Consider the following 72089-nt stretch of genomic DNA (forward strand, 5'->3'; position numbering starts at 1 on the left):
TTTTTAATTAAAAAATACTAATAAATACTTGTTATATAAAAAAATTGTTTTAGTTCTTATAAGTTTTTTATTTTGGATTCAATAAAATATAAAAATGATTTAGTTAGTTTATTTTGTTGAATATTATTGTGATAATAAGTTATATTTTATATCATAAAAAATATATTATAAAATAATATAAATAAATTATTATATGCATTTAAAACATATTCATAAATGAAATATGTACAATATTAATCTTTTTAATGAATTTTTACTTAATATGCTATATATTACTAATATATACTTTTTGTTTACTAATATATGATGACATTGACTGTTTATCTATTTCAGAGATTAAAAAATAAATAACAAATAAAATTAAATCAAATTTTAAAAATAAAATAATAAATACAATAAAATAAAAATCATTGGGATCTATATTTCTTCATCCAACCATTAATTTGTTGAATTTAATTTTTATAGACAGTTAGTGTAGAAAAGCTTTACACGTGCATCCAATCACACCACATTATAAAAAATAATTACTATTTTCATTAATCACATGAATGGTTATCTAAAAACACGCGTGTGATTGCACGACTTACACTCAGTGCATTAAAATTAAACTCTAATTTGTTTGTGCAGCAACTTTGGTAAGAAACAAATGAGGCACTAAAAAAGAGTTAATACTCAATTTGATCCTTGAACTTGCACGCGAGCCTTAATTTAATTCTTGAAGTTTTAATTACTTATTTTTAATTCCTAAACTTTGTAAATATGACTCATGTTAGTTCTTGGGATAATTTTCGACGTACAAACGTTAAGTCGTTAATAGAGCACTAGCATAAACGATCGGATGCCATATTGGACTTTGTAAAATGACGTCATTTTTGTTTTGATACTCAAATAGTCCAAAAAAACATCTTAAGTGGTGTTTATTAAAACTTTTCCTTTCAAAACAAGTGACCTGGCATTATTTTTGGGTTATTTGAGTACTAAAACTAAAACTGCATCGTTTTACAAGTTCTAGCGTTATATTTGGTTATTCATGTTAGTGCTTAATTAACGTTTTTGTACCAAAAATTGTCTCAGAATTAATGTGAGTCACGTTTATAAAATTTATAAATTAAATAGAAGTAATTAAAATTTTAAAAACTAAATCAACAAGTATAAATTGAGAAACCAAATTAAATCTATAGACATGAATTTCAAGGACTAAATTAAAAATTTGTCAAGCCTTTTAATAGGCTTCAAGCCAATAAGGCTTATTGGTCTACGTAGACATGAATTTCATCCTAAACAAATAATCGCTTCTTTCACTCAACAACTACAATTTTGGTTTCGATCTAGACATCGGATCTAATCTCCCCAAATCTCTCAATGATTAAAAAATACCCCTATTCCTCTAACCCTTCTTACTCCACCACAACCCCTTCCTCTTCCCAACCGAGGAGGACTCAACAAGTCCTCATGGTCTCACAAGTCCATTTTCGTTCCTGCCACTCAGATTGGGTTGCCCGGTGGTCTCCCTCCCATGGTAAGTGACATCTTCGGCATGTCATGGGCCACTGTCTTAACTTTGTCTTCTCTTCCCAATGCCAAAAACTACAGCACAACAACTAGAAACTACACCCAGAACTAGAATGCGAACACGATTGGAACCGGAAGGCGAGCACCACAACTGGAACTGGAACTCGAGCATGACTGGATCTGGAAGGCGATTGGAACCGGAAGGCGAGCACCACAACTGGAACTGGAACTCGAGCATGACTGGATCTGGAAGGCGAGCACAGCCGGATCGATAAGGTGAGTGTGACAGGATGGAAGTTGGCTCCTCCATCAGCGTCGGAAAGCATGCTCGGACAGGGACAATGGCGTGTTGATAAGTAAGGTGGGGAGAAGGATATTGCTCCAGCATGGTCGGCACAACGGCACAAGAGGTGATCCCAGCAGAGTTCGCAGGGACGGCAGTTCTGTCACAATAGAAAAGTGGAGGACAGTGGCTGTGTTGATTAAGCAAGACTAATCAGTGTTTTATCAGGATTATTGTATAACTGGTTTTTTTTTTAAAAAGAAAAGTAATTTTGCAGAAAACCACTGATGAAATCCTTCAACTCTGATTTGAATTCCTATTGCCCCCTTTTTTTTGGGGGGGGGGGGGGGGGGGGTTAACAATTACTTGCATTTTATGTGATTATGCAAGACAAAACATTTATTCAATTGCCAGAGCCCACAAGTACAATCATTTTATTCAGCCTTTCAATCTAAGAGTAACTGCAGGTAAACAAGTTTAGGTAACTACATAGTGAGAATAAAACAGATACAAATTAGTGAAATAAAATAAAGAAATAAGAAAACCAACAAGGCAACAATAACCTTCACTCTTTCTACAAATCCAGAGAACATGCCAATCACACGTTCCCCATCCTTCAGCTGGATCCGACTGACTTCCAGAGCTTGACCCACTCTTCCATGGCTTCGGCGGCACGAGAGAACATAGGATCAACCTTCCCCAGTTTCTCCTTCACTGTCTTGGCCATCTCGAGCACACAAGCCTCGGCTGTAGTTGCTGATTGTGAGAACCTTACTGACTGAAAGAAAGGAACTACTTCCTCCATCAGTTTCACTCCTTCCCACTCTTTCTTTAAGCTCTCTATGGCATTGCCTCTTTCTGTTCTCCAGACATAGGGCAATCCGCTTTTCACACCAAGGGCTAGGTGATCGCATATTACTTTCACACACATTCCGCTCCATATATCTTCCACAGTTTCCCACCTAAACTTTCCTTCACCGGCCAATTTCAAAGCCGGGACTAATGCTGGGCCAATTGCTTCACGGTTGAAGGCAATGTTGATACCACTCACCGGCAACATGGATCTCACCGGGACAGTCAGAACAGCATCCACATATCGCGTGTTCCTCTCTTTTGGCTTAAGAGCTTGTGTTGGTGCATCAAGGTCTGCTAGATTCAGCCATAGTCCACACGACAAAGCACAATCAACCCCAGTTCGTAGGCTAAATGGGTACCCACGAACGAAATCTGCACCCTTACGGAATGGATCATACAGTGTATTAAAGAAAAACGGAGTTGCGGGTGTCTTGAGGTTCACAATATGCTGAGCCACAGGATCTACCATATTTCCTGCAGTGTCTTTTGCTGGGACACAATCATCATCAACACAGACAACATACTTCTTCCGTGAAACCAGAAAACCAAAGTATCTACATGAATATCCGGAGAAGAGAACAGCGGAAGAACCCACCACACGCTCAATATCAGATTTTGTATAGACATCCGCACTGAAGCCCCCAGGAATTTGGAGTTCCTCCTTGAGGTCAGGATCTTTTACAATTATCAGGTGGAAACGGGAGAATATTGGCTTCCACTCATTCAAGAAAGATTTAAGATCAGAGTGCAATGCGCCAATCACAATATCCACTTCATTTTCGTTGATAGTTACTTGAGCCATCTTCTGAGGTGCAGAATACAAATTCTTTCACAAACTCAAGTATTGTTGGCTGCCACACCCGATGAATCGAATTTGAAGTGCAGACAATGGTTTAATCCTTTCTCAAAATTTCTCAGAGCACCCTGTAAGAAAGTATTTAAGAGGGTCAGAAAAGAAACACTTGCCACCCCAGGATTAGTCACAAAATGTGTAAGATAAATTCTTAGAATAACTCACTGGTAGGAAGCACAGGGGTCAGAATATGTTGTATATTCAGTGCCTGAACAAGTGAGAGGACTTCATCCTTACCGGTTGCTATAAACAGTCTCAGAACTTTCTCTGTCAGTTTACCAGCTCTCAAAATTCTCTGCCCACAAAAGTCATGTAATGCAATCAAAATGCTAACAAAATGAAACTTCAGCAAACAATAAAAGATTTATATTCTATAAAGAGAACGAAATAATCGGAACCAAATTTACAATAGCCTGACTCTAAATTACGAATCATGATTGGCAGACACCATTGATGGAAAAATCACAAAGACAACTTACTTCTTTGTTGCAATAAATATCCAAGGTCAAGGCAACAACCAACAAGGAAATCTGAGTTCAGAATGTAACGGGTCGAAAAAGAATAAATCAGAATGTAAAGCAAATCTGACCCTGGGACTACTAACTGCTACACCTTATTCCACTTGTTGGGTTCGGTTACGTGGATGAATTAATTGCACCCTATCATAAATCATAGGTTAATCACATTGACTTCCCTTGAGATTAAGTGATATACACAAGATGCCCTCCCTTTGTAAGGGTATACATAAACTCTGTTGAAACTCATTCAAATTATTATATAATATTCACTGAATATGGTAAAATGTGACACACTGACACTAACCTCCCCACTAAAGAAGTAGTCACTGTAAAGTGTGAGGTATGTAATATCACCTAACCTCAGAGATGTGTAATTTACCCTAATTCATGTGCATATACAAGATATTAACCCTCTCCAATGACCCAAATAATTAAAAATCAACTCAATTCAGTGTTTTAGGTACCAACAATGATAAACAAACTTTGCCAAACATTTGACTTAAACTTGCAGCTGCATATAAACCAAATTAACTCGCATCATAAGAAACTCACGAAAAAGAAAACCCTAACAAGAAGGACCTTGCAGCGGCAGCAAAAATCATGACCAAGTTCAGATTTTAGGGCAGATCAAAACACAACAAACTAAAAACGCGATCAAAATCAGAATGGGGTGTTGTTGTTGTTACCTATGAATGAATGAATGAATTGAATAGCTAGGGTACGAAGTTTGAAATTGGAGAAGAAAGAGAGTAGAAATAGTGGAGGAAAACTCACGAGGAAGAGATCGAGGAGGATGTGATCAGGGATGACAGAGAGATCGGAGAAGTCGGAGAGATTAATGACCGCTGAGTCAATTGTGAGAGAGAGCAGTGTTGGCGGTGTTCTCATTCATTCAACTCTCTCCTTTTCTTTCTTCCTTTCTTTCTCTCTTTCTCTTCAAACGAATAAATGAAAATTTTAATTAATTAATGAATTAGTTAATTTTGAAAATAATAATTAAATTAAACAATAATAGTAAATACTAAGAATAAAAATGGTTGTGCTGGAGAGGAAGAGAAACCAGATCCTAGAATCTCTGAAGTTTCCGCCCTTGGATTGGCCTTTTGCCTTTGCTCTCTTTTGCCTCAAACATTATAACATTCACAACAGTCAACCCCTCGTTCTGCCCGCTTTTCTTAATAACTCTAAACAAAGTAATTGATATTTTAATTATTGAAGAGGAAGAGAAATTCTTGAGCCAATAATGTTTAATATTTTTTATTATTATTTAGTCAGTATAAATATTAAATTATCATTTTTATTAAGTTATATGGGTAAATTTTAAAAAGTATAGATACAAATTATATTAATTTATTAGTATAAATTGTATTAATTTATGTGTAAAAAAATTTAATAAATATAAGTGTAAATTATATACTTATGTGCAAACGTCTATAAATATGGGTGCAAATTATTACTAGCTAAGTGTCTATTACTAGCTAAGTGTCGACAAAAAAATGATATTATTTGCTAATCATATAACATTGTTTTAAGAGAAATGTTAGAGGACGATGTCATTAATGTTTAAAAATATGAGATAAAATATGTGATTGAATTATGTAATACCAAAACTTTCCGTACATCATGGTCGTACCAAAAGTAGGGCATTACTAACTCATTTTCCTTATTAACTATTTAATATTGAGTCATTAGTTCGATGTTGCGTTCAGTGACAGAACTTGAAACAAAATTTTGGGGGTAATTGTCAAGATGTTTTTAATATGGACCCCATTTAAGATAAGTTCATCTAACATCATCTCTCTGATTTGGGTGATATTGCCAAATTTGAAGCCGTTTTTCAAGATCTCGTTCCAAAGAATTAAGGTCAAACTCATCAGATACAACTCTTTAAGCTTTTGAAGGTTGTATCTCATTTTCTTCGTGATTCATTAAGTAGAAGAATTATCTATCGGTGTTAATATTGTAAAAGCTATGATGCACGGACACTGACACGAACACGGAACACAACACGACACGGGACACGCCGACACGCGAATTTTAAAATTTTATAAGACACTGGGACACGCATACATATAAAATATAAAGTATTTTTTAAATAAATCATAATGATATTTTAATATTTTATTGATATTAGAATATAAATTAATTTTTTTATTATTTTTAATGTATTATTTTAATTATATCAAGTATTTAAAATATTTTTTATTTTAATAAATAATAATATATATTATATCTAAATTTATTTCAATAATATATATTAAAAATAAGACTGGACACGCTGACATGTAATGATATTCAGATGTGTCCAAGCGTGTCCGAAATTTTTTTTTTGTTTTTTATTAAGACACAGTTGGACACAGCAGACACGCGTGTCCAACGAGTGTCGGTGAGTGTCGTGTCCGAAATGTGTCCGACACGCGGACACGACAACTCAGTAAAGTATCTGTGCTTTATAGTGTAAAAGTTATATGTTCTCCTTTTTTAATATTAACCTTTCTCTTAAAAAAATGCATCAATTCTTTGATTTTTTTTATAATTATTTTATATAAAAATTTGAATATATATCTTGTAAAATATGTAAAAAAGAAGTTAGAAAGATAAATATTAAAATTTATAATATTTATTGAATTTTTTTAATTTATATAAATACAATAATATCAATACTTATTGAATATTCTAATAAAAATTAAATTAAATAATAAACAGTAAAATATAAAATAATATTAAATTATATAAATAAAAAATACTTAATTTTTTATATTTGAACTCAAAGGTAAAATGAGTGTTATTTATTGAATAGAGAGTTGCGAAATGCGAATACACTCAGTTCAGTCCAAATCCAACATGTTTTGAATGTTTAAAATTAAAAACTATTGTGTAATAAAAGCAAGAGATGAAGATTAAATTTTGGTATTTTAAGTCATGGTAAAATATTTGAGTCAACTGAATTATTTTTTATTTTTAAAAAATATTACTAATTTTTTTAATAAAAGTTTGGGGGGTCATAGCTCCCCTCGTCTAAACTAAGTTCCGCCCCTGGTTGTGTTTCAATTTTATAGAAAGTAGTTAAAAATTTTGTTTTTATTAACTAAAATCATATATAAAAAATTACGGAGTAATAGTAATCACATAATCATTACTAAAAATAAATTCCATACAAATAAATTCAATATAAAACTTGAATACATTACCTATCCCTTTGGATAAAAATAAGATCCTAATCAATAAAGGCGAGGGAACTATATAAATACAAAAGGAATTACAAGTAAATCTACTAATCATCCGCAACTTCTTACTGAATCTTCGAACCTAATATCACTGAAAGGGTGGAAGATTTTGAGGTGAGAACAAAGAGAATGGAAATGTCGTAAAAGTAATGATTAAGATGCAAATAATTAACTTTACTTAATAAAACTATTTTTATCAAACTTTTGAAAATACTTTTTAATTTTACTTTAGATAGTTAATTACTTTTCTTTAAATTTCTAAACTCAACATATTTCAGTCACAAAACTTGTCATACCAACTATCTTTTCGCCCCCTAATTAATTCTTAGTCACAACAATAGTTATCAATCACCTCAATACATCACAAATTAATAGCACAAGTAAGGAATTCAATTCAACACACAAATAAGTCGCAATAAGACATACAACACAATCACAAAGAAGTAATACCACCAAACGCAACCAAATGTATATGCACAAACATTATGATGCATGCCTGTTCCTAACGCAGGCCATGAGCTCATGCGTCGGTTGTCTACCCGCAACCCAACTTTACTCGGGGCGAATCCCGAATATGGTTTTTTTACTATGTCAGTTAGACACCTTGGCATCACGGTTACCGGTGTCAATTAAGTCTCATCATAATAATATCTTAATGTGTATCACAGTAAGAAACAGTGCTATTAGTTAGGCGAACATTCCCGCATTAGCAATCTCAGGCTATCAATTAGGCGGCTCCTTTCGCATTAGCAATTTGGCGTAAGGCCATTCACATTTCATTCTCTTTCTTTTCCTTATACCTCCACATCACCAATTACATACTCATATATACCTCCGCATCACCGTATTATTAAATGTACCTTCGCATCACCGCTTAACTATACATACCTCCACATCACCTTATCATTATTAACACCTCCGCATCACCATACATTCATTCACCTATAATAACCTCAAAACGTTTAATAAAAGTTCATTTTCTTAATAAACCAAACTCAACTCATCACTTAAAACAATAATATTTTTTCAATAGGATAAACTTAGAACATAATATTTTCCTTGAAAAACTGAAAACAAAATAGAATAAATCTTAAATCAAGTTTTCCTTTGAATAATGCTTTAAGTAAAACCTCGAAGTGTTATAAAAATTTCTGCAGCATTTCTTCCAAAATTCGGGTTTTGCCACTTTTCAAGGGTCCTTTCTAAACCATTTTCAACTCTCAAAAAAACTATTGATAAATCCAACAAACCATATCCAATATTAAAATATTTACAATTCTAAAAGCTAACTAGATTCAGTATCAAATTATTTTCAACTCTCCATTTATTACCAATAAGTCAAACCAACGCTTTCTCCAACTCTTTCCAACAGTTTTAAACCAAAGTCATTCCCTACTTTCAAAAATATAAATCAAACCTTTTAATATTAAACCATTCTTTTGATTTGTGTAAATATGTAAATCTATTCTTTTCTCAACTTAAAAATATTTTTCAAAATAAGCTTATAAGTCAGTTTTTCAAATCAAAATCACCTTTTTGTTTCTTTTCTTTGATGTTTTTAAAAGTAAAGTTGATGCAAATCTTTTGTATCTTATATCAATTTCCAAAAACGAAAATTTTTATAAGTGGGGTGGGATGTAAGTCCCCAGATTTTAGAAATAAATAATAAATTATTTATATTTATATATAATTAGAAAGTTGCATTTATTAAAAAAGTAAATAAACTAAGGTTATGAGAATTCGAGTTTTAAATTAATTCAGTTTTATTAAATATAATTAGATTTGCATTAACTTCACTTTTAAAAACATCAAAGAAAAGAAACAAAAAGGTTTGGCACTTTTTTTTTCAAATGTGAAAGAAATCATATCTCATGAATGACAAAATAATGAGATATGGTCGAGAGTTATTCAAAACATATCTCAAGAAAGAAATTCGAAACAAAGAATTTTACTGCAAGCAGTCAAGGAAGAGATGACTTCAAACTATATTAGCACGAATAAAGATTATACGTTCCCCTAAAACTTCTAACGTTTCCAAACCCTGAGATTAGCATTACCTTACTTCTATTTCGTTCATGACAACTCTTTAGTGTCCCCATATACATAAATCATTAGTATTAACTTGGCCAGACTTAATAACATGAGGAATGTTATGGTAAACTAACAGCGTTAATCAATAGATAGTGAAATGCATAAAGTTCTAATTCTCATTATTCGGACAAGACCTAAAACATAACAGACACTCAGAGTATGCAGTGAAGCATAATCAGTCCATTTCCAAGACTCTAACAGGAACGAACTACTCTGATATCATAATGTAACACTCAAACTTCCAGTACGTCATGATCGTACCAAAAGTAAGGCTTTACTAACTCGTTTTCCTTATTAACTATTTAATATTGAGTATTTAGTTCGATGTCGCGTTTCAATTTTATAGAAAGTAGCTGGAAATTTTGTTTTTATTAACTAAAATCATATATAAAAAATCATCGAGTAATAGTAATCACATAATCATTACTAATAATAAATTTCATACAAATAAATTCAATATAAAACTCGAATACATTACCTATCCTTTTGGATAAAAATAAAACTATATATAAATATAAATAATTCATTATTTATTTTCTAAAATCTGAGGTCTTACATTAGAAAACTAGGGTCTTACAAAATATTATATTAAAAAAATTAGATTAAAAAAATTGAATTCATGACTAAATGATGGCAAAAGATAATAAATTTTGGTAATTTTATAATATTTTTTAGAGTAAATTTCACTCCTTTTCCGTAAGAGATGCTAAAATGACACTTTCCTCCCCTCTATTTGTAAAATATACATTTCCCTCCCTTATAACTTTTAAAAAAGGGTTAAGTACGATTTTGGTTCTTAAGGTAGGATCTACAAAATTTTTTCATCCCCAACCTTGTTTTGCTTATAAAATCATCCCTAAAATTTAACTTAATTTAAAAATAGTCATTTTTACCAATTTTTTAATTTTTATTCTAAAAATAATCCTAACTAAAAGAAGAAAAAAAGAAAAAAATGGGTTAAGGGGAAAGGGAGAAGTATCAGAGAGAGGGGGGGTGTTTGGTTTGGGGAAGAAAAGGGGGAAGGGAAGGGGAAGGAAAAGGGGGAAGGGCCACCGCTGCTATTCTTTGCCGCTGCTGCTCCTCGTCGCCACCGCTCCTATTCCTCGTCGTTCGTCGTTTCTACTCTTCCTCCTTGCCCTCGTCCTCGTCCTCGTCTCGCCGCACCTCAACCTCGCAGCGCCGCGACTTGTGCCCTAGCCTCGCTGCAACTCGCCGTAGCCTTGCCGCAACTCTCACTCCCCTCGCCGCGACGCGTCTGGCCCGCGTCCTCGTATTTGTCGTCGTCAAAGAGGTGGTGGTGGTAGTCGTGTGCAAAATCTGCAACAAGAGTTTCTAGAAGGATTTTTGGTAATTATATTTATAGATTTTTTATTTTTGTAATTGAAGATGAATTAAGGAATTTTTTATTATTGTAATTGCATATGAGTTTTGTTAATGAAAGAGGAAGAATTTTAGTTTTGACTTTTGTTAATGGTTTTGAGTTTTGAAGACGATGATGATTTTCTTGTTTCTTTTAGTTCTGAGTTTTGAGTTCTGCATCTGGGTTCTTATTTTTCTGGGTTCTTGACGATGATAATGATTTTCTGATGTTTCTTCTTATGATTCCGTTATCCATTGTTATTGTTGTTCTTCTGCTTCTAGTTGCTTTTGTTGTTGTTGTTCTTCTTCTGATTTCATTATCCATTGTTGTTGTTATTGTGCTTTTGGTCATTGTTGTTTTATTGGTGTTGCTTCTACTTCTGCTTCAACTTCTAGTTCAACTTCAGCTTCTAGTTCTGCTTCTGTTGATTTTGGGAAAGAATGGAAGGGTATTTTCGTCCGAATGATGATTTTAAAATTAAGTTAAGCTTTAGGGACGATTTTGTAAACAAAAAAGGTTGGGGACGAAAAAAATTTTCAACCTCTACATTAGGGATCAAAAGCGTACTTAACTCTTTAAAAAACCTCTTTTTAATTCATTTTAAATTTTTTGTGTTTACTAATGTTAACTTTATCTACTTTTCACGAAAAATAAATTATTTTTTACAAAAATACCCTTTAGCAAAAATATTATTTTTTTCGTTATTAAATTTTTCTTACTAAAATACTCTTTAATAAATTATTTTTTTATTAATTAAATTAATTATTTTAAAATATCCTTTAATAATTTTTTAATTATTAAATTGTGAATTTATCAAAATTTTTGTTAACAATTATTTTTATATTTTACTATTAATTTTTCGATATTAATATATATTATTTTAATATTAAATAAAAAAATCTTATTACTGTTAATATATATAATAATTAATATAATGGATATCGAAAAATATTCTTACCAAATTTTTTTAATATATATAATTGTAAATTAGGTGAACAAAGATAATACATAAATTGACATTAATTAATATTATTCTATTATTTATTATACTATAAAATAATTATAAAAAAATTTAATTTACCTAATTTTTTAAAAAAAAATAATTTTTATGCACTATTAATATAAAATAATTTTATACATATATTTAATTAAATAATAAAAATAATTATTATTTATATTAATATATAAATAATTTAAATTTTAAAATAAATAATCATCTAAAAAATTAAATATAATTAAACTATTATAAAAAATGTCTTTACATCCAAATTAAACTCAAAAAAAAAAAGAAAGAATAAAAAATTTGTCTTACAAATAGCCCATTCATATATTGTACTTGTCACTCTCATGGCCACAATTTCAGAATCATCTCCACTTTCTCTGAGTCCGAAGTCGATAGAAAAATTTGTCTTACAAATAGTCAACTCATATATTGAACTTGTCACTTTCACAGCCATACAGAATCCTCTTCATTTTCTCTGAGTCTGAAGCCGATAAAAAGTTAAAGTCGAAGAGATAAATTTCGATAGAGCTATGTTGCGTTTATTTCTACAATTTTTTCTTATAGCTTCATCATAAGTTGTAATTTATAAATCAAACCCTAAACAATACTATTTCAAAATCAACTCATATTACAATATGCTATATCAATCCATTTTCTAAAGTCATGCACTCACTAAAAACCCTTTTACATAAAACAAATTCATGATGCAAACCAAATTTACTATTGTAGGCTAAGACATATACTAAGTCAACAAATGCAATTCTTTCACCTTTTTTTTTTCAACGACTACATCATGCAACAAAAAAGAAATTTAAACTTTTTTTTAGGAAAAACCGAGTGAGCGAGTATGATTTTTTTTTATTTTTGGTTAGAGTTTTGTGTGATTGTATTAATGTGTTATAGGTTTTATAAAAAATATAGAAAATTAAAGGGACAAGTTTAGGAGGGAATTTAGACTCAAACAACGTCATTTGAGGATTGAGAACTTTTTTGTTCCGTTATTTTTCTATACCATATATATGTAGAACACCATAACGACCACATCTAAAAAATAGTATCTACATCAGACTTTTTCATTACGTTTTGCAATAGACGGAAAAATTCAAATGTTTACCTTTTAAAAAAATAAGAAATTTAAACATATTTTTTTATTTTTAAAAATTTAAATATCGGTGGGACAAAATATCAAGAACCTATTTATTTTTTGTTTTCTAAAATTATTGTTTGGTCATTGTTTTGGACAGTAATAACTAATTAAGGAACCATTTTATTGGGGCAACAAAAACTAGGACCCAACCAAATCAAAATTCATAGACTTCTAAAACTATTAATTTTTTGGGCTAAATTAGAGGGTTCGAAAACTATTGTTAATAACACCAAATATGCCTATTGACCCATAAGAGGGGCCCAAATTAGAAAAAAATTTCTAAGATGGAGGTTACTCGAATAAGTTCTCGCAGTCGCAAGTCGCAACATAGAGAGGGAAGATGGTTTGGACGCCGGGTCGGGTCTCATCTTGGAGCTCCTGTTTTGTTCGCTCTGGCCTCTGGGCTTTGTTGTTTGCCCGGGTTCTCACAAAAAAAAAAAAAAAGAAAATGGAGGTTACTCACTTCCCAGTTCCCAGCTAGCCAAGTTAGTTAAACACTGAACTTCTGTGTTTTTCCGCCGTCGATGGCAACTGCGGCGGCTCTTTTTAACAACATCCGCCGTTCGCGGCAACTCACCTCCCTCTCCCTCCTCTCTGTGCCACGTGTCCTCACCTCTCAGCGTCACGTTCCCTCACATCCACCACCGCCGCCACTCTCTACACATCCCTCGCTGTCACGCGCACCTCCCTTCGCGTTCCTCGGTACGCGCGCCTTCTCCACTCACTTCCCCGGCGACAGCCAACGGGACGCTGACTCGCTCCGAGTCGAATCGGAGGTTGACTCAGAGCTACTTAGAGCGATCGGGGATGCCGCCTCCACCGGCGGCGGCGGCGAAGATGACCGCATTTTCCCCGTTCGCACTTTGATTTCGATGCTTGATGCGTACCATGATGTTTCTGGATTTCCATGGTAAGCTTCAAGCTCCATCGATTGGTTCTCGCTGCTATATGGAATCTTTTGGTTTAATTTGGCGACTGAATTGAATTTGAAAAACTCACAGGTGGATAATTATAGTTTCATCTACTTTGGCTCTGAGGATTGTTCTGCTTTTTCCTTTGGTTCTAACACTTCACAAGGTTAAAAGAATTGCCGAGTTTTTCCCAAAATGTGAGTATCTTGCGTTTTATTCTAATTTGAAGACATTTCCCTCCATAAGTTTTGAACTCAAATTATTACTGATTACTTTTAAAGATGGTCACTTTGTTAGCAGTTTGTGATTGAACTGATTGCTATCTTGAATGTATTGTTTAATTCTGATTTCTAAGTAATAGTTATTGTTTAATGTTAGTGATGATCTTTCTCAATTACCTTGACAATAGAGTAATGAGTTATATTGATTGTGTTAGTATATGGTATATACACAAAGAACAAGCCTCCTTAATTTGGCATAATTTGATATTTATGTTCTATATCTACTTTAATTGTTATTAATTATTGGTTCCTTCACTTCTCAAAGTGCCTCCTCCAATTCCACCACCTTTCTCAGGAAAGAGTTATCGTCGTCAGTTTCAGTTTTTCCAGAAGAAGAGAAAAGAAGTTGGGTGCCCCTCATACGTGTGGCCACTGTTACCTATTATTACCCAGGTGATATATCTAGCTTGAGAGTTGAAACTCTCCTTTTTCCTTACTCTCCTTATTAAGCAGCCCTTTTTATTGGATACTATTAATTGTTATGCATTGATAATCAAAGAATTTTATAGTACCATTTGATCAGATTATTGTAGTTTGGCTTCACTCAGTAGCTAAAGAAAACAATTTTTATTTGAAAATAAAGTTAATAAATGAGTGTCAATTACGGGGAAAAAGAAAAAGAGAAGTACCAACCTTTCCATGAGCTCTTAGCCAACACATTTCAATCCTTATCAGTTGAATCAACCTTCGATGCGAACTGCTATTTGTTAAGACTGCATGGACAACATGTAGACCACCTGCTTTACCTTGTGGAGAAACTTAACAGTGCATGTGTTCTGCTGAAGACAGATTCAAATAATTGCATAAGCTAGACACAGCGATAGACTTTTGTGCCACTTCCTGTCGACAGAACAGTTGTATTTTGGAACATGGATTTATAGTTGAAGTTGTACAATTTCATTAGATCATTTTAACCTTCTGGAGAAATCGAAATATGTAAGAATAATGTGACATGTTGATAGGGCGGCTCAACAAAAGTTTTATCATGATATTGACATTCTATCTTTCAATTTATTTTCAGCTTCCATGTTTTTTCTTGTGGATGATTAGCATAAGGAAGATGTCACTGGATGGTCACCCTGGTTTCAGTTGTGTAAGGCACTGACTTACTAAAATACTGTTTAATCATTGCATCTGCTTTGTGTAACTTCATATCTTTCAAATTTAATCTTCTAACGGTTCTAGCTCCATGAATGCCTGGATCTTATCATTAAAGTATATCTAACATGATGAGACAGATTTGAATGATAACTGCAAAATATAATGATGTAATCTAAGTTATGGGCTTATAGTTGAAAAATTTACACTGAACATAATATGTATCTTATATTTGGGTTTGGAGGATACATGCACCTTTGACAGAGTCACTCTGTTACTAAATGATTTAAGCTTGTCATATGTTGTGCAGGGTGGTGCTTTGTGGTTCCAGAATTTAACAGAACTCTCTCATGATTATTCAGGCTTCATATTTCCTATTCTGATTGCTAGTCTGCACTACATTAATGTTCAGGTATGGATTCTTGATTCATATTCAATAGGTATTTAACCATAGAATAATATTATGATTGCCTTCTGTTGCTTCACCACTGTCTCCTTGCCTATTGAACTAAAGTTATTCACAAAACATGAAGCAGAACTTTTTCTACTTTCTTGTTTTAAATAAATAATAGATCACTGGATCCAAAAGCAACAGGTCAAGTCAACAACATGTGATTAATTGAGTTGCACAGTGAAAACAGTAATGTTGTGATTAGGCAAGCTAGCATCTTGAAAACCAAGATATTAAAACCTAAATTATTTTTCCACATGCTTATATAATTAATTTTCATGCATAAAAAGATAAGTTGTAAATTTAACAACTTTTTGGGGCTAACTTTTGCTTGAACGCTCAAATAATACAAACACAAATGAGCCTTATGAACATGTTTGAGTAGTATGTTTACTATGTGACATAAGTTTGAATTGATTTTTCTTTGGCTCCATAAAGGAATGAATAATGCTAGGCCCTTAGTTGTGCATGGGTATAATGTGCACAGATATTAGATGTTTTTGACCTGCTGGAAGTTATACTAGTAAAAGGATTTGGGTGTATTGTAATTTACCTTAAGGCACTTGTTTTGTGAAGGGCGTGAATAAGTTGGTGGTACAGTGTTTACTAATTTGTGTTTTATTTATTTATCAGATATCCTTCCGAAAACCTGTGGTTGAAGAAGCGAGGGACATCTTTGACTTATTAGCTAAAGTGAGTCGAAGTTGTCTTCTAGTTCTATTGTCTATCAATAATTTTGCAGATTCTGACCAAAAAATCAAGTTGATCCTTGATTTTTTAATTTTGCAATTTTATCCTTATTTCATTTGACTAGTGTTTTATGAAATATTGCTTGTTATAGTATATAGGATTTACGATTCATTGAATTCTAAAGTAGTAATATGTCTCCTAAATGAGTTATACATTTGCTACTGCAGTACTACAAGTGGTATTTGGACTTTCTAACACTGCCTATAGCTTTTATTGGCTTCTGTATTCCTCAGGTAATTCTAATCCTTACTTGTTATGTTGTCAACTCTAACTTCTAAGATAACATATTTTCACTTAAATACGGTTTAGCTTTTTTTTTTTTTACTGGTTGGAAAATTCTATCAACATGCATTATTACCAAACTAATAGATGCTATCCGTGTTATGTTCGGACAATTTATGCTAATAAGGCTATTGATAAAACTTAGGAAAATGTAGGAAAGATCATAATGTGTGTGAAGTTTTAACTGTCAAAATAAAATATCCATAATTTAAAATTATGATAAAAGGTTGAAGGCCCATTAATGGCCTACTACATTCAATTTAAGACTCATAAGATAATTTATATATTTTATTAATTCAAGCTCTAACAATTTAAATTTTAAAATTAGAATTCACAACAAAACCTAGAACATAATGATTTTGAAACTGATGAATCTACACCAAAAAAAACATTTGAAACAAAAACCACCCCATGTCACTTGTAACATCTGTGACAAAATCCTACACAAAAGAATCAAAACCAAAAGATGCACTGACCATTAATATTAATTTCATGGCCAAGCTATGGGAGGGGAGTGAATAAAATTTGATTTCTGTGATAAAATCCTACACAAAAGAATCAAAACCAAAAGATGCACTGACCATTAATATTAATTTCATGGTATACTTATTCCGTCTTTCTGTGCAGGGAAGCCAACTCTATTGGGCCACCAACAGTTCATTAACCCTCATTCAGGTCAGTAATATGTCATCCACATCTTTCAGTTCTTTTGTTTTGGACTACTGTTTTATAATAATAATAAATTTTGGCTCTACAAATAAATTTTGCAGCACTATGCCCTTAGACATCCTGTTGTCCTTGCAAAATTGGGGTTACAAGACAACAAAAGTCAAAAAGCAGCTATTGAGGAAGGTGGTGATTCTAAAGCTACCAAGGAATTTTTGTCTCCTGGAAACAACCCTATAGATTCACCTGAAAAGTGGCATAAGTTCCCCATAGAGGAAATGTCCCCTGAAGCATTGGTTGCTGTGAGTGATCTAGAACATGTACATTATGCCCTTCAAACTAGATTTGCTATCAAGAATTTGTCACTAATCCATGCTTGATTTGCTTACAGCTTGCAATCCCGTTTATGAACAGTAATGACAAAGAAAGTGCTATCCCTTTACTAAAGTAAGCCATCCTTCTATTTTCTTCAGTAAGGGAAGAAAATTTGATTTTGGAACCACTGCTGCTGATCTTATTTCTAAGGCTTTGTATCTGATTGATGGTGCATTGGATTAGTAACTTCCATTTGCAGACATGCACTTGATAAGGACCCTCAATATGTAAGAGCTTTGGTTTTGATGGGTCGGATTCTGTTGCTGAAACAGAGTAATGATGAAGCTAATGAATACTTTGAGCGTGCAATATCAAAGGTATGTTGTCACGTTTGCACGCATTTTAACAAAAAACAACAACAAAGCCTTATCCCACTAAGTGGGGTCGGCTACATGAATCAAACGACGTCATTGTGCTCTGTCATGTATCATGTCTACAGAGAGACCGTTTACATGTAGATCTCGTTTGACCACCTCATGGATGGTCTTCTTAGGTCTTCCTCTGCCTTTCGCCCTTTGTCCATCTTCCATCTCATCCACCCTCCTGACTGGATGTTCTATCGGTCTTCTTCTCACATGTCCAAACCACCTGAGACGCGATTCAACCATCTTTTCCACAATGGGTGCTACTCCAACTCTCTCCCTTATATCTTCATTCCTTATTTTATCCAATCGCGTGTGACCACTCATCCATCTCAACATCTTCATCTCTGCCACACTCAGCTTATGTTCGTGCTCTCCTTTAGCCGCCCAACACTCCGTACCATACAGCATAGCCGGTCTTATAGCGGTGCGATAGAATTTACCTTTAAGTTTTAAAGGCACTTTTTTGTCGCATATAAAACCAGATGCACTCCGCCATTTTGACCAACCTGCTTGGATCCTATGATTTACATCATGTTCAATCTCTCCATTATCCTGTATGATGCACCCAAGATACTTAAAACTTTTAACTTTTCGTAAGGTGTTCTCTCCAATTTTCACCTCTATATTGGAGTTTTCCCTTCTCAGACTGAACTTACATTCTATATATTCCGTCTTGCTACGGCTTATGCACAGACCATACACTTCTAGAGCTTCTCTCCATAACTCCAACTTCTTATTTAGGTCTTCCCTTGACTCTCCCATAAGGACGATATCATCGGCAAAAAGCATGCACCATGGCACAGGCTCTTGGATGTGCTCTGTGAGTACTTCCAAGACTAATGTGAAAAGGTATGGACTTAAGGATGATCCCTGGTGTAATCCTATACCAATAGGGAATTCCTCTGTCACACCACCTTGAGTCTTCACACTAGTTGTGGCCCCATCATACATGTCTTTAATTGCCCGAATATATGCGATCCTTACTCTCCTCTTTTCTAAAATCTTCCATAAGACCTCCCTTGGTACCCTATCATACGCTTTTTCCAAATCAATAAACACCATGTGTAGATCCCTTTTATTACTACGATACATCTCCATCATCCTTCTTAATAGGTATATCGCTTCAGTGGTAGATCTGCCTGGCATAAATCCAAATTGGTTCTCTGTTACTTGTGTCTCTTTTCTTAACCTCCGTTCTATCACCCTTTCCCATAACTTCATAGTATGACTCATAAGCTTAATCCCTCTATAATTTCCGCAACTTTGTATATCCCCCTTATTCTTATAGATAGGTACCAAGGTGCTCTTTCTCCACTCATCAGGCATCTTCTTTGACCTTAAAATCTCATTAAAAAGCTTGGTTAACCAGTTGATGCCTTTTCCTCCAAGACCCTTCCAAACCTCAATCGGGATATTATCAGGTCCTACTGCTCTGCCATTTTTCATCTGCTTTAGAGCCTCTTTTACCTCGAAGTCTCGAATCCTTCGATAGTAGTCAAAGTTTTGATCTTCTTCCCTTGTGCATAATCGACCAAGGCTCGGAAGAGTCTTCTGTCCCTCATTAAATAACTCGTAGAAGTAGCTCTTCCACCTTTCATTAATCTTCTCCTCTTGAGCCAACACCTCTCCATCCTTATCCTTTATGCACTTAACCTGATCCAAATCTCTCGTTCTTCTTTCCCGGCTCTTTGCAATTCTATATATACCTTTTTCTCCTTCTTTCGTGTCCAAAGACTGGTAGAGACCCTCATATACTCTTGTTCTTGCTTCACTTACAGCCACTTTTGTCTCTTTCTTAGCCGCCTTATATTTTTCCCAGTTATCTGCATTGCGGCATAAAGACCACTCTTTAAAGCATTCTCTTTTTATCTTTATCTTTTCTTGTATACTCGCATTCCACCACCAGGACTCCTTGTCTCTTAGTCCTATTCCTTTAGATTCACCAAAACTTTCTTTTGCTGTTCTTCTAATAACTTCTGCCATCTCCCTCCACATCTCTTCCGCGCTTCCATTCCCATCCCACCTTGCCTCTTCTCCTACCCGTCTTAGGAAGCTTCTTTGTTCCTCACCTTTCATCCGCCACCACCTCGTCCTTGGGTTCTTCGTATGATGTCTTTTCCTCAACTTTTGCTCAACGCGAAAATCCATGACGAGCACCCTATGTTGTGTTGTCAAACTCTCTCCCGGGATAATTTTACAGTTAATGCAAAATTTCCGGTCGACTCTCCTCAACAAGAAGAAGTCGATTTGAGAGCTTGTCATGCCATTCTTATAGGTTATAAGATGTTCGTCTCTCTTTTTAAAACATGTATTTGCGATGAGAAGATCAAAAGTTGAGGAAAAGTCCAAAATAGTTTTACCCTCGGCATTGATCACCCCGAAACCATGGCCTCCGTGAATACTCCCATATCCAGTCACTTCTCTCCCAACATGGCCATTTAAATCTCCTCCTAAGAAAATCTTATCTCCCAAAGATATGCCTTGAACTAAACTCTCTAGATCCTCCCAAAACCTTATCTTGTGTTGTTCGTCCGAACCCACTTGCGGTGCATAGGCGCTAATCACATGAAAAGCACCTCCCTCCACCACAAGTTTGATAGAGATGATCCGATCTCCCACCCTCTTGACATCAACTACGTCCTTCTTCCACTGCTTATCCACAATTATTCCAACTCCATTCCTATTCTTCACCTTTCCTGTATACCAAAGTTTGAAACCAGAAGAATCCAACTCCCTAGCCTTTGCACCAACCCATTTCGTTTCTTGTAGGCACATAATGTTAATCTTCCTCCTTGTCATGGTATCCACCACCTCCATGGACTTTCCTGTTAGAGTGCCTATGTTCCATGTCCCAAATCTCAGCCTTTTGTCGCTTTGACCTTTACCTTTTCCTTTGTGAACTAGCTTATTTACCCTCGTCCGTTCACGAAAACGCGAGAACCCTTGCTCATTTAACACTACATCCGGGCACCGATGCAGCGGCTCTTGCTTTGACACCGTACTCGAGCCATACGGCGCGTTACTTCCGGGTAACGACCTAACTTTAGCGCAATAATGTCTTTGATTCATGTCATGGGGGGTTCGGCTATATTTTTACGTTGGTTGCCGAAGACCTAACACAACCCTCTTTCTTTATCCGGGCTTGGGACCGGCTATGTACCGCAAGTGTAACATAGGCGGAGTTTGCACGCATTTTAATTTAAATTTATATGACTTATGATGGTGCTAGGTGCCGGGTCTAGTATTTGGGTCATCTAAGAACTGTGATGTATACTGTCTCTTTCGCTGCACTGGTCTGATTTCACTTAATGTGTGTAACCCCCAATTAACTTTCTTTTTTTTATCAGCTTTATCATGCTGGCCTCCCAACTGATGCAGAAGATCTTGATCTTTTAATTCTATCGTCCCAGTGGGCCGGAACTGCATGTGAACGACAGGTGAAAAACTCGTTACAATTTGTCAAACCGAGTAAACTTATGTTGCACCAGTCCTTTGGAGAGATATACGGCCAAAAAATGGATTAGATATGCATTTAATAGGGAGCATTGTGACAGATGTGCATGGAAGGGGTCTTGTTTGCCCTAATTGTCTTGCTCGAAAATTGCACCTCTATTCCTCCTCAAAATCTCCAAATTTTCTAGAAGAGATCTAGTATATGATTTCTGTGTCTATTAAAACAAGATTTTCTGTATGGCAGGGAAAGAAGGCCGAAGGACGCGTACACTTTGAAAGAATTGCAAATATGGAGGAGCCGAGAGATCCTACCAGCAAACGCTACTATTTTGATGGGTTATTACTGCTTGCTAGGTACAAATTAGAGTCCAGTTTGAAACTTTTTTTTTTCAACACTGTTCTTGTCATGTTCTTTATATTGGATTGTGACTTTGGCAATACGCAGCTCTCTATATGATGAGGGTAATAAGGAAGAAGCTGCCAAGTACCTGCGTCTTGTTGTTGCTTACAACCCTTCTTACCAAAAATTCTTGGACCAGTGCGAGAGAAATGATGATGATGATGATGGTGACGATGATGATATTGTCACCGATCTTGCCAATAGTAGGAGAGAACTTTGAATTCAATTGTTTTGGTTTCTATTTATGTTTGTTGTATATTCAAAACATAAAAGTTTTTCTTTGCACTATAGGCTTAGGCATGTTTAGTTTAGAGTTTTGAATTAATATTTTAGCTGTGTATTTCAAATTCAAAATTTTTGTGTATCCCCCTTTAATAGTGAAGGGTGTTCGAGACTCCATACATAAGATATAAATGAGTAGAAATAACAGAACTCATATTCGATTACTTAGAAAAAGGTTTATTTAATCAATTCAATACTTGTTTTATGTATACGTTAAATGTGTCGTCCACATTTTTTTTAATGTTGCACGTTTCAAATTCACTTCTATATAATAGATGGAAATTAACTGATATAAGATGAAAATAATTGAGTTTCATTTCTAGTTAAGAATAGCCTCTAGTAAAACGAAGATACTTATATTGAGGTATTCTAGGTTAAATTTGTATGGTTATATCGAATGAGTCATGGTATAATTTGAAGGGGAGAAATACGATTCATAACGTTAGTGCAAAATTTGAGTAAGTAAAGAACGTGGGGGCAAAGAACTTAGGTCGAATTTTGTTAATTAACACATGAGAAAATTATTCGACTCGTGGTAAATAAAGAACGTGGGGGCAAAGGCTTGGTGACCAAAGTAAAAGAGAAGGCGTGAGACTTTCAGTTTGGAGAACAAGGTCTTTTTATGGTCAATGAAAGATGGAAAAGCTACTTTGTGAAAAAGAGAAAAATAATTGACAATCTTGCATCATTGTTTATAAATAGAAGTTTAAAAGAGTTAATGACTTCAATCTGAACACTTTATAATTATACTAAAATTATGCAATTTCCAAGTCACACTAACGTCAAAGAGTGCAAGTATATATAAGTATCTGAAATTAACTTTCAACTTGTTTTATTGTTAGTTCTTTGTTTCAAGTACTTTATTTTTATTTTCTTTTTCTCAAGAATTTTGCTTTCTTTCAATTTTTATTTCGTTTTCATGTTTATTTAAAGTTCATTTATCTTTTGTGTGTCCATGCATTATAATTATTTACATTCTTTATTATAATTTAATGTCGCTAATATTTCATACATTTCATATACACACTTATAAATTTCGGATCGAATTTTCTCTTTTAAGAAACTAAATCTTTAAAGTAGCCTTTCAAATTCGGCTCATGCACCAATTTTCCGTGTGAATCAGCAGCTGGACTGCTGATATAACACGTGACATCATCACTAACTCCCACATCATTATCATCCTCATACATCCCTTCTCTCATCCTTTCTCTCTCCCTCGCCCCAACACTACCACTCCCCCAACCCATCTCACGGCAAGCTAAAGTGCGACCTCGACACCCTCAACCGCAGCCTCCACGACTCCACCATCCTCTCCCACACCCATATCGACAGTGTCGCCGCCCTCTCCACCAACCCTCCGTAACTCTCCACCAGTCCTGGAAGTGAAATTAGCTCCACAAAATGGTTGCAAATGAAGAGTTGCATAAGCTAATAGGGACAACAACCTTCAATTTTTTTTTCAAAATAAAAAACAAAGAGGAACAGAGTTGGTGTACTCAAATCTGCCATTGATGATCAACAAGAACATTATTCATTTTTTTTAAATAAAAAACAAAAGAATAAAATTGGTACAACCATTAGATTTACTATTGAAAAAGAACAAATAGAGCGTGCTTTCAGATAAAAGTGAAGAACTGTGGCAATGAAAGTAGAAGAAGCAGAGGCGAATCGAGATGGATGCTGAAGCTGTAACAAAAGCGAGCAGAGGTTGCGGATACGGAAAGTGTGGTGGTGGATTAGGAATGATGATTGTGGTGATGGTCCAGGGAATTAGAGATGAGAATTGAAAAAGGATGTATGAGGAGGAGGATGATGATGATGATGTGGGAGTTAGTGATGATGCCACGTAGTATTGGTTGTGCCATATTAGTAGTTCGGTTGTTGACTCATGTCAGAAATAAGTTAGGAGACTAGTATGTCGCTCCGGAAGTTAATCTGGGAGATTTAATTAGTACAGTTAGAATTTTAAAAATCAAATTGGTATACAAATTGAATCTAGGAAATTACTTTAAAAATTTAATCATTTTTCTACTTCTCAAATTAAGATCTTAATACAAATTTGATTTAATACAAATTTGATTTGATATTTAGATTCTATTTAATTTAAAAAACACAGACAAGAGATATGAATACCGTAGAGCATATTCTATGTTTGTTTGTTAAAACACAAATTTTTTATAAACACGTTAGTACATAAGTATATACAAAATACATGTATTTAATATACTTCTAAAATAATGAGACACAAAAACACAATTAATTAGACACAATTTTTTACTCATTTACTCCTTATTAATTTTTTAATTCTAATTCTTTTTTCTCTTTCTTCTTCTTCATCCACTGTGACCATTCTCCTTCCTCACTCCTCCCTCCTTCCACCGTCGCATCCCGTCCAGATTTGCCGTGAGCGTTGCATCTCTTCGTCCAGATCCACCACCGTCGTCCCGTCACCCCCTTCGCCCAGATCTGCGTGGCACCGCCGCTGCGTCTCCCACTTTGTCCAGATCCGAGCGCTGCCCTGTGTCTCTTCCTCCGTCCAGATCTGCACGTCGCCACTCGTCTCCTCCTTCGTTTAGATCCGTGGTCGCTGCTACGTCTCCTCCTTCATCTAGATTTGCTGCTGTTGCCTTTCCTCCCTCTTCGCGATGCCCACGGCCGCCTCTCCCTCTTCCTCTTCGAGTTTGTCATTGCCGCCTCTTTCTTTTGGTTCTTCTCTTTTCACAATTTGCTATTCAGTTACCTTCTCCTTTTTTTTTATTTTTCTGTTAAAAAATAAAAAATTTTGTTGATTCTTATAAAATTTTTGCTAATTAATTTGTGATGAATTGTGTGTGATGATGAATATGTGGCAGTAAAGATGGTGAATAATAATAATAATAATAATAATAATGGCTGATAATTTTTTTTTATAAAGATAATATAAACTCTTTTTTAATTTTATTGTATCTTGTTCAATATTTACTAAATACAGTACATAAATACTAATAATTTGTGTCTATATTTTTAATATCTATATCTTTTGTGTTTCTGTCTCAAAACATACATAAACCAAAAGCTGCCTTAGACATTAATAAAAATCAATAATGTATTTGGTAATTGGTACGGTCTAAAATCGCCATATTGCGGCTTCCTAGAACATCTAATTAGAAAGGAAAGCAGCAAGTCGTGGGCATAATCAGCCATTTGTTGTGTCCTTGTGTAAATTATATTTGGAATCGGTACAACCACCATAGCAAAGTCTAATTTCACCAAATAAAATTTATTATATTGATTAAATGATGATATTATATTTTATCATTTCATGTTTATAGTAAAATTATTTATGTGCAGACATCTTTTTTGTTTTGTGTATAATTTTTTTAGGTCTTCTTTTATTTTTGTTATTTTTTGTGTTCATTTTCGAATTGGATAATTTATTGATTTTTTATTTGCACATTCAAATTACATGAGATGAGATTTTATTATTTTTTAATAATAAATATTTTTTTATATCTTTATTTCTTAGTCTGTTAATATGATTGGCCATTTATTCATCTAATCTAAATATTTATATTTCTATCACACTAAATTTATATATATGTAGAAGCGATAAAATTTGGTTGTGCAAATATCATAAAAATTATTCAAATGCTAAATTACGTCTTCATTGTAAGAGGAAAAGGAAATTAAAAAAAAAAGACCTGAAAGAGACAAATTGATTAATTCAGCATGTTCCGTGGGCAAGACGTGTGTTCCGAAAACAGAGTAAATGAATTTGGTGCCAAATTAAGAGCAAATCACATTATTGGCTTTTGCTAAATGCTATAACGTAATTATAAATGGGTTTTGCCGTTTTGGTATGTGTCTTAAAAAGTTAAAAGTTAAAAGTACATTTTAAGAATATCATAAATAAAAATAATCTATTAAAAATTATTAAAAAATAAATATTTTTATATTTTTAAAATATTAAATATATTAAAAGTTAAAAAAATTTCTATTATTATTTTCTTAAAATGTGTTCTTAAGGCATAAAATAACTAAATCCAATTATAATTTATCAAAGTATTGACACCATTGTTGATACAGTATAAACATTGAACACAGATTATACTTTAAAATTAATAATTTTAATAACTTTAGAGCATAGCCAATATTTTAATACTTATAATCATAAATAGAAACTAATTAGTTTAATATGTATTAAAATTTTATCAAATACTCTAAATATTAAATATAATTTAAAAGTTATTTTATAATATTTTATCAATTTTTTTTTCAAATAGAAACAATTACTTTGAAAAAAAATTCAGTTGATTAAATATAAATTTATTTCAACATAATTAATTATGTAAAAATTATTATATAAACAATTCAAATCTTACTGTCTTTCCGAATACATCCTAAACCACCATTAAAAAATAAAAGCAAAAGAAACACTAACTATTGCTTAACACTTAAGAAGCTAAAAGTAAAAATATTTTATTCAAAAAAATAATTTTATTCTTGATACCCAACTATTTTAAAAACTTTAATATATTGAAATATAAAAATAAAATTCTTTATGACACTATATAGGTAGCTAAACAAGAACAAGAACAAGAACAAAAGTAAATAAAAGAAAAAGAAATAACACAACAAAACCCAACTAAAAAGCAACAAATAAACTCAAGAGACTTCAATTCCTTTCTTCCCCATTCCATTCACTTCTTCTCCCTTTCTCTCACCACCACACACTGTTTTCATTTCAGCAAACACAAAAACACAGACACATTTATTGGCTTCGGTTATGTTCTGTTTACCAATTATTCAGTTGCAGCAACCAAACTATAAAGACACAATCTTTTCATCATCATCATGAACCCCTTTTCCGCTTTTGCTCTTAAAACACAATATTCTACTTAAAATTCAACTTTTTTATGGTGCTTCCCAATTTGGGTACCCACAAATAAATATAAAAAGCTCATCTTTACAAAAGGGTAGCTGGATAGTTAGACAGATCTCAAATCTCAAAATTCTTCAACCTCCTTCAATGGCGTCATGCCCAGCAAATTCAATTACCTACAATGGCAGCTTGTGTGCATGCATCCCTGGCTATGTTCTGAACAACACTGCAAAAAGTTGCACCCTTTTTTCTTCAGGCTCCGACATAACAACAAATTCTGGTGTTGACTACTATGCTCTCAGCTTCCCTGAGACACTCTTTGCCTTTGACAGAATCAAGAAGTTCACACAGTCACAAGCTGTGTTCTTAGTGAAGTCTTCATTTTGACTCAATCCTCTATCAGGTTGCTATACCAGATCATATCAAAGAGATCAATTGAGGTGCATAATATAAGAGCAACAAATGGACCAGAATTAGCTTCATTTATCAGTCACTTGGATTTCAATATAACAGCAATATCTAGTATGAGCTGTGCAAATCTACGTGGCCTCGGTACTTTAGTTACGGGGAATCCTGGCTTTGTTGACGAGAGAGTTCTTTCACTGTCAACATTAGTGAACTACACTTGTTACAACTCAAGCAAGGGGCCAACTATAGCATTAAAGTGTGAAAAGTGCAGAGCTATCCCTGATAACATGTATATTTCATGGCAGTTTGTTGATCTTCCAAGTTCTCCTGCCACTGCTGTTGGTTTTGAGTTCAAGCTATCTGCATCTGATTATACTAAAAAACATGTTAGTTTTGTTAATGGAACACTAAAGAATGGAAGCAATTTTGACAATAGCCCTGTTACATTCAGAGGGAGAGAATCAAATATTCTGAAGTTTAACTTGTTCCCTAGAATATACCGTAATTTACACGATCTAAAGCTCATACAGCCTTTATTTCACGAGTTCCTCCCAGGTTCGGTTTCTCGTGACAGAAATCAACTTCGAGCATCACTTGAAAATTCTGTTGATGGCCTAGTTAACACTACATTGTACATCAATTTTCTCTCTGCTTATGTTGTGGAAATCGACAAGGAGAATATTTTGGGTCCTGGTAAGCTATCTGTCTACAATTTTTCATAAGAACTTACTTTTGAAACTAATTAAACTTGACTTACTCTCTCTAATTCCTTATTTGAAGTACTCAAATTATCATTGGTATCTCTTCTTACTAGATGCTATCAACTTCTTTGCCTTCAAGTTCAACCACTTAAGATTCCTTTTCATTCGATATCTTAATTTTTAAACAAAGAATAATTTGTATCTATAATCTGAAAAGAGAAATTGCCCTCATGTCAAACTACTAGCTATGTGTATTATGTATTGGTTTGGCCTAATCGACAGCAAATACATCACTTTGCCATGCATGAATAAAGTTAACCTAATGGAGACATGGTTCTTTGACTTTTTTCTCGAATGACACTACTGCACTGCTGTGAAAAGTTTTGTTATCTAAACGAACTATTTTGGAGGCAAGATCAAATTCTCATTACCCCTATGTCTGAATGTCCAATGTAGCTTCAGAATATATTAATAATTTCATTATTTTTCGTTTCCATTTGCAGTGAGCTTCCTTGCGGATCTTGGTGGCCTATATTGCATTAGCATTGGGATCTTTTTCTACCTGCTGATACAGGTTTAATTTTCAATCCTTTATCCTCTTGAATTCTAGTTTTATTTCTTTATTTCTTAGCAGTCAATTCATAACTTTTTCATGCTTTATATTCCAATGCAGTCCTAACTTTTTGTTTAAATCCAGTGTGAGTATAGGATAAAGAAACTCAGAAATGAAGACAACGTTATGCGGACTATTAGAAATCGGCGCAAAGCACAAGAACACTGGGACAAAGTAAATTCTTTGCTGAATAGTGAAAGTTCTTTGATGTTGTACTGTTTCTCTTTTGCTAAATTTTAGCCTTATAATTGGTATCAGTTGAGGAAATATGTGATGTTCACTTATGGCTACCCTACAATTGAAGATGACTACAAGAACTCCAAAACAGATCCTTGTTGTAGCGGGACTATGCTGCATTCAGTTCGTGGTAGTGCATCGTCGCGTAAACGAAGGATGCAAAGCAAAACAAGTTCTATAAGTTTCTACAAGAAAGCTGACCAACCTGCTACCATGGTAAAGCTTTTACCATGCACATTGCACAATCTTCGGTTTTGTTTGATTTTGCAGCTGCATCTTCTTTCACATTGGATCTTAAATCTTAAATGAATAATCGAGATCCTAATGCATCGAGGTGTTTTTACTAATATCCAATTTTTACTGATTGAGATCTTATTCTCTCAATGCATATGGTATAGGCTATGCAGTTATCTTTCCCTCTATTTATAAACAAAATATAATAAAAAGAAGAGGAAACTGGCCCTGCATTGATTCAAGGATTTGTTGATTTCATCTTTCAGTCACAGAGCTTCAGACCAGTTGGATCTGCAAATGGTTCAAACCTGCAACCTGAAAATATGGAAAAACAGCATAATGTTGATATACACAACAATGATCCTCATCGGCCTCGATCTTCTCAATCGCACGAGTCTTCAATTGTTGATGATAACTTCATTCCTCCTCCACCTTCACTAGGTAAAATTTCATTTCATACCAGGCATACTTATTAGGCGAACTGACACCCTTGTTTAGGAGAAGTGGTATTGTGAGAATATGGTGTGCACATATTAAACTATAATAGTAATATATTAATATACTCTTATGACCTGTTGCAATGTCATATAAATATTGTGATCAAGGACTTTATATTATAATAGCTTGATACTATCCATAATTTATTATACCACAGTGTAGTTGATTCATATAGCTAACCCCACCTAATAGAAACAAAGGCTTCTTTATAGCTGTTCTATAATATATCTAATTTTCATAGGATAAGTTATTTGGTTGAGCTGGTTAACAGATCATGGATGTAAAAAAACTAATATAACCAAATCATTTGTTATAACTGTTATAGCTAACTTGATGTAATAATGCTATTTATTTGAGTTTTTTGGTTGTAGCATTTAGTCAAAGCAAGTCCCATGCCTAAAACTTAATATACCAATATTTTGCACTATTTCCAATTTCAATACTAAAATTAGAAATTTCATACATTACGCAATTAAGTTGTTTAGTTTAGTCTCTATATAGCTATTATTAGAATTTTCATTATCATCCATTATTTGTGAAGCTTGTTTCTAACTTGTTGGAATATAATTATTTACCATTACCTCTTTCAACCTCCAAGCATATATAACCTGCGTGCAAATGCAATGCAGAATGCAAGGACGGCTCGAGAATGAACATGTCCGACGTTCAGAAGAATCTCCAAAGCTTGTACGAGTACAATGTCATGCTGAGGGACAAGTTAGTAGCAGCACAGTCTCTGCTGCATTCTTCCTCATCTTCACAATCTTCTAAAGTTCGAAGTAACGGAACCTAACCATACCCCATCTTTGTAAATGTGAGTCCTTATCCGTGTATTGTCAAATTGTTCCATCCACAAGCATGGATGTTGTCCTACAATGGAGTTCCGATCAAGGAAAACTAATGGTCGGAGAATCTGCGGCATGGACAGAAATACTCGCAAAACTTCTGGCCGGATATTCTTTCCCACGTTCAAAGCTGCTTGAGTTTAGACAAACTATGTGAATCCATGTCTTAAAGAGATTTTGGTTTTACAAGTGATTCATTCATACTCTTGTACAAGTGATTTTCCATGTCATGATAACTTTGTATAGCCAATGCTTTTATTTTGTGCAGTGGAGAGTGATATTGAACTTCAATTGTGAGGCTTGAGTTCTTGAGGATGTGACACAGTTTTCACTTGTTATATTATTACTGGACCTAGATCCGTGCAATGTGCGGGATTAAAATGTATAATTTTTTTAATGTTATTTAATTATCAAGCTCTGTTGATTAACATAGCCCTTAACAACATGCAATGAACATGAGTAATGAAAGATTTGTCAATGGCAAAATTGAGATAATAGTATATAGTTATGTAGCAGTTGCACAGTATATCACTACATTTTGTACATTCAGTTACAAGGCTTATGAGCTTCTATCCACCACATGATCTAAGTTGTTCTGCTAAATTGTTGACATATGCTTTAGCTGATGCTTAATTATACAATGCTTCAAGCTCTGTTTTCTGAGAAGAAAGGATAGAAACAATAACTGAAAGTGTAATGATAACAATTGCAATGCTTTATGCAGGCTTAGAAAGTTTAAAATCAAGATTTGTATTTCAAGAAGACATTCAAACATGTTGGAGAACCGATGAGCCACTTGGAATCAATTGCTTCCTCTGAGGTACTTTTCTTGGTATCACTAAATACTTCTGGATTACTTTTACTAAATTTTCACACCACCATTCTGCAATTTGCTTCCTCAAAGGATGCAAGAGAGGAAAATATCTCTTTATTAAGCGAGAAAAACATCTCATCCAACTTAAGTTAATGTGAAAACATTAACAGTACATGATCAACACTACTCAGCTGCAGGAAATCTCATTCCGGTTAAATTATTGTGAAAACATTGATCAACTTCAAAGTGCACGATCAGCACTACTCGGCTGCAAGATCTACAGCTTTGAGGCTGCGTCCCTGTCTAAGAACCATTTCAACTCCCCTTCAGGTGAAACCATTGCAACAGGAAGCTTAGGAGAATTTTGAGTTCCGCGCAGTGCAGAGTGAACTGCAACTGATTCTGCAGCACCAGTCACCACAAGTGCAGCGTAAGCTGTGGAATTGATCACTGGAAAAGTGAAAGTAATCCGCTCCGGGGGCGGTTTTGGGGAGTCCTTGATGAAAGTAACCCATCTTTTATTCTCCTTCACAAGAGGATGCCCTGGGAACAAAGATGCTACATGGCCATCTGGACCCATACCAAGCAGCATGAGATCAAATTTGGGAAATCCAGTGACCGATGATGAAGCTATTATACCGTTCTTGACCAACTGTCTGAGACGTGTCTCGTAATCATCAGCCGCTCCCTCAGCTGACAGGGTATCGTTGATTGCATAAACATTGCAGGAAGGAACAGGCACCTGTCAAGAAGAGCCACGATCGAAGCACCAACGAGTCAGATTGATAGAGCTTTTTAAAGAAGACTGTACATAAAAACACTACCTCCGATCCTTTTACCTGTTACTATCACTTTTTGGTATTTCCTTGGATCAACATATCTATGATCGAAAGATATGTCAAAAAATAACAACGGATAAGAAGGACTGAGAAAGTACCATATAAACCAAAATCAAAACTGACGCGATTCGTCTCTCTATTGCAACATTTTACATGACTTTAAGAAATGTACCCATTACCCAATAAAGGGAACATCCTATGCAACAAAGGGATCCATTCATACGAACACATGGACTGTATTGAACATTGGTTTCAGGTTTTCAGCTTGAACAGACACATACTTTGAACTAACCTTCTTTTTATTTCTCACAGCAAAACACACCAATGAACCAGAAACAAACATGTGAAAAATATTGAAGAACCAAAAAAGGATATACCTTGGATAGCAACCCATCATAAGCAAGCTTGTAGTTACTATCTTCATGAGTCTTGGGCACTACTCTCTCATCCAGCCAAAACACATGCCACTTAGACCATTCAATAGAATCAACATAAGGTGGTTCCAGCAATTTCCTAAAACCCCAAACATAAACCTCCAAAGTTACCGAATTTTTAATCTAAAAAAATTACAACAGAATCATCAAATTAAATGAAATTGCTTCCATTTTGTATGTTGGGTACGCATCAAAATGGGAACTTGAGCTAACCTGAGATTACTGATGAGAGAGCCACCGGACAAGCAAACGGTGACAGCGCCTCTTTCAGAGGTGAACTTGTTGGAGATATCAGCGACGTATTTGGCCAGAGACACCGCAAAGCTCCTCTTCTTCGAAGACCTCCACAACCACATTGCTCTTCTGGGTCTCCGCCATCGACGATTTCAGAGGTGAAAAAAGCCAACTTTTGTGTTTTGGAGTAACCCAACAGAGAGAAAGCTCAGTGAAGAATGGGGTCGAAGAGAATCTAAATGAAAAAGAAGTTGGTGGAAGTGGAACATGAAGTGGGGTTGGGTTGGTGAGAAGAGCGAAAAGGGGTTTGAATCATTTTGGGGAAAAAACCAAAAAATACAGAGTAATTATGAAAATTTACATACTAATAAATATGAATAAAACAGTTTAAGTTAAAAAAAAAATTTCTGATTATAAAGATTAATTTAAAAGTAATGTGTCTATATCTATTATTTTAAAATATTTTATTAATATTTTTTTAGTATTAATTTATATAAAATATAAATTCTCATATATTTATTTATTATTTTACTCAAAATTTAATATAAATTGTGTGGATCTATAATTATTTTAATAAAAATTAACTTATATACTAATTGTGTTATTTTAAAATAATTGTATCTTAATTAGATACTTAAAGAAAATTTTTATACATGACTAAAGTTCTTACAAAATTCATAAAATTAAAGTATAGAGTATACTAAATTTTATATTAAACAAGCATGATTGTATTAACAATAATCACTTGTAAAAAAATATTTATATTTGGTAAATTATAAATTTGAATATTTGTGAAAAATAATACGTTTTTCTAAAAGTTTTTATATTGAGTTTCTCTATTATTAGCGAATGTAAAATTTTGAAATACTAGATAGCTTTGTCTATTTTTATATAAGTTTTTAGTTTTTTTTGTAAAAAAATGAATCATTATAATTGTTGAATTTTGTTCTAAGAGTTATCTGAAACATTGATTTGGGCTTGAATGTGAGGTTCAGATTCCTTGTAAAGCAGTTTCGACTTGTTCACAAGTGGTGCCGCCGTCCGAGTTCTTCGTGAGAAGGTGGGGGATGATACCTGCAAAAGACTCTAATGCTTAAGTTAGTATGAGTTTTAAGCAGATTTTTTTAACGAAAATTATACTTGAAGGGTGTCAGTGTATTATAGTAGAGTCATTAACCACTTTTGAAGTAGTTCTATCTTTTTTGGGTGGATAGCCATTCTCTTGGGATTTTGTTAAGATCATCCTTTTAGATGGAGTAAAAAAATTCGCAAAAACAATCACTTATTTGGAAAAATAAAACTAGGCTCTTTCTATAACATCTGATTTCTTTAAAGAGGTCGAATAAATGATATAGGCCAACTTTCTTTAATTACACCTTTTATCTTTAGTTATGCCTTTTGGGTCTGTCATTGACGATTTCAGAGGTCAAAAAAGCCAATTTTTGTGTTTTGGAGTAATCGAAGAGAGAAAAAAATTCAGAGTTGGACTGGATTGGGTTGGGTTGGGTAGGTGAGTAGGGTTGATAATGGGAGGGTAGATAAGATTTGGATGTCACATGAGGACAATTAAACATTTATTTAAGTGCAGCTGAGGTCTAACTCAACTAGTTAAACCATATGCCTCTTAATATGCTGTATTCGGGTTTAAATTTTAGTGAATGCACCAAGTGTTGAATATAAATCCTTAAATGTTGTGTGAGTAAGTGTATAATATGAGTGTGTTGTGATACTTAAGATTAAAGGTTGTCCAATCCAGTTGACAAAAAAAATATTTATTTAAATATGTACACAAAAAAATGATTACGTAATTACAATTAGTTATAAAGGAAACTCTAACCAAAGTATATAGGTTGTGGATGAAATTCGAAGCTGCTATAATTGTGGGTATATATCAATATGTTACGTTTGGTTATGAAATTCAAGTCAAAGAGTTTACTATTATCTGTCTACTATTCTATCTATTCGGTGAATAAGTTATTGTTTATGAGAACCTAGAATGTATAGAAAATATTGTTTACTGTCAAAGAGTTCACTGTCATAGAATGTTGCTTATAAGAAAATTATTTTTTATTTGGATGAATGCTAACAAGAAATATGTATAGAGAATCACATTGATATGTTATGAGTTTTTTACAAAGTTTGTTTGGCAAAAAGATAAAAAGATATGAACACCAAATTTTTTTTATTAGTAGATTGACTTATTTTTATAGAAAGTGAAAAAGATTATTTTTTGTCTTTTACTAAATATTTTTATAAGAGTTGCATTAATTTTGAAGACACAAAGACAGTAAATGGTGTAATTTATGATATTTTTAAGAATAGAAGAAGTATATGGAGTCAATAGAATATTTGTACAATGTGTACAATAGGGGTATAGGGATGGTCAATTCAGTATCAGATGTTTATTATCCCTAATACTCGGATGGTTATTTTGGATAGTATGGGTGTATTGTGTTTGAGAAATTAGTAGTATTTTACCCTGAATGTTCATTTTTTAACTCATATTGGACTAAATAAATAGCTCATTGTACACATTGTACAAATACTTCATTGGCTCCCTAACAGGATTCGAATAGAATATCTACTTTTTTTTTTGTTTATTGCAAGATAATAAGAAATTCATAGATGTCTTAAATAAAGCAGGTAATTGGACATCTACATCATATGTGAGGAGACTATTTGTAATTTTATTTGTAACTTTCAGATGATATTCTGCATAGACATCGAAGACATTTGAATATAAATGGTATAACTTTATTATCTTAGTTGTGTATTTCATAACTTTAAAGAAAATTTTATGGCTATATATAGTTATATGATCTAACTTTTTTTTAAATGTGATAGATTTAATTTTGTATGATAAGAATATAAAAAAAATTTGCATTGTCAGACATAAAAGATATCATGCATTCTTATGGAAGAAGTTTGTAAGAATATTCTCCAATGTCAATTTTTTCTGGTAATAATTACTCATTATTACAGGATGAATGACTAATAATAAAAGAACTTAAGTATGACAGACATCAATTAGGGACCTTAACATCATCAATATTGTATATGGTGACTGGAACAGAAAGAAGCTTATGACAGAGTTATGAAGGCTGTGAATGGGTCTGAGAAAGGATTTTTTTTTTTCTTTTATAGTCATAGTGGTTGCGGTAAAACATTCTTTCACTTGGTTGAATGCGAAATACTAATTACAGAAACCAAAATAAAAGAAATTACATTAATTTCAAGAATGAATATGGTTCCAAATAATGAGAGCATTTCAATCAAGTTTCGGACAAAAGAATTTTCATTGATAGTGTCTTTTGGTATAACAATCAATAAGACTTAAGGACAAATGTTAAAAACCGTCGGTTTGTATATCAAGACTGATTTTTACGTATGGACAATTATATATGCACTATCAAAAATTAAGAGTAAGTAAAGGATAAAGATTTTAATTCAGATTCATGAGGGAGACTCAGAAAATTATATAATTAATATTGTGTATACAGAAGTATTCGATAAATTGAGATGATCAGACACTGTTTAATTAATTAGTATCTTTTAATTGTTAATTGTGTTTTTTTATATTTTCTTTTATAGTTTAATAAAAATTTTAATATAAATAATATTTATATTTTATTTAATACAAGAACAGAGATACACCTTATGGATGCAGAGTGGTCAATGCTAAAGATATAGAATAAAATTTTGGTTGTTTAAAAAAAAATGAACACACACATTTTCTCATATAAATTAAGACATTAATTTACTATATACTATATTTTTTTAATTAATGTAATTGTTTTGTGAATTTTTTTGTGATGTACTTTTATTTAGTATTTACATAAATAAAAAAATAAATTAGACTTAATTTAAAGTTAAATATGTAAAAGAATATTTTTTATTAAAAATATCTCATATAAATTAAAAATTAGACATTTATCGCACAGATTCATATATTAATTGTCGTGTGAGTTTTGGCTAATCTTTTAGAATGGAAAAAAATAGTGTAATCCAATATTATGGTTAATTGGTGTATTTTTTATATAAATTTAAAATTTTTTATTTTATTTTAAATAATAAATTAAATCTTTGGATTTAAAAAATCGGAGAGCCGAATTTTTATAATGCATAAATTGGAGGGTCTAATTTATGATGAGATGATTTTTTTTTTGTTTTTAAACAATTTGGATATGTTTAAATTTTAGTTTTTTTCATCAATTTAAAATACAAATCTGACAAAAAAAATTCAAAAGCTATATACCTGACTCTTAAATTTATAATATCCAAAAAAGACACACTTATTTTTTACATTATTAAAAAATACTACCAAAATCTCAATAATAAAAATAAAAAGTGGTGAGTTTTCGCAACAGAAGCTTATTATTATTCTACTGTACAAACACATTTGATATTTATTAAAATTAAAATATCAACACTCGTGTTTTATATTTTGAGTATTTGACATGGCCAACACTAGTTGTGTGAATGCGTAAATTATTAAAGATATTGTGATAAAATTAAATGAGGTGGATGACCATCATTTAAAATAAGTGGCTTACATTTTCAAAAGAGAATGTATTTAATAAGATTGAAAAAGTTATTCTTATGTATGCATATAAATAGGAGGCCAAGTCTTACGCAAAAACACACTACAATCAATAAAATTCTTTCTTTCTTATTATGCTAACACACTCTTCTCTCTTTTTATATTTCTTTATTTTATTTTTGTTATCTCTTTTTTATTTATTTATTTAGTTATTTCATAACACGTTATCAGCACGAGATTCTGGTCAAATTTTTAAAAAGACTCAGATAATAAATTTTCATTATGTCAAAACTCTCTCATCTTGAATTTAATGCTCTTGATATATTTGGAAATAACTATTTATCGTGGATACTAGATGCTGAAATCTATCTTGATTCAACGAAACTTGGAGATACCATTAAGGCTGAAAATAATGCATCCCAGAAGGATAAAGCCAAAGTCATGATTTTCCTTCGTCGTCATCTTGACGAAGGATTGAAAAATGAATATCTCACATTAAAAGATCTTGCAGATATTTGGAAAGACCTTGAAAAAATGTATAATCATAAAAAGACGGTGATACTTCCTCAAGCCCGATATGAATGGACGCACTTGCGTCTTCAGAATTTTAAATCCATAAATGAATATAATTCGGCAATGTTTCGAATCACCTCACGAATGAAATTATGTGGGGAAAAGATATTTGATAATGATATGTTAGAGAAAACTTTCTCGACCTTCCATGCCTCGAATGTGCTCCTGCAACAGTAGTATCGAAAAAAAAGATTTAAAAAAAATATTATGAGTTAATTTCTTACCTTCTTGTTGTTGAACGTAACAATGAGTTGCTTTTAAAGAATCACAAAGCGCGTCCAATTGGCACCGCTCTATTTCCTGAAATAAATGCGACAAATCATTACCCCAGAAGAGGTAAATGACAAGGTTTTGGTAACAAGAAAAATTATGGAAGAAAAAAGAATTATATTCAAAAGAGAGGATCTCACCAGAAGTGGGATAAAGAAAGAAATATTGGGTAAAATAAATCAACAGAGGATAAGTGTTTCCGTTGTGGTAGAAAGGGTCATTAGTCGCGTACCTGTCGTACACCAAGGCACCTAGTCGATCTTTATCAAGCATCTTTGAAAAAAAGACCACCAAGGAAAGGAGACGAATTTTGTTTTAAATGATGTTGCTGAAAATTTCACCACTCATTATGATGTATCTGATTTCTTTGAGGATCCTAAAGGAAATATTAGTCATTTGATCAATGATGGAATAGTTTAATATGTGAGATTGTTAAATAACCATGTAAATAAATAACGAAAAGAACTTATTGTTAAGTTTTATTTTCTATGTATTTAAGTTTCAAATATGATTTATATAAATAATGAAATATTAATATGTCAATTTAACTGTGCATGTACTACTACTCATCTTATTATTATTATTATTATTTGTCTTTGAAGAAAATGGTAAGGATATATAATGAAGATGTATGCCTTACGGATAGTGCAAGTTCGCACACCATTCTCAAATGTGATATATATTTTACCCATCTTGTGCTAAAAGAAGAATATGTTAATACTATTATTGGCTCAGACAATGTGATTGAAGGCTCGAGAAGAGCTATAATTTTGTTTCCTGGAGAAACAAAATTTATAATAAATAATGCACTATTATCTACCAAGTCTTTTAGGAACTTGTTGAGTTTTAAAGATATTCGCCGAAATGGATATCATATTAAGACTATGAATGAGGAAAACCATGAGTATTTATGTACCACAACTCATAATTTAAATAAAAAGGTTATATTAGAAAATTTACCCTCACTTTCATCTGGGTTATATTATACCAAGATTAGTGCGATTGAATCACATGCAATTGTAAACCAGAAGTTTACTAGCCCAAATAAATTCATAACTTGGCACGACCGATTGGGTCATCCGGGAACAACCATGATGCGGAGAATTATTGAAAACTCCCATAGACATTCACTAAAGAACCAGAAGATTCTTAAATCTAGTGAATTTTGTTGTGCTGCATGTTCTCAACGGAAGTTAATTTTAAGGCCATCTGGCATTTGCGAGATTACTTGCTCAAATTATTTGATTAAAATCACAATTTCCAAAAAATCCAATTAAAGCAATTCGTCTTGATAATGCTAGTAAATTTACTTTCCAATCTTTTGATTCTTATTGTATGGCTAATGGAATAAGTGTTGAACATCCAATAGCTCATGTTCACACATAAAATGGGTTAGCAGAATCACTTATTAAGCGTCTCCAATTAATTGCTAGACACTTACTTATGAGAACAAATCTCCCAACCTCGGTTTAAGGGCATGCTATTTTACATACTGCAGCACTTATTCGTTTGAGGCCAACGAGTTACCATCAATTCTCTCCTATACAATTAGCCTTTAGCCAGCAGTCAAATATTTTCCATTTAAGAATATTTGGATGTGCAATATATGTTCACATTGCACCATCTTCTCGCACCAAAATGGGACTCCAAATAAAATTAGAGATATATGTTGGATATAATTCTCCCTCTATAATGAGGTATTGAGATACAAACTAGAGATGTATTTAAAACCCGATTTGCGGATTGTCATTTTGATGAATCAAAATTTCCAACATTAGGGGGAGAGAATAAGCTTCCTGAAAAAGAACTTAATTGGAATGCATCATCTTTGATGCATTTGGATCCTCGATCAGGGCAATATGAACTAGAAGTTCAAAAGATTATATATTTGCAAAGAATAGCAAATGAATTGCCTGATGCATTTTTCGATACAAAGAGGATAACCAAATCTTATATACCAGTGAAAAATGCCCCAATTCGAATTGATGTCCCAGTTGAACAAATTACCTCCAAAGCAAATACATGCCAGAAGCGTGGCAGGCCTGTCGGTTCCAAAGACAAAAATCCTCAAAAGCGAAAAGAGGTAAATACTATTACTGTTGAAAAATATATAGTAAAGATACCTGCAGTTGCCCAAAATTCTGATATAATTTTAATGCCAGAAGACGTTCAGGTACCTGAAAATTGTGAAAATGACGAGATCTCGATAAATTATGTCTTTACAGAAGAGAAATGGAACCGAAATAAGACAATTGTCAATTAAATATTTGCATATAATGTGGCATTAAATATCATGCATGAAAGTAAGGATCTTGAGCCAAAATCAATCAAAGAATGTCGACAAAGGAATGATTGGTCAAAATTAGACTCACTTGAAAAATGTGAAGTCTTTAGACCTGTAGTCTGTACACCAGAAGATATAAAATCTGTTGGATATCGATGGGTATTTGTGAGAAAACGAAATGAGAAAAATGAAATTTTACACTACAAAGCTCGGCTTGTGGCACAAGGTTTTTCACAAAGGCTCGATATAGATTATGAAGAAACGCATTCCCCTGTAGTGGATGCGATAACATTGCGTTATTTTGTCAGTTTATTTGTATATCATAAACTACATATGTATTTAATGGATGTGGTAACAATCTATTTATACGGCTCATTAGATCGGGATATCTATATGAAAGTCTCTGAAGGACTAAAGATATCTAAACCATCCAATGAATATTTGCAGGGATTATACTCAGTCAAATTGCAAAGATCTTTATATGGTCTGAAGCAATCTAGACGAATGTGGTATAATCGTCTTACTGAGTAACAGATTCAAGAATGATGATATCTGTCCATGTGTGTTCATAAAGAAATCTGCATTTGGATTCATTATAATTGCGTGTACATTGATGATTTAAATATCATTGGAACTCTTGAAGAGATTCCAGCAATTATAAAAACTCTAAAAGAAGAGTTTGAGATGAAAGATCTTGGAAAGACTAAATTTTGTCTCGACCTGCAGATCGAGCATACAAAAAGTGGGATCTTTATTCATCAAACAACATATACAGAAAAGATATTGAAAATATTTTATATGGATAAGTCGCATCCATTAAGTACCCCAATGATTGTAGGATCTTTAGATGTGGAAAAGGATCAATTCCATCCTAAAGAAGAGAATGAAGATATCATTGGTCTTGAAGTACCATATCTTAGTGCCATTGGAACGCTGATGTATCTTGCTAATAATACACGACCCAATATATTATTTGTTGTGAACTTACTAGGTATATTTTCTCTCCAACCAGAAGACGTTGGAGTGGAATCAAGCAAGTAAATCTTTCGATATCTTCATGGAACGGTTGATGTGAGATTATTTTATTCCTATAGATCCAAATCACAACTAGTTGGCTATGCAGATGCGGGATATTTTTCTGATCCATATAAAGTTGTATTTTTTATTATATAGACAAGATAATTAAAAAAAGTAAAACTCTAATTAAAATTAAAATATATATATTTATTGAATTTTTTTTATTTTATTTAGTATTGAGTAGGTACTCTCTGAATTAAAACAAACTATATATAAGAAATACTAAATTTTTCTAAAATAATATAATAAAATATTAATTTATTTCATATTGATATCGTATAAAAATTCATTGTTAATTAATTTAATAAATAAAATAAATAACTAAAATCGTACATTTAATAAATATAATTTTGTGATTTTAAACTATTAAAAATATATTTTAAAAATAAATCAATCAAATATATTTTTATTATTTTTGATAATTAAAAATAATTTTTTTTATAAATCAATTGCATTTTTAAAAATACAAAAAATTAAAAATAAAAAATATTTTCATACACCAATAAAATAGATCGATGTCTCCAAGGATTACTCCTTAACTATTTCCTTCTTCTTCGCCATCTTTAATTACCTACATAAAACATGATACAGTATAATTGGATGCCATAGTGATTAAATATTTTTGAGAAGTAGTAATTAAATATTTTTGAGAAGTAGTTTCTCAGATATGTTCAAATCTTCTCTCATACACTTTTTCTACTGCAACCATATCCTAAGAAATGAATATGATATGACTAACTTTGATTTTGCCCTTAAATAAGTTTGTTTGTGGACTTCTTTCAACATCAACAACATCGACATTAATTCCTAGAAAAGGGTAGTAGAGTAGCATAAATAATGAAAAAGTATTCTCACTTGTACTCTCACATAACAAAGATGAAAAATAATAAAATTTATAGCTGTAAAAATTGGATTGGATGGGTCGATTTTTTAGTGTTTCTAAAAAATACTACTAAACTGATGTGTTCATTTACTAATCTGTATGCTAATTATTATATATATTATATACATATACAACTAAATTATTTTATATTTATTTAATTTAATTTTAGTTTTATACTCAATTTTTTTAACTCTTTAGAATTTATAGAATTATTAAAATAAGTATTAAATATTTTTATATATACATTTACATATTAAAATGTTAGTAAAGATATTTATTTAAATTTTTTAAAATATTGAATTAGTAGGTTTTCGAAGATTTCGACTTAGAACTAATTAGTAGAGATATATAAGTATCACCACTAAATTTTACATGATAAATTAATGGAGGAACATAATGTGTTCATCGTTTACAATCTTAGAAGACCAAATTGGTACTTTATTTTTTTTCAAGGGCTAATTAATCTGAAGTCGAAAATTTTAAGGATCTAATTGTCACTTTACTAAATTTTTTACTCTTTTATATTTTTTATTTACGTACGACCGGTTCTATTGATTCAACCAGTAATTTATCAGTTGAATCAGTAAATCAATAAACCAATAATTTGAACGGTTTAATCACCGATTCGATTCTGACAACTATGATAAAATCATTCTTCATTTTCCTTAACAATATTGACCCACAACATCATATTATAATTAGGGCTGGCAATATACCCAACTCGCGGGTACCCAACACGGACCAACCCGTTCGGGTAGGATTGTCTGCGGGTAGGGTAGGACACGGGTTTAGGGTATGCCCTACCCTGTCCTACCCTATCCGCACCCCTAATATATATATATATATATATATATATATATATATATATATATATATATATATATATATATATATATATATAAGTTATGTATGTAGTGAAGAAAGTAAGTGTTGAATTCACAATTTTTCTCTTATAAAAACTTGAAATAACCAATAAATTATTTTATGATCATATTATTTGTAATTTTATATTAGATTTCTTTAATATTTTATTGTTTTTAATTTTAATTTGAACTTAGTTTTTTATTTTCTATTTTATTAATATGTATAAAATTTGGAATTGTTAAATTTTATATTTGCTTGAAAATTTTTTACTTTTTTGGTTAAGAGATTCTCAACCCGTGAGTAGAATATGGTAGAGTTTTAAAAAAGTTTTCAACCCGCAGAATTATGGTAGAGTCCAAATCCTACCCTACCTTACTCATTGCGAGCCCTAATTATAATGCCTTTTTTAAAAAATATCTACTTAATATATTAAAACTGGGTTTTTCCCCGGCTACTAAAGGTGGCGTGTCGATCTCTCATGCCTCTGTTTTCCCTCCAAAATGAATAAATTTTTTTTATTCTAAATTATTTTATTGTAATTATATTATAATTAATACTAAATTAGCAACATATCTTCATTATAATTATATCAAATCAATATTTAATGCACTATTAAACTACTTATCAATTATCAATTAAAAATATTTTTAATAATTTTAATGATAAAAATAATATCAATAATAGTAATAATAATAATAAAAAATCGATTCACATATATCAAATAATTTTTCTAAATTATTTTATAAAAAATATCTTTAATATAATTATATTATAATTAATATTTAATAAATAATATATAATTATACTAATTTAGAAACATATCTTCATTATAATTGTATCAAATCAAAATTTAATGTATTATTAAAAAATTACCTTAATAATAGGTAATTTACATATTTATTTTATTTTACTAAAGTCTATATATAGTGTTTTCTTGTGGTATATGAATCTAAATTTGAGAGTCAATTCATAATTTTATATTTAGTGTTTTTTTTTACTACTTCATAGAATAAGAATGTATTCTTCGTTTTTTTATTGAAGTTGATCCTTTTAAGGTACAATTTATAATTTTTTATAATATTTTTTATATACTCATTCTATTATATTATTCTTTTGATAATTTTTTATTTGTTGTTACTCTAAGTTATTTTTATCGTCTAATATTCCAGTTCGATTGACTTTTGCCACAATCATTTACAATGCATCACATCCATGAAATACCTCATCGAGTTGTCTTCACTGATTCGGGTTCCAACTACATGGATGTAAGCGTTCAAAGAAGAGGCAATAGTCTCTACTTTACCGAAGGATGTAAGCGTTCAGTTTTGCTAAATTCATGACAAATTCAGATATGCAATTTCACCGATTGGTAATATATTTAAATTTTCTTAGTTTAAGTTGTTCATTATTAGAATAATTTTTTAACATATTTTGATTTTTTTCAGAAATTACCAGCTTTCTTTTGCATGCATGCAATGCCATTGAGGGGAATAAGAGTTAGTTTGATTTCTCGGTGTGACAATTCTATACCTTGCCGCATTGCATAGATAGCGGATGATGAAGCTTATCTAACAAGAGGATGGTCTGATTTTGCACGAATTCTAAATATTGAAACTTACGATGTTATTTCAGTTGGTTGTCGTTACAAGAATGATTCTATACTATACGTGACTAAGGACTAGAATAGATTCAATATTGTTTAGGTAATTTGGTTTTACTATTAGTATTTGATTAAATTATAATTATAGAATTTTAAATTATTGCCTCAATTTATATATTAGATTATTTTTTGTGAATGTGCTATTTTTAAATAATTTAATAAAATGAAGTAGTGTCAGATATTATTAAGTTTATTTTTATCCTTTATTTCTTTATTTGTATTTTCATTATATTTGACAAAAAATGAACCTACACATATATTAAATCGTTGATCTAAAGACAATTTATTTACCAATAAAAACAGATTTTATTTATAATTGGAATAAAATTTATTTGCCAATAATCGGTGGATAAAATTAAAATTATACCCGTGTAATATAATTATAATTGATTAATTGGTATAAAATGAAATTATACTCGTGCCATGAGTAATAATTTAAATAATTATATCTTAACAAAATATAATTTGAAATAATTTATAAACAATTATCTTAACAAAAATAATTATTTAATAATTGATTTAAAAATCAATGCAAAAAATAATTATTAATAATAGTATTATTAACTGGGTAAATAATATAATTTCAAATTATTACTTGGAATATAAATAATATATGGAAATCTATTGAGTACATCAATGATTTTGTACCTTAATAATTTGACAATTATTACTCAATTAACCAGTTAACTGAATTAGTAATAACAATTTTCAATTTCAAATTTTGTATATTAAGTAGTTATTAAAAACTGGGTAATAACGATTTACACGAAAAAATCATTGATAAATTTAATTAACCATATAGAAGATAATATACTAACAGTTTAATATATTATTTATGGCAAGCGAAATTATTTCCTCAGATTTTCTATTAAAATTGAAATTAGTAATAATTTAAAAAAAGGTTTATTAATAAAATTACTAATAGTCACATTTTTATACACAAGATATATGTTTTCTATATATTATTTAAAAATATAAAAAAACATGAATAATGAATGAGTATGTTATTTCTTCGACTAGCTAATTAATGCAAAATCGAGTACCATTTTTTATTCGATTGAGGTCATATTCTGTTTGGTGAAAGTTTCAATCACCTTAATTAAATCCTGTTTTTGTGCCTTAACTTATACAGATAGTAATATGTTACATATTATTTGGTATATCTAAGTAGTTATTTTTTATAGCGGATATGTAAAAAATTATATTAAGGTTTATTGTCAAATAATTAGTGGATGAATAATAGTAGATTATATTATTTTGGGAAAGTATTTTCATTATAATTATGTCAAATCAATATTTAATTATGATAAAATATGTTAATATAATTATATCATAGAATTATAATAATTACGATATTTATGTTATATATTTTAATCATTTATGTACGTAAATAATTAGAAATCAATCAAATCAAATTATCATGGTAAATAATATGTTGTATATTATTACGGAAAATAATCCGTAGATAAAATTGAAATTACACCTGTGTCATATAATTATAATTGATTAATTGGTATAAAATGAAATTATACCCGTGTCATGAGTAATAATCTAAATAATTATATCTTAACAAAATATAATTTGAAATAATTTATAAACAAGTATATTAACAAAAATAATTATTTAATAATTGATTTAAAAATCAATGCAAAAAATAATTTTTAATAATAGTATTATTAACTGGGTAAATAATATAATTTCAAATTACCTTAATAATTTGACAATTATTACTCAATTAACCAGTTAATTGAATTAGTAATAACAATTTTCAATTTCAAATTTTGTATATTAAGTAATTATTAAAAACTGGGTAATAACGATTTACACGGAAAAATCATTGATAAATTCAATTAACCATAAAGAAGATAATATACTAACAGTTTTAGTATATTATTTATCGCAAGGGAAATTATTTCTTCAAATTAAATTTTATATAATTATAGTAAGTCTATATAATTAAAACAATATAAAATTGCTTTATATATAGCAATAATATTATACATATTTATATATCTCTTCTTTTATCTCTTTTTTAAAAATATTGGCATATAATTAATGTAGAAAATATATAATATTAAACTGTTTTGTTATGCATGTATATAAATTTATATAATAACCCGTATAATTTATACGTATGGCATAATATATATGTCAAAAAAAGATTCCATAATTTTTGAAAACTACTGTTTTGTTATATGAAATTGAAATTCAAATTAAATAATTTCTATTTATATAAATTTTTTCTATTAGTATCAAGTATTTTCATTAAAAATTCATATCGTTTGTAATTAGTGTGTGTATATATATATAAGTCGTAATAATCAATTGTTTCAATTATTTTGATGTTAATGCTCTTGCGAATGAACTAAGTGGGTATTTAGAAAGGCTAACTAATGAGCAGAAATTTGCATATGATCAAATAATTGGTGCTGTTAGCGGTAATATAGGTGGGCTTTTCTTCTTATACGGTCAAGGTAGTTATGAAAAAATATTCTTATGGTCAACTATATCATGCTCAATTAGGTCTAAAGGAGGTATAGTTTTAAATGTTGCTTCGAGTGGGATTGCTGCACTTTTGTTGCCTAATGGAAGAACTGCACATTCAAGGTTTAAAATTTCTTTGGCCATAAATGAGGATTCTTTGTGTAGCATTAAACAGGGAAGTTCTCTTGCAAGGTTAATATCCAAGGCCAAATTAATCATATGGGATGAAACTCCAATGATAAGTAAGTATTGTTACGAAACTTTAGACAAATGCCTCAAAGACATCTTAAGGTGCTCAGATTCGTATAATGCTCATTTGCCATTTGGAGGTAAAGTTGTTGTTCTCGAAAGAGATTTTAGACAAATTTTACCTGTGATTTTCAGAGGCTCAAGGCAAGATATAATTCAGTCTTCTATTAATTCTTCATATTTGTGGCATAACTGTAAGGTTTTGAAGCTTACAAAAAATGAGATTGTCACTAGGTGAAAACAACAACATACAAGAACTCAGAAATTTTACAGAATGGCTACTCAAAATTGGTGATGGTTTGGCTGGTGATACAACAGATGGTGAATCGATCGTTCATATACCATCTGACATTTTGATTAAGAACTCTGAGACAGCTTTGGATGACCTCATTGATTTCGTGTATCCAGATATGTTATCCAATTTATTCGTTGAAAATTATTTCAAGGATAGAGCAATTCTTGCACCAACTTTGGATTGTGTCACTGATGTCAACAACAAGATGACTGTAGGGTTACCTGGACAAGAAAGAGTCTACTTAAGTTGAGACTCTGTGTGTGCTGAAGAGGGAAATATGGAATTTGAGTTAGATGCTTTCTCGCCGGAGATTCTAAATGGAATAAATTGTTCAAGTCTACCACCACACAAGTTGGTTCTGAAGGTTGGCGCTCCTGTTATGTTGCTGCGAAATATAGACCAAACTAATGGTTTGTGCAATGGAACGAGGATGCAAGTTAGAAGAATGGGAAATCATGTGATAGAATGCAAGACTTTAACTGATAACAAAGCTGGAAGTATTGTTCTTACCCCAAGACTGAATCTAATTCCAAATAATGAAACATTTCCGGTCGGGTTTTAAAGAAGACAATTCCCAATTATCATGTCATTTGCAATGACAATAAATAAGTCCTAGGGACAAACTCTATCGAAAGTTGGAATTTACCTTCCAAGGCCAGTTTTCACCCATGGTCAATTGTATGTTGCGTTATCAAGGGTAACGAGTAAAGATAGTCTGCGAGTGCTGTTGCAAGATCATGGACACTTGGAAGATAACTGCATGATGAATGTGGTATATAGAGAAGTTTTTGAGAGCCTATAATAAAAAAGTAATAACAAAATGTCTTACTAAATCTATTTATTTATTAAAATTTATTACTATCACTTAAAAAATTTAGAAATTATAGGAACTAATAGATGAATTCTTATTGTACATTAATAGTTTGAGAATATTAAAATTATCATTAAAATTCGTATAATTTTATTCTCTTGACAAACAATTTTATAATTACGTTAATCATATAATTTTATATACAAATATTGATACAGTATTGTTTCATGTATATATTTTGCAGGTATAAAAGGATAGCATTGAATTGTTATTCAATAAGTTTAAATTATTTATTGTTTATTACAAAACTTTCTACATTAGGATTCTCTATTAATTTGTTCTTCATTTTGAGCTGATTTTGATATTTTCTTATTTTATAGTAAACCAACATATAAAACTTTGTTGGTAGATTTAAGTATTACTAGATTATTTATGGTCATATTGAGTATATATGCCTGATTTATTGAAAAAAGTAGATTAAATAACTATTTAGTTAATATCATTAACACTATATTAAGAAAAGAAAAACAACGCATACAAGTTATTTTTTTATTAATTAAATTATTATAATTAAAATAAAATTTAACATAACAACTTAAAATTATAATTTTAATCTTATCACGTGTATGGCACGAGTGATTAAACTTGTAGAAAGATAAAATGGGATGGTGTGAAAAGAAAAAGTTATAACTATCCATTTGGTACTTACTAAACCAAGACTCTTGGGTAGACCATGAGTCTCAGCCAGCTCCTTAAACCCCAAAATCACTCAACCTTATAACCTACAAACAAATATTAAGTATTAATAAGATATTAAGTATTAGCAAGATGCAAAAAAAAAAAAAAATTGAAGAAATGAGTATAATGCATGACATATCCTCTAATATCCTCAAAGGATCTTTTAAAAAATGAAAAACTAAAAAAAATATTTTTATGTTTTATGTATTTCGCATGTATTCTTACTATATTAATTACAACCACGTATTAAACTAATGACAAAATTAATTAAACTATAAAAATGTATTTAAAATTTTCAAATTATTCTTTTTAATATAACCTATTTTATCTTCAATTTTCAATTCTGAATTATTTACCTAAAATAATATTTTTTTATTCCACATATTGAATAATACACTTATTTTTTTTTTGTCACTCTTCTCATGACATAAGCATAATAAAAGACTGTTAATTTTGATGCAATTTTAGAATTCTTTAGACATTTATTTTCATATATTACATCACATGCACATGTTCTCAAATGCAAACATTAGGAAAGAATCAAAATTGTTATCTAAGTAGATTTTCGTATATTCGTTAGTCTAAAATCTAAAAATAAAAATAATATTATTCAAATTTAGAATAAATTGTTAAAAATATTTTCAAATTATTAAATGACTGACAAAATTATTTTTAAGTTTGTTAATGATAAAAATATTTTTAAAATGTGATAAAAAAATAAAAAATATCAATTTCTTTTATAAATGACAACTGGATTTTACATTTAATAAATTATTTATATATTTATCCAATTTTTTTGTAAAAGTCTTAAATAATTATTTAGAATTTGCATGAAAAAACCAAAATTTAATTTTTATATTTTTTTATTTTTTAAAAGATATTTTTGGCCATTAACAAAAAAAATCACAAAATAATTTTAACTCAATGTCAAATCACTGAATTTCAATGATATAAATATTTCACTTTTATAATTATATTACAAAAAATTCGTATCAAAGTTGATCTCTATTAATTTTTTGAAAATATATTTGACCGTCAACTACTTTTGTTGCATCTTAAAATATTTTTATCATGAGCAAATTTGGAGATTTTTTAAAATAAAAAATTTAAATATTTTATTTACAGATATAAATAATTTGTAGCATAAATATTTACTAATTTCTATTTTTTTATATATTTTGTTTAGAGTGTAAACGAATTAAAATAGTTTATATCTCGACGAAATAAGACATGATTTAATTTGGCTTGTATCTCATTTACATCGTAGAGAAAATACGTGTATTTGTAAATTACGAATTTGAATATTTGTAAAAAAATAATACGTTTTTCTAAAGATTTTTATATTAAGTTTCTCTCCTAGCTAATGTAAAATTTTGAGTTGCTAGATAGCTTTGTATATTTTCATATAACTTTTTAGGTTTCTTTGTAAAAAAAAGAATCATTATAATTAGGGGGTTAAGTACTGTTTTCGTCCCTAAGGTCTGGGGTGAAAATCAAAATCGTCCCCGACCTTTTTTTGTTATTAAAATCATCATCAACGTTACAAAATGAGTAAATACCCATAGTCGTCCCTGAGATTCACGCAAATACCCATAGTAATCCATAAGATCCCGATTTTTTCATTGTAGTCCTCCAAATAAAGTTTCGAGCACTCAAACTGGACCCTGGGTATATTTCTGGTGATGACTCATCACCGGAGCGCTGACGTGGACTCGGTTTGCCACGCTGGAGGGGTCCCAATGACTAGCTGAGCTGGCTAATTTCCAAATTGCACCCAGATTGGTCCCTCTTATTATATGTAACCCTAAATCCCCAAATTCTCAGACACTTCATCTCTTCGTCTTGTTCATCTCTTCTCCTTCTTCTTTCATACACTTCTTCATGTTCATTTTTTCGCGATATATATTGGTGCTTCGATGTCATGAGAAATTGGTGACGAACCATCTGCATAAGCATACATTGACTCAAGATCCATGAGGAATTGGTGGTGAACCATCTGCATTGTTTGGCAAGAAGATCTCCCACACACCAAATTCATTCTGTTTGGATATATTAACCGAAGATGATTACATGCTCCAACTAGCACAATCATTTGCATACATTAACAGAAACATACCGGAGTCATTACAGCGGCATTTGAATTCCAATTGTTGAAGTCTCCAATTAATACTGCTGACTGAGAAAATATCCAATCATTTTTAAGACACATGTCAAGCTATATTTCTACATCGAAAACAAGATTTTTGTTGAACTTTAGATGAACATCCAAAATAGATTTTTTAATAATACAACCCCTTAAATTGAATTTGAGCATAAGAAAAGAAACCAATTTTAATAATAAGAGCTAAGAATATAATATGAAAGCATATATACCTTAGCTCCTGGTGCCCATTCTCTATAAGTAATTCCTATGACACTGCAAAAAATAGTAGTAATATTGATAAATAAGTTGGTATTAATAAAAGTAGATAAGTTCATAGCAGCTTTCTGAGCAAGAAGCTAGATACCTTTGCCTAAAGCCAAAATTTTCATAGCCGCGAGAAAATGGATCTAGGCCACCTTCATGCTTGTCGATATCCTCTCGCAATCTCAAGTATCATCCGAAACTGTAATTTGAAAAATTTACATGATCTAGCAACTCAGATAGTTGTTCCACAAATACTTTAAGGAAATGAAGCTTAAAAGTGAGGTTACCGAGAATCAAGATGGTCGCGGTGAGTGAGCAAAAGTGGATCAATTTCATAAATTTTCTTCCCACAGCCAGGTGGAGGGATGATCTTAATTTTAACTACTTCATCTTTTTCCATTTTCAATTTTTTGTCTTTCGATATCAATGTCTTCTTAGCATGAGTTCTAGCACTATATTCTACAAGAGATGCCAAAAAACAGAACCTTTCTCATCTCCAATCCCTCTGAAATTTCTAAGCTACTTTTTTGATTAAATCACCAACACTATGAAGAATTGAAGATCCTAAAATATGAATTCAGCAAAACAACATTTGAAGAAATATGTGATTAGCAATCTTATCTAAGCTAACTATGATTTCTAATTTTCTATTCACAAAAGTGCCACAAAAATATAATATATTCTTGATTCTTCATATGCACATGATATTGAAATCCCCAATCACAAAAACACATTTTTTTATTAAATTAGGAATTTCAAGTTCTTCTATTAAGGAAGAAGCATATTCTTAATCTCCAAAGAATAACTACATAGAGGGTTAATTTTACAAAATAAAGCACAAATAGCTTAACGAAAAAAAAAAAGAAACGTGCTACAATTGGAACAACATTCCCAAAATCGGTTTATGAAGTAGAACACTTGTGATTATGAAACTCCACAAAAGATGAGATTCAGATTTGGTGGACACATAACAGAACCTCAACTACACTAACAACTTGTATATCATCAATCAACACTGTATTAAAAATACAAAGTAAAAAAAAAGGGAAGGTTACCTTGAGTTCGATCACAAAGTCAGAACCTTGTTCTTCTCGTGAAGGAGGGAAAGAACGATAACAACTTTTAGTCGAATTACTTCTTCTCTCAAATTTTTCTAGCCAGCGAATACAACCCTACGGCTACGCCATTGATGGGGAGATGAAGAAGAAGTCAGAGGGTGGAAGAAGAAGAGACGAGTGAAGTGAAGCGTTTGTGTTGGGAGAGAAAACTGTTTTTCATACTAAATAACATCTAAACGGCGTCATTTTTGGCTATGAAGGACACCAAACCAAAACGACAATGTTTTGGACCCCTCCCACGTGGCAATCCGAGGCCACGTCAGCGCTCCGATGATGACTCATCACCTGAAATATGGCCAGGGACCAGTTTGAATGCTCGAAGCTCTATCTGGAGGACTACAATGAGAAAATCGGGATCTTAGGGATTACTATGGGTATTTGCGTGAATGTCAGGGACGACTATGGGTATTTACTCTTACAAAATGTTATAAAATCGTCCTTTTAACCACACCCCCCCCACTCCCTCATCCACTCTCTCACCCCCTCACCCCACTCCCATAACCCCCCACCCCCTCACCCCCTCACCCCACTCCCCACTCCCCACTCCCCACTCCCCACTCTCGTAACTCCCTCACCTCACTTCCGTAACCCCACATCCCCTTCCTCATGCCCCTTTTTTCAAAACTCCAACTCTAATTTCAACTTCAATTTTTGTCTCGTCGCCGTCTCCGCCCTACTTATTCATTTCTAAGGTGTGCCGCCGCCGTCGCGTCGTCATTGGGAGACCACGCCATCGCGTCGTCATCGGGAAGGGGACTCCGCTGGTGCTACTTCTTCTTCTGTGACTGCCTTTGCTTTTTCTTCTGTGACTGCCTCTGCTTCTGTTTGAACTTCTGCTTCTGCTTCTGCTTGAACTTTTACTTCTGTCTTTTTTAATTTTTTGAATTTCTGTTGTTTTGCTGTTTTTGAATCTGAAAACTGAAATTGTAGTTGATGATTATTGAATTATTATTTATTGAAATTGCTGTGATTATTGAAATTGTTATGCTTCTTTTGCCTCTAATTTTTTTTGTTGATTTATTTTGTTTTGTGAATGTTGATGTTAATTTGTTTTGGGACTATTGTTATTGGTAAAAAAAAAAAGTGTTATGAGTAATGAATGGCTATGATGGCAATGGTGATGGTAGTGAGAAAAGGGGGAGGGAAGAGGTGGAAGGAGATTGGGGAAGAGTGAGAAGAGGAAAGGGATTGGGGAAGAATGAGAAGAGGAAGGGGAAGAGGGGTGGGTGTCCTTCGGCAATAGTAATGGTAAAGGTGAGAAGAAGAGGGTGATGGTGAAGAGTAGAAGGAAGGGGATTGGGGGAGGAATGGGGGGAGAGACCAAAGAGATGCTAGGTGGGGATATTTTGCTCTTTTTTTTAAATTATTTTTATTAATAATGAAGGGTAATATGGTAAAAAAAATCAAATTGAAGTAGAAAATGACGATTTTATAACGTTTTGTAATGTTGAGAATGATTTTAATAATAAAAAATGGTCGGAGACGATTTAATTTTCATCCAGACCAACGAAAACAATACTTAACCCTTATAATTATTATGAAAGAAGGTGAACATCTTTTCTAAAATTTTTGCGATGACTACAATTTTGTATGTTTTCATGTAACTTCGTAGTTTTTCTTCTAAAATTAAGTAAAAAAATAACCGAAATTTTTATAAAAAAATAACATTATATTTTTACTTATCATTAAATTTTTGCAATCTTTTCTTTATATTTGCCCAAAAATCTTTTCTAAAAAAACTAGTTGAGTTGTCTTTATACAATTGATTATAATTTTGTATGGTTTTATGTAATTTCTTAGCTTTCTTCTCTAATAAAAAAGATAATTATAACTCTTATTAAAGAGTGAAATTGTACTTTCACTTTTTTTCATTAAACTTTTGCAATTTCCTCTTTTATTTACCCAAAAACTTTTCAAAAGAATTATTTGATTATGTTTATGCAATCATCTTTGATAAAAAAAAAATATATTATAACAACGATGATAAACAATTGTATATGTATAAATTGTGAATAATTAGATTTAAGTATTGTTAATTTCTATTTCTTAAGTAAATGATAAATCAGTTATAACAAAAGAACTAATGTTTATCTTTAATATCCTACGTAATTATCAAATTCTATTAACTTAGATAACCCTTATTAATATGACAAAATGGAATAAACATAAGTAAATGAGAGATTGCTAATGGCAAGATTAGCATGATGTGACAATAGTATAAAATATTGTGTTAAACTTTTAATATAACATACTTTGAACTCTCTTTTTAAATATTACCAGATAAAAAATAAATAAATAAATTATTAATATTATTATTTATGTAATGTTTTTTCTATATCAAGATCATCCAAAAAGAATGAAACCCCGAACTTACAAGAGCAAGTGCAATGTGTCCTGCAATTTACAATACCAAGAAAAAAAGAACAGATTTCCAACCATGAATTACTTGTGTAAAACTGCAAGCATGAGAGTGTCAACAAAGCTAAAATTTTATTATTACTATGAATACATAGTTTAATGTGATCTCATCAATTGAATTCTACATTTTGTACTTAAAACAGGAAATTTGGTCACAAAATGTACCAAAAGATGTATTTTATCCACTGTTACCAACACACAGTGTAAACTTGGGAGCATTAATAACTTGGTAAGTCCTCATCCATCATTCATTCACTCCACATGTCATTGGCTAATGAGGGCTTCAATTCATGATAGCATTGCCTTCTCCAACAGCTCCTGCAATTCCCCTTTTTGATATGCTTCTGCAGCCAAAGAAAGGATGGGAGATTAGAAGAGGACAAGTATATTGCAGAAACTATGAGGGTCCGTTTGGTTTGCATTTTTATTTTTAGAATTTTGTGAAGAAAAAAGGAAAAACAGGAGATGAAGCAAGAAAATAGAATTTTAGTATTTTTACTATTTTCTCTTTTTCCTTCGCAAAATCCTAACAACAGAAAATACTGAGAATGAAAAACACAAGTCAATCGCACCCTCAGGCCTATTTGATTTCTGTTTTCGCTTCTTGTTTTCATATTTCCTTGGTCAAATGTAAAATGTGAAATTCACTATCTAGCTATCCCCTTAATCCATTTATGATTACTATTACTAGTTTACTACCCATTATGGTCAATGTTTCAATGATTTGATTAGTGAAACAAACCAAATTCTACAAGCATCAGGAAAACAAAGCAATCATATCATAAAGCCAGGACCGACGGATCGAGCCATTATTACGGAAACCAATGCAAAATTAACCTTCACAACTAGAAATCTGAGTGACATACCAACAGTGATATCACAGCCACCAAAAAACTCTCCATCTATGTAGAGTTGAGGAAAGGTTGGCCAACTCGAATACTCCTTGAGTCCTTGGCGCAGCAACTCATTTTCCAGTATGTTTATCGTCTCAAAAGGCACGTTCAGAGACTTCAATATCTGCACCACTGTGTTCGAGAATCCGCACTGCGGAAAATCCTTAGTTCCCTTCATAAACAGAACTACCTTATTTGAAGTAACAACTTTATCCAATGTAGACTTCAATTGAGGAGTCAATCCTGCAAATAAAACCAAAAACCCAACATATAATTAGGCGTACCAGTAATTATAAAGTAAAAACCCTCAACTTAATCATATTTTTTTTTCAAACCTCAAATTAGTCCTCTAAATAGCTTTAACATCAATTTGGTCATCAATGTTTAAAATAGAAATCAGTATCACACTGATATATATTTAGATAACAGTTTCAGTCCTTTCATAGTTATTTCACTCTGTGAAGGACCAAACAGTAACCTTATAATCACATCAATGCTCAACCTTTCACACCATAAATCAATAGAAATTCAAGAAAAGTTTCAACACATGCTAAATAAGTAAATATTTACCAACCATGATTTCTCATGTTCCTAAAATTCTTTTGGTTAACAATTTACAGTACAGTGTAGTATATAGAAATCAATCTACAATAACAAAGAAAAGTAAATAGACTAATTTTGATGCAACTAATCACACGTTGAAAATGCTAATTCGATAATCTTAGATTTAAAAACACTAATTTGGGCATTTACTCTACTATGATTATTAGTTTAATAAGCTCAGATATACTAAAATAAAGACTTATTTTAACAATATGAATGTTGACACAATTGAAAATTCAAAAGAATCCCAAGTCCATAAAACCAGCAAAATGAGGGTTTTGGTGAATTGTGATTGAAAAGCTGAAAGAGTGACAAAGGTTGAAACTTTGGCATGCCCAGATCAAAATCCATTAACGAAATTGAAATTGAAAGAGAAGGGTAAGTGGAATCAGTACCAGAGGAGCACCGAACAATTGTGGAAGCGCGTTTGTGTTGTTTAGGGTGGAACTGAAAGAGGAGCTTCTTCTTGTTGTTTTGAGTCAAAGCAAGAGGAGGAGAAGGTTGCAGAAACAGTGTTCCTCGAAGGTGGGAGTGCGATGATGATGATGATGATGATGATGGAATTGTTGGGTGCAAATTGAAAGGTTTAATGCACCAACAAGAAGACATTTTTTCGTGCTTCGTATCAAAATCTCAGGACACCACAAAATTTCTGTTGTGTTTGGTCCAAATATCAGTTGCGTTGTGTTCTGCTTTGTAACTTTGTTTATTTTACTTATTAGCTTAATAAAAATTATGTGGTGTTATTTCCTAAAAGAAAAAAAAATAGAGTTTAGCTAAGATTCAAGGTTATTAATTGAAAAAATTTTAAAGAAAATATCTAAAAATGAAGTTTTTAATATATTATTATGTATTTATTAAAATAAAAAACTTTAAAAATTTTACTAATAACAATCTTAAAAAAAAAACTTAAAAAAAAAGCAAACTATCATTTCTAATCACAAAACTTTAGAATACTAACAAATTCAATCATGAACAAATAAAAATAGTTTTGTACCCATAAAAAAATTATTTTTATGTGATAAAAATATCTAAATGTTAATTTTATTTATGAGTAAATTTATCAATATTTTAAACTTTCATGAATAAAAATGACAGTTTTTCGTTGTTTATGAGTACAAAGTTAGTTTTATTTATATATATTTTTTAAATTCAACTAGTGATATAAGACTTTTTTTATTGATTTGTAAAAATCCAATTCAATTAAATTTTATAAAATTAGTTTACTTGGTTTATAAAGATAAGAATAAATAATAATACATTCTATTCTACTGATGCAAACCAGACCGAGAGAATATTCCTGAGGCTCTTGATTACAAGCAAAGGTTTCTTTATCAGTAATGAAGGTTACCTATGACTATGAGAATGCCAAAGGGAAAAAGAAGATTGATCAAATGAGCATTTGAAAGGTTATAATGAAGAAAATCCTGCTCACAAATTACAAAATATAACTCTCAATAAGGATACTTTTCATGGCTTTAGAACTTAGAAATTGTATACAAAATTAAGAGTAATGATACTAAGACTTAGGATGTTGGGAAGAAATCATTGTTACAAATTCATGTTATCATTTTATTTATAATCATTGGATAAATCATGTGACTATGTTCATCTTTGATGGAATTTCTTAACTTGAGAACCAGAGAAAAATTGTATCAATTCTCTTAATTGAGATCAATAAGAAAAGTTTTTTTCATTTTATCTATTTACCAACAAGAAAAACAGTTGTTGATTGAATATGCAATCATATCTCCTTTCCAAATTCCAACAGGCAAAGGATTTTTGTATACAGAGAAAATCAAAGAAAGAATCTATTGATGATCTGCATCAGCTGTAATTTCAATCCCCATCAAAGACAGTTCTTCACAAAGCAAATCAACACTCTTGAAATGTACACCTTTGATTCCAACTTCTATTGCTGCCTCCACATTCTTTTTCCTGCCACAATAAGCCCCAAATTAGGAATTTAATTTCTATACACTTTCAGTATAAATATTATACAAAACATTCCAATTATGTATTGTCATGTAATAAAAAGTAACCAACTTTCACATCCAGTACTTCTATGGTCATCCAAAAAAAAAAAAAAAAAAAAAAATTAGTTTGATGATCGTGTATAATTAAGTTTAGGAATTTGCAAAAGAGAAATCAGCACCCTTAATAGCGACTGAGAGGGTAAAAAATAAATAAACATAAAGGGTGTGGAGGTACAATAGATTTTTAAGTTTCATAATATAATCTCATAAAAAATATTCTCAGTTCTCAATAAAAATAACTCATTTTCCCTTGATACATTCCTCAATACAGAGGTAAAATAGTCATTCATTCACACAAAAAGGACGAGAACTAAAGAAAGTTAAAACTCATTCTCATATAGATGACAATAAGACACATCCTGGTTTGATTTAATAACCAAAAAGTGTACAGTATATAAAGAGAAAGAGTAGAAACCTGTCATCTACAAATATACAATTTGCTGGATCAACTTTAAGATGTTCCAAAGCTTCCATAAAGAACTCGGTATCAGGCTTCCTCTTTCCTGAAACACATTATAAATAGGGCCAATACTGCATAAGTTTTCAGTGATTTGATATAGTTTGAATTTATGCTTCAGCCCTCATTAATCAAATCAAAACAAGTTGTGCTATACCATATGTACACGAACAAAATGTCCAAGATAAATATTTTGATAGTTCTAACTTGTCTTCAATCAACTGGTACCTACAATACAAGACATTCTGAAGAAGACTCTGGGGAGCCAAAAAACCAAAATCATAATAAGAACAACTGTCTTACCATATGGGGTAGTTTGTAAAAGCATGCATCTCATAGTTGTTTTGCTTTAAGGAAAGAAGCAAATGTTCAATTCCTTCAATGTATGAATATCCACTTGTCATGCAAGTTTTAAGGCCTGTGATGGAAACACACATGAAACTCAGTAACTTAATCAAACTCAACAGCCGCTTAGCACACAACAATAATACATTTGATGTACTTTAGGAGTGCTCTAAATAAAGCTCAACAATCTCTTCTAGAACAAAGAAGTTAAAATGTTACAGGGCAAGGAACTCTAAGCTATGAATAACGATGATATAAAGCAGTCTTAACAGGTCATGGTAAAGCATGTAACAAACAAGCAATCAACTATTAGAAAATAAACAGCAAGCCGAAAATTGTCTTGATTGACACAAATTGGAGTTAATAATTCCTTTAGCATCCAATATCAGATTAATATCAAGTAACTTATCATCAACACCTAAAGCATTCCAGGAGAAAAGGATGCTAAAACTTCTGGAAGGACGAAAACAATTTTTTTTCCCTCGGAAAGGTCACCAAAAGGCTACCATTTTGTGGGGTTGGAAGAACTGTAGCCAATCTGGAATTGATCTGAAATGACTTGATCTATGAACAAAAATATCGACATCAGCATTTTGCGGTTCTTAAAAGTCAGATTTTCAATGTATTATATTAAACTAAAATAGTATCATGTACATGACTAATACTAAGTTATCAGCTCTAGCAACAAAATGTTAGACCAACCTTCTAAATCAACATCCCTTCCGTCCTTAAAAAATTTTCTCGCTAGCTCCATCTGGAAGAGAAAAACATTATTAAGAACGATGTTATGAAAGTGGAAACTACTAAACCATTTTATGCAGAAGATACGAGAAATTCGAAAGCAATTAGTGAAACGCAACCCCCCCCCCCCCCTTTCTTCCTCCTCTTCCCCAACAAAAAATAAAAAAGGAACCAGAAATGGGAAATAAATAGAAATCACTATACAAAACCTAAGCATATGTTTTAATGAGGAATGAAATGTGACATCCTACATTTACATAATAAAACCATTGTTTGGATTCTGACAAAAGGGAAATAAATAGAAATACCAATCTCCGATCACAACAATAAACAAAGTGAAACTAACAGGGTCCAGGAACTCATCAAGAATATTGCATGATGGGTTCTAAAACCTACAACTTGCATCCAAAAAACACTCTACTTTGCTACTGAACAACAATGACAGATTCCAAATCCTTAGAAATGACCCCTAATAAGCAATTCAACTCAATATGACACATATGCAAAAGATTTGAACATTCTCCAAATTCCCTATATGCAATTCAACTAAAAAATTGGGAACGGTTCAAGCCAAATGAATAAGTATTGACAAAAAAGAAAGCTTTTTATTTTAAGCTAAGTCCAAATTCCAAAATATACTAATATTAATTAAGGTCAAAGTTTGAAGCTTTGGATAAAATTGAAAGAGGGAACATAGTTTTAGTTAAGTTAGGTATACCTCATCAATGAGTCCCTTTTCAAATTCAATCCATGTTGTTGGGTTCTTGGAATCCAAGAGTTCCTTGAAGGACATTCGGAAGAAGGCAGGGACATCCTCGTAGAATGGGTCTCGAACAAGTGTGTCCATGATGTCGAAGAGCAGAATAGGAAGCTTCCCCTTCCTGTAGTTGGGAACCGGCAACGACATGTTTGTGATTGAGAATGAAGAAAAGGAAGAAGAAGGTTTGAATCTGAATTTGAAATTGAAGTGCTTTGGGGTCGATGGTGTTGCTTGGAATTGGAAAAGAGAGAGAGTGTGGAAGAATGAGTAGGAAGAAGAAGAAGAAGGTGCTCCCACAACCACTCTCACTCCCATTCTTCTTCTTCTTCTTCTTCTTCAGTTTCAATTTAAAGCTTTTAGGCTGAGTTTGCACTTTGCAGACACTTGTTCTTCTCTTTGATCTTGCTTATGCCAAATCAGATAACTCCCTTCTAATTTTTTAATTTCAGACGGTATTAGAATAAGACGGGCCGTTTGGAACTTTAAAAATAACTTTTTTTAATTTTTACCTTATGAAAAATAATAATATTAATTTTTGTATAATTTTTAAAATTAAATTATAATTTTTTAAAAAATTATTTAGGAATTTATAAAGAAGTTAAAAAAAATTCTAATAATACTATTACTTTTTATCATATTTCTATAAAATAAGTACTTTTAGAATTAAAAATTCACAAAATAACTTATTTATAAGCTACTTTTAATATAGTCATTTATTATTTAAGCTATTTTTTCAAAAGTAATTTAATTAAGTTGTTTGAGCTTTATTTAAAAATTAATAATAAATTAATAAATTATTGCACATATACTACAGGATGAAAACTTAGGTGCAGTCGACTTTACGTGAAGTTGATAGCTAAGAGCCGTTAGATGAAAATTTAGTCAAATCAATCAAATTATTTAACAACTCTCAATTATCAACTTCAGGTGAGGTTGACTGCATGAGTTTCCACCGTACTATAAAGCACGGACACTTTGTTGTGAGTGAGTTGTTGTGTCTGCATGTCGTACACATTTCGAACACGATACTCACCGACATGCGTGAATACCATCACGTGTTCCATTCTTATTTTTAACATATATTCTCAAAATAAATTTAGATATAGTATATATTATTAATTATTAAAACAAAAAATATTTTAAATACTTGATATAATTAAAATAAGACATTAAAAATAATTAAAAAATTTAATTTATATTTTAATATCAATAAAATATCAAATTATCATTACGATTTATCAAAAAATATTTTATATTTTATATGTATACGTGTCTCCGTGTCATATAAGATTCTCAAATTCGCGTGTAGATATTCTCGTGTCGTGTCGTGTTTCGTATCCGTGTCAATATCATTGCATTGTACACGATATAAAATAGATTTTAAATTTTTAATATTTATTTAAATAAAATAATAAATTAATTATTATATTTATTTAAATTAATTATTCTAATATTATCTAGAATCTAGATATAGTAGATGAGATAATAATTAAAATAATCTTTTTTATTTAATTCGATAATTAAAATAATATTCCTTAATTTTTAGAATAATTTATTTATATAAAATAACTTTTTCTAATATTATTTATTTATAATTTTTTTTAAATGCTTAGATTTCTGTCCTAAACTCCTAATTCGCTAAAAACTTCAACATCTTAAAAATATAGGAAATATTTTAAGTACACCGGAGAATATCGGTGTACAAATTGTTTTAACCGTTGATTTTAATTAATATATATTATATATTTTTTATAATTTAAATCAACGATTAAAATAACTGGAGCACCGGTACTCCGTACACTTGAAATGTTTCCAAAAATATACATATAAATTATGAGATCCAAATTCGGTTTTCAAACAAAAAGAAGACTACTTAAAGAAAAATGAAGAACAATGAAGAACGTGGGATGCTTCCATGATTTATACACAACATTCTGTCATTACTGATTTTAAATTCACCCGCTCATTAACTCTCTCCACCCACCTTCTCTTTCACACTCAGGAACTGATTCATTCATTGTGGTGTGGGGATAACCGGATAAGTGATCTCTACTGTACTGTTCTCACTAGGATCGTTAAAAAACAAGTGTATGTATAGCACGAGAAATATTTACTTTTTTATTTATTTTTAAAGTATTTTAATATATATTTAATTTTAAATTAAGTTTAATTTATTATTTTTTATTCATATAAATACTAAACAAAAGTACATACCAACAAAATTTACAAAATAATTAGATTAATTAAAAATATATATATAGTATATAATAAATCAACGTCTTAATTTTTATGAAAAAGATATGTATATATATTTTTTTGTAAATAATTAAAATTTTAGTCTATATCTCTAATATTGATCATTGTATATTTATATATTATTTTTTTTCTGTATTAAAGTAGTCTAATTTTAAGTTTTTAGATTTTATAATATTGTCTTAAGATTCTTAATTAATAAGATCATACTTATAAAAGAATTAAGATAAAATACAAAGGCAAACAAATATAAATAAAAAAACTTTAAAAAATACATCTAATAATATATTAAACCCAAAATATAACTTAATAACCATAACAATTGTTAAGAAAAGTATAAAACTTTGCAATCACATAATACATTAGGGACGTAGAATTAATTTACTCTAAATTAGGAATAGAAATATTCAATTAATGCTAAATTAATTTGATCATTGATTTTCAGAACAAATCATTTTAATTATACGTAATTGATTTATAAAATTAAAAATCTATTTTTATTTAATAATTTTTTTATTTATGTATACGAATATATTAATCGTTTAATTAATAATTTTTGTATTCTCACGATATATTTATTATAGGGTAAATAGAGTCAAATTCATTTTTGAGAGACTATTCTTTTTTTAAATTAGTCTCTAAAAAATTTTTTTAATCAAATTCTTCCGTTAAAGATTTTAAATTAATCGGTTAGTCCTTTTAAGTTCTGTCATTTTTTTTGTTGACGGCGCCAAAATTTATTAACGTGACACGTTAAGTGATACTATAACACATACATATAGGCCTTGATTGACTATTAGTATGATAAATTTATGAAATTAGATCAAATCAAAATCTAATTTAGAAGAGAACTTGAAGCATTGGAATTCTTCAATTTGGAGTTGATTTGATTTAATTTCATAAATTTATCATGTTAGCTGCCAATTAGAACTACTAAAAGTATGTGTTGTGGTGTCACTTCTTGTATCATATCAACAAATTTTGACTCCATTAACAATAAAAATAACGGAAGAACTAAAATGACTAACTTAAAATATTTGAATAACAAATTTGATTAAAAAATCATTCAATAACTAATTTGGAGAATAAATTATCTTTCGAAAACTAATTTAACTATTTACTCATTTATTTTGTTTAAACAACTCTAAATATTTCTTTATTTATATATACATATATATTAACTGTACGAAAACATATTTAAATCACATATATTAATTATTTTTTATTATAATTATTATATATATAATTATTTTTTGGTCTACAATCAATCAATGTTTTTTATATTTATTATTAATATCATTGTATGTGTAATTTTTATAAATTACGATTAATTTTCGTTAATCATGGTAATCTTCATAAATTACCACTAAAGACATGAATTCGTATGTTAATAAATTATTATTTTAAAGTATATAATAAAACAATAATCTTAATTATGCATATTATTGAATAATTTAATTAATATACAAAAATTTTCTTTTAATAACGAATTCATACAAATAGTGGTATAATAGGAATAATATTATCGATAGTATTATAATTACATAAAACAATGTTAATTATAGTTGTACATTTATTTAATAATAATAATGATAGAATTAATTTGTTTTAAAACTAAAAAAAACAAAATTTTAATTATTGTTAAATTAATTTAATATATATTAATTATATTTATTAACTATAGTGATTGACTTATTTTTTTATACATATGATTATTTCTTTATATATCTAAATATTGGACAACAAAATTTTACCTTAATAATTCTATTTATTATAGGTTAATAAAATTTTTTAGTGTACGTAGAGTAGATTCTTTAGATATATTTCTGTTGTTTAAATAATTTTTAATATTTTCTATTTAAGTATACATATATATTAATTGTAGATAAAATTAAAATATTTAAATTACATATAATAATATATTTTTTTATTTTGATTTTTTTATTTAATATATATATATAATTATTTTTGAGTCTACAATCATTTAATAATATTTTTAGTTTTTATTATTAATATCATTGTATACGTAAATTTGTAATCTTCATAAATCACAATAATCTTTATTAATAACAATAATTTTTATAAATCACTGTTAAATATATAACTTGTATGTTAATTAATTGTGTCTAATAAAAAATTAGACTAATTAATTATAACTTTGTATAATAAAATAAATAATTTTAATTATGTATAATTAGTGAATAATCTAATTAATATACAATAATTTTCTTTTAATAATGCATTCATGCAAATAGTAGTATAGTAGAAATAATAATTATCATTATGAAAAATATTATGATTTCATAACGTATTATCAATTATAATTTTGCATTTATTTAACAATAATAATGATAGACTTTATCTACTTTAAAATAATGTATTTTAAGTAATGTTAAATTAATTTGATATATTAATTATAGTTATTAACTTAGTATTTTCATACTCATGATTATTTTTTTATATATCTAAATATATGTTATTCGACAACTAAATTTTAACCCAATAATCTTATTAATTATACGTTAATAAAATTTTAACCCAAATAAATATATCGCTAAAATTTTTAACGTTATAGTTGTTGATAAATTTTAACTCAACTATTAACTATTTTATACAACATCAATAAATTGTTTTAGTACAATTAATAGTATTATACAGAATTTAGTTTTTATTTGAACAATAATCTAAAATTATTATATATTATTAGCAGATTTTTTAACTTATCAATTTTAATTTTTTTTTAGTTATACTAGGAATCAATAAAAATTAAAATACATTTAAAAATAAAAAAATATATAAAAAATAACATAACAAAAAATAATAATCGTAATACTATATATATCGAGGTAACAATTCAAATTTCTCTCAAGTTAATCTAATTAATGCTAATATTAGAATTAACTATTTAAATAATATTTAAATTATTCTAGACATTAGACACATATAAATTAGAGTTATTCTCATAACGACAACCAATTTAAATAATGTCATCAGCTTGAATATTTGTAATTTGTATAAATTCAAACGGTCCTATTATTAAATAAGTTCTGTGTCATCTGTTATCTATATACTACGACAAAGTATAGAATAACCACAACGAGAAACTATATTGACCGTTATTCCTATCAATGTTATTGTATTGACACACCAAAAGGCTGGTAGTTTCGGGAAAACAAATTATAATATGTTATAAAATTATTTTTTATTACAAACGGTTTCAAAAAAAAATTAAATAGAGTACCAATCTTTAAAATTATATCTCTAAGTCTAACATAATTCTTTAAAAATTAAATCTAAATTGAGAAAATCCAATCTCGTTATATACTTCACTTTAAAGATTTTTTGATAGATGTAGAAAGTACAGAGGAAATGATTAGAAGATATTGCTCAATAAAAGATCAAACTCCTCCTAAGAAAATTAACTTTATCCACATTCTATTAGATTGGTTATAAATTTATAATATATGAGTAGATCCAATCATCCTTGAATAAAATAGAGTTCACTGCTTATTCGTTAAACTCTTACATCTATGTAAGCACGTAGAACCTGAATTAATGAATGCAATTTGAGATGGTATTTGATAGATGTGATGCATTATAAATGACATAATAAATTGTAAATTTTATCAACAAATGTATATATGCTTTATATAAATAATTTGAGATGGTATTTAATAGATGTGATGCATTATAAAAAAACATCGAACCCAATTATCTATGTAAGTTATAAATTTTAATTCATTTATTGCATATGTTATAGATGTGATTTAAATTATTTATATAAAGTATATATACATTTGTTGATAATTTTTTATAATTTTGTAGGAAATGTCTAAAAAGGAATTGAATAGTATTTGCAAATTTTAAATGCAACAATATATCTTTATAATATTTATATTAAGGTTAATTTTGAGATATTTGTATTTAATTTTTTGATTATGATATGTTCAATTATCTTGTAAAAGGTATATTTTAAGTCGTAATTATTATTTTTAATTAAATTTTTTATATATAATTATTTCTAATTTTTTTATTAAAATAAAATATTCAAAAAAAATTTATTGGCCTCTACTAAATATTATTTAATTTCACCCTTGTTTGTGAATAGAGAAAGGCAATGACAATTGCGAAACAGAAGAAGACCACGACAGTTACGGAAGAAGGCGATGGTGGTTGCAAAATAGAGGAAGGTGAGTAGGTGATGGTGCTATTGTTGCTGTATCACTGTCGACAGTATTACGACTGTCTTGTGTCGTGAGGATGAGATCGCAATGGCTCTTTGACTGTTACTGTGTTGGACGACAAATTTAAATAAGTGGTGGCAACGACAATGGCAGAGTAGTAATGATGGAGGGATCAAAGAGGATAATGATAGAAGAAGATGGAGGAAAGAACAAAGAAGAGGGAGAGAGAGAAAAAGAAAAAAAAGTTATTAGGAATTTAGGATTGAGGTTAAACTTGAAATTTAAATAGTAGTAAAGAACAAAAGAAAAAAAATGAGTATCGTAGGTCTATGTCTTAGTGTCTTAACTTAAAAATATTATATACATTTTGTGTATTTACAGTATTTGTGTTCTCTCATATTTATTCATATTTATATCTCACTATATCAGATAGAGAACATAATGTACAGATTCATTCGACTCTATATATCTATAATATTATCCATTAACATACTGAATTTAAGTTGATGGGAATAAAAATGAGCAAACTATTAACATGATATCAAAAAATTTATACCACTGATAAAAAGTAACTCTAAAAGATGCTACCAATGAATAAGTCCTCAAAAAATTTTAAAAAGTGCAAAAAAAATAAATATTAAATATATAGAGAAATAATAGGCGTTCAAGTATTTTTTGAATCAAATTTTTAACCAAGTCTGTACGCTTCTTCTCTTTCATATACACACGGTCACTCCTTTTTCTTTCTCTTCTATCATTGTCATTGTTGTCGTTGTCTTCTTTTTCTTTTACGTGTTTTTTTCTTTAACATTGTTGTCGTTGTTGTCATCGCCGTAACTACCACCATCGTCATCACCACCAATGTATTCTTCTTCTTGATATTGTTATTGTTTAATTTTTTTTGTGTTTTTTCTTTTCATCCTCTTTTATTATTATTATTGTCCTTATGATCTTCATCTTTCTCTTCTCCTATAAATGTTAAGAAAATTAGAGCACATAAATTTTGATGCATAACACATAAAATTTAGTACATAGTACACAAATTTTAGTATACAACACAAAATATGTTTAAGAATCACATATCCAAAATATTGATACTCAATCAATGAAATATGCACAACACATAAATTTTGATGTAAAATACAAAAATCTTGATACATAGCACAAAAATTTTGATGTATAGCACATAAATTTATAACGGATTACACATTTAGAACATTGACTCACTCAACAATCAAAATACATTTGTAACAAAATTTGTGTGCTATGCATAAAATTTTTTGTACATATGTAAAAAAAATGGAAAAGTATGTGGAACCAAAAAGAGATCCGCCAAAAGATAAACAAAACAATATTAAATTAATTAATTTAATTTTTATTTAATTTTTAATGTTTGTTATTAATTGCCGTTTTGAATAAAATCTCTCATTGACTAATATGTTTCAAATCCCCAATAATCACTCCTGGGATCACGGAACCCTTTCAGCAAGCCCAATCCAAAATTTATTTTCCCTTTTGTCAAACACAAATTCAAAAAATACATAAAAAACATCCATTTAATATGAAAAAGAAACATTCTCATACTTAGTAGAAGAAACATCCATATATATTAACTCGTAAAGATTTTGAATTCATCGAAAGGTATTTGGCTGGATTTTGGCTGATATGCTTTTGGTTCCCTAGCTTTACTCAAAAAAAATTTGTGCTATATGCAAATATTTATGTATAATGCAAAGATTTGTATACTATACCAGTAAAATATGCACAACATATAAATTTTGATGTGTAGTACAAAAATGTTTGAAGGACTACATACTCAAAATATTGACTCACTCAACTAATAAAATATATTTACAGCAAAAACTTATGTGCTATGTGCAAAACTTTGTGACCTATATGCAAAATTTTGTGTGCTATATGCAAAAATTTATATATTATATAGAGTGTTATGTGCAAAATTTTGTGTGTCATACTTTAAAAATTTATGTGTTATATCACTAAGTTTTTGTTCTCTCCAACAAAAATTTGTATATTATAGAAAGCACAAAAAAAGAAAAATGGTATATATATGACGTATGTCCGCATATTTTTCACTGGACTTGCACCAACTTAGTTGGATTTAGTTACAAAAATACTTGTACATATAATATCATTTAAATATATATTCTAAAAAAAACTTTAGAAATAAGTTTTTGATGTATTTTTTACAAAAATTATTAAAAAAATAAGATCTTTTTATTTTCTTAAATTTTGATAATTTTATATCAAATAATTTTTTTTTAAATTTCATTGTGAATGACAAAATTTTTTGAAAAATAAAAATAAAAATACAGAGATTAAATTTTGTTCCAAAATTTTTAGTACACTTAAATGTTTATTCAAATATTCAAATGTTGTCACAAAAATGCGGATCAAATAGATAAATTATTTTGTTTGAGGTGAAAATAAGACGAAGGAAAAAAGAAGGAAATAAACAGATTTGTTTGGTTGAGGAGAGAAATGGAGGAGGAAAGAAAATGGATGCAAAAATGTTGGTGGGATCCACTAATTTTTTTTCTCTCCAATAATGAAAAAAAATGAAGAGAAAACTAAATCTTTCTCTCTATACTTCCAATATTACTCCTTTACTTTTTTTTTTCTATATAATTTATAATATAAGAGTAAAATTATCTTTTTATAACATTTCTTTTCTTCTTATTTTCCTTTCATCCAAATACATCAAAGGAAAATAAAAATCCACTCAATTTCTTTCCTTTCCTTTCTTTCCTTTATATTTCCTTCCTCTCTTTTCTTTCTTTCCAATCAAACATAGCCTAACGATTTTTTTACTTATGAAATATAATATCTACTTAATATACTAAAACTGGATTTTCTCCCGGCTACTAAAGGTGACGTGTCGATCTCTCATACCTCCATTTTCCCTCCAAAACGAATAAATTTTTTTTTCTATTCTAAATTATTTTATTGTAATTATATTATAATTAATACTAAATGAATAATATATAATTATACTAATTTAGCAACATATCTTCATTATAATTATATCAAATCAATATTTAATGCACTATTAAATTACTTATCAATTATCAATTAAAAATACTTTTAATAATTTTAATGATAATAATAATATCAATAATAGTAATAATAATAATAATAAATCTTTGTTACCCGATTCACGTATATCAAATATTTTTTTAAATTATTTTATAAAAAATATCTTTAATATAATTATATTGTAATTAATATTTAATAAATAATATATAATTATACTAATTTAGAAACATATTTTCATTATAATGGTATCAAATCAAAATTTAATGCATTATTAAAAAATTACCTTAATAATAGGTAATTTACATATTTATTTTTGTTTTACTAAAGTCTATATATAGTATTTTCGTGTGATATATGAATCTAAATTTGAGAGCCAATTCATAATTTTATATTTAGTGTTTTTTTACTACTTCATATAATAAGAACGTATTCTTCGTTTTTTATTGAAGTTGATCCTTTTAAAGTACAATTTATAATTTTTTATAATATTTTTCATATACTCATTCTATTATATTATTTTTTGATAATTTTTTATTTGTTGTTACTCTAAGTTATTCTTATCGTCTAATGTTCCAGTTCGATTGTCTTTTGCCACAATCATTTACAATGCATCACATCCATGAAATACCTCATCGAGTTGTTTTCACTGATTCGGGTTCCAACTACATGGATATAAGCGTTTAAAGAAGAGGAAATAGTCTCTACTTTACCGAAGGATGGTTGGATCTATTCACCTATTATGACTAACCCAATGGAATGTGGTTAAAGTTAGATTTCTTAGGAGGAGCTCGATTTTTGATTGAGGAATTGCATCCATGAAATTTTATAGGACAAGTTCAAGTTCTATCCCCTCCATGCTTTTTACGTCTGCTCGAAAATCTTCGAAGTGGAGCACATAATGAAATTGAATTCCCTCATTTTCAGTTCAGTTTTGCTAAATTCGTGACAAATTCAGATATGCAATTTCAACTATTGGTAATATATTTAAATTTTTTTAGTTTAAACTGTTCATTATTAGAATAATTTTTTAACATATTTTAATTTTTTTCAGAAATTACCAGCTTTCTTTTGCATGCATGCAATGCCATTGAGGGGAATAAGAGTTAGTTTGGTTTCTCGGCGTGACAATTCTATACCTTGTCGCATTGCATGGATAGCGGATGATGAAGCTTATCTAATAAGAGGATGGCCTGATTTTGCACGAATTCTAA

General features: G+C 30.4%; 5 protein-coding genes and 1 pseudogene across 5 annotated transcripts; 2 read left to right on the forward strand and 4 right to left on the reverse strand.

The window, feature by feature from the left end:
- Window positions 1–2193: 2193 nt before the first annotated feature.
- On the reverse strand, window positions 2194–3798 carry LOC112797540 (probable UDP-arabinopyranose mutase 5). Its single transcript, XM_025840537.2, has 2 exons — window positions 3669–3798; window positions 2194–3574 (listed from the first exon to the last, which is right to left on the reverse strand). Exon 2 carries the CDS (start codon window positions 3450–3452, stop codon window positions 2412–2414), a length of 1041 nt encoding a protein of 346 aa, XP_025696322.1. The 5' UTR covers window positions 3453–3574; window positions 3669–3798; the 3' UTR covers window positions 2194–2411.
- Window positions 3799–13285: 9487 nt separating this feature from the next.
- On the forward strand, window positions 13286–22337 carry LOC112797541 (ALBINO3-like protein 2, chloroplastic). Its single transcript, XM_025840539.3, has 14 exons — window positions 13286–13759; window positions 13851–13957; window positions 14307–14434; window positions 15063–15134; window positions 15450–15551; window positions 16224–16283; window positions 16508–16573; window positions 17250–17297; window positions 17393–17590; window positions 17680–17735; window positions 17863–17980; window positions 21376–21465; window positions 21726–21835; window positions 21927–22337. The coding sequence occupies exons 1-14, from the start codon at window positions 13374–13376 to the stop codon at window positions 22099–22101; spliced, it is 1716 nt and encodes a 571-aa protein (XP_025696324.1). The 5' UTR covers window positions 13286–13373; the 3' UTR covers window positions 22102–22337.
- A 4404-nt stretch (window positions 22338–26741) lies between these two features.
- LOC112795298 (uncharacterized) lies at window positions 26742–30988 on the forward strand. Its single transcript, XM_029297988.2, has 6 exons — window positions 26742–28125; window positions 28637–28707; window positions 28831–28920; window positions 29005–29199; window positions 29484–29658; window positions 30345–30988. The coding sequence occupies exons 1-6, from the start codon at window positions 27549–27551 to the stop codon at window positions 30506–30508; spliced, it is 1272 nt and encodes a 423-aa protein (XP_029153821.2). The 5' UTR covers window positions 26742–27548; the 3' UTR covers window positions 30509–30988.
- Window positions 30989–31038: 50 nt separating this feature from the next.
- Window positions 31039–33166, reverse strand: LOC112797542 (probable 6-phosphogluconolactonase 4, chloroplastic; annotated as a pseudogene).
- A 22439-nt stretch (window positions 33167–55605) lies between these two features.
- Window positions 55606–57797, reverse strand: LOC112797543 (uncharacterized). Its single transcript, XM_025840541.2, has 3 exons — window positions 57444–57797; window positions 56419–56688; window positions 55606–55896 (listed from the first exon to the last, which is right to left on the reverse strand). Exons 1-3 carry the CDS (start codon window positions 57655–57657, stop codon window positions 55841–55843), a joined length of 540 nt encoding a protein of 179 aa, XP_025696326.1. The 5' UTR covers window positions 57658–57797; the 3' UTR covers window positions 55606–55840.
- A 901-nt stretch (window positions 57798–58698) lies between these two features.
- Window positions 58699–61856, reverse strand: LOC112797544 (flavin mononucleotide hydrolase 1, chloroplatic). Its single transcript, XM_025840542.3, has 6 exons — window positions 61346–61856; window positions 60589–60640; window positions 59845–59959; window positions 59699–59769; window positions 59500–59587; window positions 58699–58986 (listed from the first exon to the last, which is right to left on the reverse strand). Exons 1-6 carry the CDS (start codon window positions 61700–61702, stop codon window positions 58860–58862), a joined length of 810 nt encoding a protein of 269 aa, XP_025696327.1. The 5' UTR covers window positions 61703–61856; the 3' UTR covers window positions 58699–58859.
- Window positions 61857–72089: the final 10233 nt, after the last annotated feature.

Source organism: Arachis hypogaea, chromosome 4 (assembly GCF_003086295.3).
Source record: "Arachis hypogaea cultivar Tifrunner chromosome 4, arahy.Tifrunner.gnm2.J5K5, whole genome shotgun sequence".
In the NCBI taxonomy this organism is placed as follows: Eukaryota; Viridiplantae; Streptophyta; class Magnoliopsida; order Fabales; family Fabaceae; genus Arachis; species Arachis hypogaea.

Excerpts from the sequence above, each read along its gene's own strand:
- LOC112797541 (XM_025840539.3), top strand. The coding sequence starts at position 13,374 with ATGGCAACTGCGGCGGCTCTTTTTAACAACATCCGCCGTTCGCGGCAA. Across the intron at positions 14,435-15,062 it reads TGTTACCTATTATTACCCAG|CTTCCATGTTTTTTCTTGTG; the intron begins GTGATATATCTA and ends ATTTATTTTCAG. Across the intron at positions 16,574-17,249 it reads TTGGCTTCTGTATTCCTCAG|GGAAGCCAACTCTATTGGGC; the intron begins GTAATTCTAATC and ends CTTTCTGTGCAG.
- LOC112795298 (XM_029297988.2), top strand. The coding sequence starts at position 27,549 with ATGAGCTGTGCAAATCTACGTGGCCTCGGTACTTTAGTTACGGGGAAT. Across the intron at positions 28,921-29,004 it reads CACAAGAACACTGGGACAAA|TTGAGGAAATATGTGATGTT; the intron begins GTAAATTCTTTG and ends AATTGGTATCAG. Across the intron at positions 29,200-29,483 it reads CTGACCAACCTGCTACCATG|TCACAGAGCTTCAGACCAGT; the intron begins GTAAAGCTTTTA and ends TTCATCTTTCAG.
- LOC112797544 (XM_025840542.3), bottom strand. The coding sequence starts at position 61,702 with ATGGGAGTGAGAGTGGTTGTGGGAGCACCTTCTTCTTCTTCTTCCTAC. Across the intron at positions 59,770-59,844 it reads TTTACAAACTACCCCATATG|GTACCAGTTGATTGAAGACA; the intron begins GTAAGACAGTTG and ends CTTGTATTGTAG. Across the intron at positions 59,588-59,698 it reads ATTTTGTTCGTGTACATATG|GAAAGAGGAAGCCTGATACC; the intron begins GTATAGCACAAC and ends AATGTGTTTCAG.
- LOC112797540 (XM_025840537.2), bottom strand. The coding sequence starts at position 3,452 with ATGGCTCAAGTAACTATCAACGAAAATGAAGTGGATATTGTGATTGGC.
- LOC112797543 (XM_025840541.2), bottom strand. The coding sequence starts at position 57,657 with ATGTCTTCTTGTTGGTGCATTAAACCTTTCAATTTGCACCCAACAATT. Across the intron at positions 56,689-57,443 it reads AATTGTTCGGTGCTCCTCTG|GATTGACTCCTCAATTGAAG; the intron begins GTACTGATTCCA and ends TTTTATTTGCAG. Across the intron at positions 55,897-56,418 it reads TGGCTGTGATATCACTGTTG|AAGCATATCAAAAAGGGGAA; the intron begins GTATGTCACTCA and ends CTTTGGCTGCAG.